Source organism: Balaenoptera musculus, chromosome 9, assembly GCF_009873245.2.
Source record: "Balaenoptera musculus isolate JJ_BM4_2016_0621 chromosome 9, mBalMus1.pri.v3, whole genome shotgun sequence".
Lineage (NCBI taxonomy): Eukaryota > Metazoa > Chordata > Mammalia > Artiodactyla > Balaenopteridae > Balaenoptera > Balaenoptera musculus.
The window spans coordinates 107,214,024-107,286,112 of NC_045793.1; positions in this window are offsets into that span (position 1 = coordinate 107,214,024).

Below are 72,089 nucleotides of genomic sequence, written 5' to 3' on the forward strand. Positions count from 1 at the left end.
TGGGAGGCCAGTAACCCACTCAGTAAAATCTGCGTCAGAAGCAGGGTCTGCTCCCAGCTCCATCTGCCTGCAAAACTCACTGCAGTCCATGATTTAAATACTTAGAGCAGAATCCAGTTATTAGAAAACGTAATTAGTATTCTGTTATAGATAAATAACAAATTCTTATCATGTGCAGTTGGTTTTGTTTTCTACAGGAGGAAGGGGAAATACAGAATGCATAACCGAGAGTTGAATGCTGATCAACAGGCTAGTAATGCGTGTAAACCAGAGCTCCTCACACTTCCATGTGCTCATAGACCATCTGGGTGTCGTCCTAAAGTTCACACTCTGACTCCATAGGTCTGAGATGGGGCCAAGGCTCTGTATTTCTACCAGGCTCCCAGATGGTGCTGATGCCGCTGGTCAAGGGACCACACTTTGAGTAGCAAGGATGTAAGTGAATCAGGTCTGTGTATTCATCCAACACAGGCAGTAAAGGGCCCAGAGCCCACGAATTTCCCTCGGTTATTATTCATCCCCCCTAGTGGTAACTACCCATGTCTCCATGTGATAATCAAAATTGCTTTACAGTATACTCACTACTCAAAGCCTTAAAATATAAGTAAGTTCAATATAGAAAGATCTGTGAGTCTAACGTAAAACACAACGTATCAAAATGTGTGGAATATATACAGAGCTTTGCATATGGAAAAATGTATAGCCCTAAAAGTATATATTAGAAAGGAAGAAAATCTGAAAAATCAAGAATCTAGAAAAAGAACATCAAGCTAAGTTTACTAGAAGGAAGGAAATAAAGACTAAAAGGGAAATTAGTGAAATAGAAAATAAATGTACAGTAGAAAACAAAACTCAGTTCTTTGTCAAGAGGAGTTATATTTCTGCAATGGAGCGTGTTTGGGCAGAGTTAAGCCCCTAGCAAGGATCTGTCCAAAGGGAAGAGGGTGGTCAAGCTCACAGGGTCCACAGTGAGGCTTCCCGGATTTGACACTTAGCAGTTTTGTGACCTACTCCAAGAATACTATCTCCTTGAGCTTCAGTATTCTCGTCTGAAAATGAAGTTGTACCCAACTTACAGGTTGTCACAAGGATTGAATAAAGCAGTTCACTCAAAACACAACAAATGTGTGTGATTATCAATACTATTGGGACTTCTGAACCTGGGCCTCTTGTTGATGGTGAATGTAACTGTTTGTAGCCTGTATTTCTGGAAATGGTAAAACTGGGCAGAAATAAGTGATTAAAAAAAGGAGGGCAAGGTGGTAAAGCAGAAAGTTAACATGTAGGATGAGCACCCAACCCAAGAGAACACAGCCAACCCACTGGAGAAGCCAACACAGACCCAGCGCTGCTGTACAGGGCGCAGAACCTGTAACGCAGTGTAAGCAAGCAAATGCAGGGACCCCTCTCGTGGGGGGTGAGTCTGATACCGAGAACCAGAGAGAAAGGGTCTCTGGCAGCCCCTAAGACAAGTTTGAGGAGGAATGAAGGAAGGAGTGTTTGGTGGACATGACCGCAGAAAAGGAACAAGAAATCCCATCCCCAGGCCCAAACCCCCTAGAGGTCCAAGACACAGGTGTTCCAAGAAGATGCGATGACCCCGTGGGACAGAGCCCGTGGAACACATGGGAGACCAGGGCGTGTAATTCCCAAGGCAGATGGAAACACACAACCAGCTCTAGACCCGGAAGAGGCCAACTCAGAGATGCAGGGATCGCCTGCCAGCATCTTCTCAAAAAAGAGAGTCTCTTGGGGGACAGGATGATTCCCTGCGAGTCAGGCAGTTGCAAGTTATGAGAGTCATGCTTTAGGGGATTTTTGGTTGTGAGGCTGGTAAGGAGAGGGTGGTGCACAGTCCACACGGATCTCCCCCGTGGCAGGGCGGACGTGCTAAGGGAGGGGGTCCCACACGCAGCACATCTGGACTTTCGGAGGCTGGGTCATGATGAGTCTGTACAGGTAAGTGTTTATCGGCCAGACTAGGACGGTTTAGAGAGAGAAAGCAGTGACTGTGCCAGGACCCGCGGTCCGTCTAGTTATGGCCGACGGGAGTAAATGCGGAAACCTCACGGCACCGTCCTGGTGAGCCACGCTGTTAGTTCCCCTCACTCACTAGGATTGATCAGCTCTTAGGAAGCCGTGTTGCCACAGTGAATGGGGAAAACACCCTCATTCCTGATTTAACAAGCAGACTGTTCTGGAAACTTTCCTGCTTATTCACATATCAAGCCACCTGGCAAGTCTTCCATATGAACCCCATGAAGGCTTTCCAGGGGTATGTTTGTTCCAGGAACTGTTGGGCTTTCTCAGGTGTATGAAATACCCTGCAATCGAAAACAAAATTGAATAATGGTTTTCCAGAAGACAATATGACAAACTCATCTAAATACAAATATATACAAATGCCTGGCAGTCCAGTTATATAAGGAAATTAGAATCTTTGAAATAGTTTTCTTAATACGCATTTTTTTATTTATGAACTTCCCCCACACTGATTTGCAAGATGAAGGAAAATCATTTATAGGAACACATAAAATATAAAAATGTAAGAACACATAAAATATCTCCATCAAGAATGGAGAAACTGGAACATTAAAGTCTACAATATAAAATGAGTTTTGAGTTAAGAAAAATACATTCCTATATGACATATTTGACTGTGAACGTCCTAGCAGCCGAGGAGAATGGAAATTCATCACACATACAATTCACATTTGATAAAATAAAACAAACGCAAATTTCCTGCAGAAGCACAGCTCCCTTGAGAGCCGCGCTTTGGCATCCTGGGTGACGTGATAAACAAGCACCTTGAACTAAACGAGGGCCCTAGATCCCCTAGATTTCCTGTGAGATTTAAGCCAACGGTTAAACTTTGGAGGGACTCTTCACTATTTCACATTTTGTATATGCTTTCCAACAGTACCAAACAGGTTAATCTTTTTAAAACAGAAAAAATATTAAACGACTCTATTTTATTCATAAGAAATAGAATACACTATGTTGATCTGTCTCTTGAGTAGAGAAGGAAGCTGTTGGAGTCCTCTCGGTTTCCAATTGTTTGAAAGTGTTCCATCCAACAGGTACTTATGCCGCGGAGAAAAGCCAGCCCGTACAGTCGTGGGGGGAGACCTTGGCTCCCGGCAGCCACAGAAGCCGAGTGCAGGGCAGGCTTACTTCCAACAGCCGTGCCCCCAGGTCCTGCCAGCCCAGGGCATCTTCCCGTGTTGAAACTGGCATATTTGTGGGCCCAGTAATGATCTCTTGCAAATGATGACCCTTAAAAGGCAGAGAGAACATTGCTTGTGGTACATAAAGCAATGAAGCTGTGGGCATCTGTGATGCAGCCTTTACCTGTTCTTACTCAGCTGGGGGTCCCTTTGAACTGTACCCCGTACGCCTGGGACCACCTGGTCCTGGTCCTGGACTTGAGTCTTTGTTCAGTGAACAGACCCCACATACAGCCTCAGGCAGCCATAAAGCAGAGAGCACCCAGGCGTCAAGCCCGTCTGTGTTGGCCTGTCCCCCACCTGACCCCAGTGGGGCAGACGTCCCAGCACCACGACGCTGTAACCGCCCTCCATGGCTCATCGAGGCTGGGCTGGGGCCCCTGTTAATCAACACGGTGCAGAAGGAGGGACACAGCCCCTTTCTGAGAGGCGGCTCCCAACCCCTCTCTCGCCTGGGATCCCCGGGCTGCTGGGGGACCGCAGAGACAGGCCACAAGGATGGAGAGAGCCTGGGACTCGGAGGAGACAGGACCAGCTCCGCCCCGCCCCCCCGCCCCCGGTACCCCAGCTGCGTACCCAGAGTCCCGCAGCTATGAGGGAGGGGTCTGGTAGAACCAGCAGAACTACCCACCGAGCTGTGGGGTCGTCCCTTGGTGATAACCAACCTAAGTTGGTTATCCAGCCTCCAGTGTGAGCATCTTTGGTGAATCCACCTCAGAAATGAGCCCCCAGTGCCCGGAAGAGACCAGATGGTGGATACTCACCGCATCCTCCAGTGACTCAAGCAGCTTATGTAAAGCACTGGCCTCACTGGAGGAGTGGTGACCACAGCCCAGCCCCCCGCGGACCCCCCCACCGGATGCTGGCGGTCCCGGGACGCAGGGGAGCTTCCGTCTGGGACAAGCGTCCGTTCAGGCACAGACCAGTGGCGTTCTTCTTCATCCGCAGCTAAAAGACAAACGAGAGCCTGAGGGGCCACAAGGAGAGGGGCTGACATAGCTCCCTGAGAGCCAGAGTCCCGCAAACAGAAACCAGAGCTTTAAAAGAAAACAAAGTTCTTCAAAAACTGCCTGTTCTCTTTATTACACTAGCACCATTCATAACAAGAGCAAAAAGAAATACTGCCTGAGCATCTGGAGTGTTCTATGCCAGTTGCTTACTTATGATCCTTTGCTGTGCTTTACCTGTTTTAACTCCCCAAAAAGCACATCCTTTTCTAGTTTCGACTGGCCAGGCCCAGCGGGTCGAGAGTCCTTAGCAAATGTCGCCAGGCAGATGAGGATTTCTGTAGGATGGACAGACGGGTTACCATTCACCCCTGGCCAGCTGCTCCACGCCCGACCCCTCCCTCACGTGGCCGTGAATTGAGAGGCTGAATCCTGGCAGCCGGTCGGTCAGCCTCTGGACTTGCTATCAGACACTTCACGTCCCCCCGAGGGAGGGGCCTGACGAAGTCACCCAACTCTGGCTCCTCTTTCTGCAGACGCACGAGCCTCAGGCGGCAGCTCCATCAGACATCTCACTTCCTCCTTCCACCGTGGGAAGCAGCAGAGTGCAGATGGCCACCTCCTGGGACTGCAGCCACCGTCAGTCAAGGAAAGGCATCAGGGTGGACGAGGGGGACCTGCTATCCCCACGGATGCCGAGGGGCAGGGAGTGGGCAGAGGATGGGGAGCGGATGGGACGGCAGAAAAGAGCCTGTCCAGGCCCCAGGCCGGCTGACGGGAACAGCAGGATGTGGTCCCCACGGTGACACGCTATTCGTTCAGCCAGGATGTGCTGGATTTGAAACATCCCTGGGCACCATCGCCAAGCACGAATGTGTACGCACGCCCATACGTCACCTCCAGACCTGACGGGCGGCTTCGAGCCTGCGTTCCAGTCGCTCCCATGTTCCCGTGATTTGAGTTGGGGACAAATAACCCTGGAGCTAGTTTACCTCGGACAAGGTGTAGATGCTGGGCCACCACACTCCCGAGAGCCCCGTCGAGCTGCAGCAGTCTCGTCAGGGCCGGCCATGGGGGCAGCTCCCAAAGGACGCGCTGCAATTTCTGCAGGTGCAGTAATCTGAGGGCAGAAATAAATAAATGAAATGTAACGGGAAGCAGTTCAATATGCCTCCTTGGGAAACAAAAATTCCACTCACAGGAAAATATCCCACAACTTTGGGACTTCACAGACCAAAGTCCCACATTCCCCACGTACACAGAACCAGGTTCTTGACAGGTCGTATTGCTTGAATCCTCTGATTTGGGGATTCTTGCAGGTACTGAATACGGATTAAACACTCTCTTTACCCCAAAACAGAAACGTATATCCCAAGTAGTGGGTAGAAGAGGCGAGGGTTAGGATAAAGTTCCAGGTGAGATTTTAAAATATTTGCCATGATTATGGTTCATGGTATGACCCCGAGGTAGAGAGATGAGGGGACAGAACAGAGAAATCCAGAAATGGATCCAAATGTAAATGGGAATTCAGAACACAAAGACGAGAGTAACTTGAGTCAGCAGTGGTGCAGGTGAGTAATGGAGGGTTTAACCAATCTTTTGGAAACATCTGACGATTTATGACTATTTGGAAGAAATAAAGTTGGAGCTCTTGGACTTCCCTGGTGGCGCAGTGGTTAAGAATCCACCTGCCAGTGCAGGGGACACGGGTTTGAGCCCTGGTCCGGGAAGATCCCACATGTCGCGGAGCAACTAAGCCCATGAGCCGCAACTACTGAGCCTGTGCTCTAGAGTCTGTGAGCCACAACTACTGAGCCCCTGTGCCACAACTACTGAAGCCCACATGCCTAGAGCCCATGCTCCACAGCAAGAGAAGCCGCCACAATGAGAAGCCCGTGCACCACAACAAAGAGTAGCCCCCGCTCACCGCAACTAGAGAAAGCCCGGGAGCAACGAAGACCCAACGCAGCCAAAAAATAAACGAATAAATAAATAAATAAATAAATAAATGTATATATAAAATATATATATATATATTTGCCACGATAACTGCGGTTATCAGGAAATATTTTATACGGAAGTGTGTTTCAAGAGCACTTCAGCGTCTGGACGGCGTGTGGCAGGGTCCAGGCTGCCCGGCTCCGACCAGACTCCTGCCCCCTGATGGGTGGCCCCCTGAACGCAGCCGGACGGGATGACCGGAGGGGGGTCACGTCCCTCCAACTCCGGGTCAGGATCGGGAAGAGGACGCCTGCGAGTGGCCTTGGTACTTAGAGCAGGACGTGGCCACTGACGCCCCTGATCCCCGAGGAGCCAAGAGACGGGGAGGGTCCCTGGGGCTCCTGGTCTATGGAGGTCCCGGCGGGACCCAGGCCGGAAGGGCCAGGACGTGCTGGAGGTGTGTAGGATCGTCCAGGGGACCTGACGTGGCGTCTCTACTACTGTGTGTTAAGTAACAGAGATGTTACTTTAAAATAGCTCCCAAACGGGTAACCAAGCAGGGAAGCCTTCAACGCCCACGCCCCGCCCCCCGCACTGTGCTGCACGTGCAGCTCTCGTGTGACAGAACAGTGTACCCCGTCCCTTCTCCAGCTAATCCTGCAGACGTCCGCGGCCGGCTGCCCGCAACACCTCCTCAGCGCCCTCGGCCCAGGGGGAGCCGCGCTGCCACCCCCGCCACGGCCCCCATGTGCCCCGGGTAATCTCTTCAAAAGCAACGAACGCCCTGCTTCTTAACTGGGTTTCAGAAAAAGAAAAAGTGTCGGCAGTGTTTTCAGTTACCGCTTGTTAAGTGTGTCGTTAAAAACCCCATACGTACAGCTCCGTACAATCCGTACATCACAACTCCCTCTCCACAACATACAGGGAGCAAGAGTTTCTATGACCCACAGTTTGAAATGAACCTTTTTGTGACAATATGAAGGAATCTTACTGTCCTCTTCCAAGGAAAGCCTTAACTTCAGGAGTTTACTAAGATTCATCAAGTTACTACAAATAGCCACATCTACTGAAGAAACAGACCCCGTGTTGCCCTAGACTCCACCGTGTGGGTGAGTCGGTCTCGGTACCTTAAAAATAAAAACACACGTCCCACCTTTCCTACTTCTCAAATATTTCTGGACTGCCGGAGTCCAGCTCCAGCGGGACAGGATAACCTGAGGTAGGGAACGGAGTCGGCGAGGACAGAGCAGCACCACTCAAAAGGGTTGCAAGCATCTGACAGTTTATTGTAAAAACTTAAGTCCTTATATATCATTAAATGATTATTTAACCTTATCATAACAACTAGTTATTAGGCTCTCAGTTATTTTCAAATAGTCATATCAATACTACAATGGTCCAGACATAATAATCTTTCTTTGTGGTCATCTTATTTTTTCCATGCCCTGAGGCAAGGTACGTTCCGATCATTGTGGTTTTCTCGGTTAGATGAATATCTCTTCGTATTAGCAGTCTCTGTTTCAAGTGTACCATTGGTCCATGACCACAGTCTCTCAGGTGTTTACTTTCCTTGATGTTATCAATTATGAAAGAGCGTATAGTTCAAAACATTCTCATAATACAATGATTACACAATTCTTATAAATGTGTAACATAAATTCACTTCAAGGGCAAGTTACATTAAAAGGTAAATCATTCTTAAAGTATTTACAATATATACCTTGTGACTGTATTGCTTTCGCGCGCCAATTACCGGATCTGCTATAGATTGCATATAAAACATCAACTTCAAATCTATTCCTGGCTACTTTCAATGGTCGTAAACATCCCTTAATATAAAAGCAGACATATCCAAAACACCATATTTTGGCCATAATACTTTTAGTTTCTCCTACAATGTTGGATCTCGTAATCTAAACATATTATTCCCCAATCCTTTAACCCAAACAGGAGGAGGTGGGGTGGGTATAGGCAACGTGGGAAATACAGTTGTTATAATTTTCTCAGGGGGTCGTCTCAACAATTGTTCTCGGGGCTGAAATCCCCCAAGCACTCCCGGGATGAGTAACACACTTCCAAGTAACAACAGGGGTAATGTTATGAGGTTCCCACCAAACCGTGGCGAGAAGCTTTGCTTTCTTATCCGCAAAGCGTCCCAAGCTTTGCTCAGGGCACTAGCTGTGCTAGTTTCACTTCGCGGCGTCTGGATGGGCTCCAACACTGGACCTTATGTAAACATGTCAACTACACAAAAAGTTTAAGTAAATAGGAAAACAAGTAGTTCCTTACAGGAAAGGACCTTTAAACTGTCTTTATTCATTTTTAAATGAATGTCAAAGACGTGAAGACCTAAGGTCCACAATCTGAAAACCCTCTCAAACATCGTGCCCTCATTCGATTGCTTTCAACATCTGGACAGGTATCCAGATTGCTGCAAACAGTCCTACCAGGGTCCACAATGCAAGCCTTGTACTTTCCAGTTGCTAATAACTAGCAGTTTGTTGTCTAACCGGGGCTACATAGAATGCATTCCTAACAGTCTTGTCGTGCACACTTTAAAATCAGGGTTGTCTAGCCTAATGGACGATCCACCAGGAAATGTGCCTTACATCCTGGTAGGTGTGTGGCTGCCTTGGGGGCTGTCGACTGCCACACTGTCGTTCAGGAGAAGGGCAGCCTGCAAAGCTCCCGCCACCATGCAGGGCTGGCTCCCCTCCCCAGACTGAGTCCCCAGAGCCTCCAGCCCGTGGCCAGTCCCCACCAGGACCCTCTGGAAGAGGCTGCCCTTCTGCCACTGGTCAAACACCTGCACACTGAGAAACAAGAACATTGTTACCAACAATAATAAACTGGAAATAATAGTGTTTAGTTAAGAAATAGTAACAAACCATTCTAGGTGACAGATGGCCCATTTTTATGTGGTTGGCAGATTGAAACAGCTGTTGACAATTGTATTATGCTTTAATTTCTACTCAGAAATTAAAGATTACAAATTGCAACGATGGGTGCATGCAACTTTTTTGTTGGCCCCAATTCTCTCTTTCCTTCCCCCTTTCCCATTTTCAAAAGAGAAGGTGATAACATACGTTTCTAAACAAGTGAAATATACCTTAAAAACTAAACTGACATGGGATAGCATAAGTATATTCATATGCCTTAGAATTCTATCATAATTAATACACAGTTACCAAGTACCATTTCATGTCATGAACTTGGGGATACTAAAGGCAATTCATATTGTGGATTGTCAACATTACACCAAAACAGGTCCTTCCTGCCCAAACTGAGCGTGTGGGAGATGCATGGTGAACAGGGATGTGCCCTGAACAGCTTTCCCGTCACCACGAGCTCGCCACCCAGACAAAACGCACGGCCAGGGCTTCCACTGACCGTGCCGCTGCTGGTCAGTGCAATGCTGTCCCTCGATCATTTAGCACCAGATAAATTTAGTGCCTCTAAGTGGACAGTCAGACCTGTATTTTTTTTTAAGGACGTTTATCCGTTATTTGAGAGTTTGACCTTTACCAGTGAGACATGTTAGGAAAAAAGGTAAAGCGGTGTGTTCTTTGAGAAAACATGTGATGAGAAACGCAGTGCCCAGTAAAGTGAACGGGCGGCGATGGTCACAGGCCTCTACCTCACACCCCTCCCCGGCCTCTCCAAAAGCAGAAAGCTGTGAACCACCCAGGGCCCCGCGGTTCTGAGGCCACTGGCTGTGTGAGCACTCTGGCACTCCGCACACACCAGCGTCCCCGGGAAGACAGTTTCCCTTTATATTACAGTCACTGTTCAAGCAGAGGGCTTATCAAAACCAGAGTGAAGGGGCAGGCCCGTCAGCACCCAGTGCCCAGGGGTACCGAATCCCTGCACCAAACGCCCAAGGAGGGCATCAAAGGAGCCCAGTGGAAATCGCACATGCCAAAAATAGATTATGGTTCTTGCAATTGCCAGGTGATGTTTAAGTCCGAGAGGGACTTTGTGATGACTGCATATAGGATGGATAAACAACAGGGTCCTGCTGTAGAGCAGAGGGAACTATATTCAATATCCTATGATAAACCATAATGGAAAAGAAAATGAAAATGAATATATATATATATATATGTAGAACTGAATTACCTTGCTGTACAGCAGAAATTAACACAACACTGTAAATCAACTATACTTCAATAAAAAATAAAAATTAAAAATAAATCAATAAAGAGGGCCTCTCTGGTACCGGCTGTGTTGAGTCCCCAGCGAGCCAAGGCCAGCAGATGCACGTGGAGAAGGTGCACGTGGTGTCCAGCCTGCGGGGCTCCTCACGCTTCTCCCCGGGAAGGACGTGAAGTCAGAGAGTGAATGTCGCGGCGGGGGCGCGGAATGAATGGACTGGCCCCTGTAACGCTTCAGTTAGCAAGATGCGCCGGCTCTGGGGCTGTGCCGTATAGCCTGTGTTGTAGTCAGCAGTGCTGTGTTGGACACTTGAAAATCAGTGAGAGAGTAGATCTCATGTTAAGTGTATAAAATTAAATTAAATTAAAATAAATAAAATCACCAACAAGGACCTACTTTAGAGCACAGGGAACTATATACTCAATATTTTGTAAGACCCTATAATGGAAGAGAATCTGAAAAGGAATAGATATATATGTGTGTGTGTGTTTGTGTGTGTGTGTGTGTGTGTATAACTGAATCACTGCGCTGCACACCTGAAACTAACACGATATTGTAAATCAACTATGCTTCAATTAAAATTTTTTTTAAAAAAGTCAAACTCAGGGAAAAAAATTCCAAAAGATAAATAAACAAATAAACAAATAAAATCAAGCAGGGAAAGATGAAGGAGGAAAGTGCAGGGTCTGGACACGCCACGACACAGGTGTCTGCTGTGGGGCGGCACCTGTTTGCAGAGGTGCAGCTGGCTGATGGCGCAGAGCAGGTAGTTTCTGGCCGCTGACCACCTGGGGTTGCAGTCTGCAGGGTGACTCCCCCCCCCCGGCTTTCTCTTCATCCTCATGGGAGCCAGACAAGGCTGAACGCAGCATCCGCCCCAGTCTGGGAATCTGGCAACGATACGGAAAATATTTAGAAATCAAGGGTCTTTTTTCCTGGGATGTTTCTCTCCTAATAACACCACAATCTTGCCAAAGAAAAAGCTCCGACATTTGCTGGACTGAAGTCGTAACAGGGTGATAGAGTGATAACGTCCATGTGAATCTGCCTGGAAGGGAGGACTTTGGAGTTAAGGAAAAAGTTGATGACATTTTTTCAGGAGAACTGATGTTTCTCCAGGACTCGGGGATGGTTTCAGATACTGTTTGTCTCCACTCTCGGGCCAAAGGCAACCATGGGCCGGCCCAGTTTAACTGATACCTTGGACTAACAAATCTGCTTTGCCAAAAACATTTTCTTTTCTAATTATCAAAGATGGATGAAGTTGGAAGGGTTCAAATTGGAGCTGTGAGTCAGAAATTGCTTAATATTTTGAAGCCAAACCTCCTTTATTTCTGTAAATGAACTTCTCTAATACGGCTCCATAAAAATACTTACGTTCATGTTGGAAGAAACCGTGTTCCTCTATTACAGAGTTTTACAATTGTGGCGTCATCTTTCAGAAATCCCATTGGCGGCAACGATCACAAAGCATCGAAGCCCCATTCGTTCCCTCTGTAGTTTCCTTCAGGATCCAGATTAAAACTATTCCCTGTGACTATCGAGGCACAAAGCCACAGACTCCCTCGTGGTCTCTGTATTTTCTTTTTTTCTTTAATTTAAAAAAAACACAAAACACTTAGCAATACCACGTGACCTGTCAGAGAAATATGGCCCTGTCCCTGCCCTCAGGACCTGAGCTGTCTGTCTGAGGACACTCAGTGGGAAGACACCCCGTCCCAGGGAAGCAGATGCAGAGATCCCGGGCAGGCCGGGAGCAACAGGGCCTGGAGTCGGGCAGGACTGGGGGGACCCACGCTGATGCTGTTGGAAGGCAGGTGGTGGCCCCCCAGAGACGCTCCCGTGTGAATCCCCAGAACCTGTTAATGTATCATGTCGCCTGGCAGGAAGGCCGTGAGGTTGCAGGTGGAATTACAGGGGCCCATCTGCCGACCTGAGATGAGATTATCCCGGATCATCCCAACCACCTGAGGAAACTATGAGTGTCCTGAGAGTCAGGGTGATGCGTTGTGAGAAAAACTCAACCAGCCATTACTGGTTCTGAGGATGGGAAGGGGCCACAAGCCACTGAAAGCAGCTGCCTCTAGAAACTGGAAGAGGCAAGAAAACGATGCCTGCCTGGGAGGCTCCAGAAGGGACACAGCTATGCAGACCCCTTGACTCCTTCCTGGGCGGTCGTTTGTTACAGCAGCCGTAGAAGACACACCTGTGATACATCATGTCCACGGAGCTCTGTGGACACTCCATGGTATTTCCTGATCGTTTTCCTGTAATTCCAATCTCAAAATAGTTACCCTTCTAAGATAAAAGTTTTACATAGTTTGACTCAAACTATATCCTAAAAATAAGAAAACAGGTCACAAAGTGTGGAGAAAACTGAAGTAAAAGTCAGCCGACTGGGGTTTCACATCCCACCTACAAAAGCACCTGTGAGAAACTCCAGGGTCACAGTTCCAAGCCCGACAGGAAGTAGATGGTTAATAAAATTGCACCAGGTGTGAGACGGAGACATCAAACTCCTTATACAGCAGCCAAGGCTACGGCCTGCCCGGCAGGAGGGTCTTTCCAAACCCCACGGCAGCCCAGGAGTCAGCAGTGCATCGGGGGAGGGGAGCCAACTTCTAACCCCAGACCAAGAGCCCCGGCCTGGAGCCCAGAGGTGGAAAGCCTCAGTCTGCACCCAAAAGTGCTGTCGGGGAAGCACCAGGTCGTGGGAACCCTGAGACGCGACCAAAATCCACGTCCTGAGTGCAGACCCCGAGCCCAGCGGGAGGGCCTGGGTCTCCCCAGACATTCAGGACCTCGACCCTGACCCGGGGCGTCCCCCTGCGGTGGGAAGGGGGTCTCGCGGGGCGGTCTGTGCAGGAAAGGGAGACAGGTGTTCCGTGCTTGCGTCCTGCCCCACACGAAGCAGAAGTGTCCACGGATGTGCCAGGTGACTAAAGGGACGTCAGCTGAAGGCCTGCGGACCCTCGGGAGCAGCAGCGAGCAGGGTCTAGAGGGTCAGCTGGTCTGACCCGACGCCCTGATTTTAGTTTGGAGAGTGAGACTCAAATCTGGTGACCCCAGCTGCCCCGAGGACCTCCACCTCTGCTCCCCAAGCGTCTCTTTGCCTGGAAAGCAGTCCTCTCGTGCGCCCGCCCCATCTGGCCCCCAACTGGCCTCCAGAACTTCCCACCCTCAGGGCCTGAATTCTCCCCTGCTGCTGCTGAGAGCAGTAAGGTGCCCTGTTACTTCCAAACTGCCTTTGAGGCAGGGATAGCACGACAGGTAAAAGGGAAGGAGCACGTGTAGAAAGGCCAGACACAGCAGCAGCTGCTGTGTCAAAGAAGCCAAGGTTCGATAAGGAAACTCCTGTCCTGCAGCCCCAGGAGCAGGTTCTGGGGTCGCTTTGAGAGAAACCCCAAGACTGAGAAGCTGTCGAGCACGTGCACCTCCTGTAGTTCAGCAGAATAATTCAGGATTCGTTCTGCGTGAAGGTCATCAAAACCGAATTGGGATTTCAGGTCAGCCTGAACCTTCTGTGGGTCCCACACCAGCTCGTTCAAGGACAGGCTGTATCCTGACTCTGCAAGACAACCAGTGATTTATACTGCCAGCTGCTATAACACTGTCACACGGGCTTCCCTGGTGGCGCAGTGGGTGGGAATCTGCCTGCCAATGCAGGTCCGATCCCTGGCCCAGGAAGATTCCCACATGCCACGGAGCAACTAAGCCCGTGTGCCACAACTACTGAGCCTGCGCTCTAGAGCCCGTGCTCCACAACAAGAGAAGCCACCACAATGAGAAGACTGCGCACCACTCACTGCAACTAGAGAAAGCCCGTGCACAAAGACCCAACACAGCCAAAAATAAAAACAAACAAATAAATAAATTTATTTAAAAAACACTGTCACAGGTCAAAAGTCATTCAAAGAATGATGTCGAAGATGGTGGAAGAGTAAGACGCGGAGATCACCTTCCTTCCCACAGATACAGTAGAAATACATCTACACGTGGAACTGCTCCTACAGAACACCCACTGAACGCTGGCAGAAGACGTCAGACCTCCCAAAAGGCAAGAAAATCCCCACGTACTTGGGTAGGGTAAAAGAAAAAAGAAATAACAGAGACAAAAGAATAGGGACGGGACCTGCGCCAGTGGGAGGGAGCTGTGAAGGAGGAAAGGTTTCCAGGCACTAGGAAGCCCCTTTGCGGGCAGAGACTGCGGGTGGCAGAGGGGGGAAGCTTCAGAGCCACGGAGGAGAGCGCAGCCACAGGGGTGCGGAGGGCAAAGCGGAGAGACTCCCGCACAGAGGCTCGGTGCCAAGCAGCACTCACCAGCCCGAGAGGCTTGTCTGCTCACCCACCGGGGCGGGCGGGGGCTGGGAGCTGAGGCTCGGGCTTTGGTGCTAGCCCGGAGGGAGTCCGAGAAAAAGTCTGCAGCTGCCGAAGAGGCAAGAGACTTTTTCTTGCCTCTTTGTTTCGCGGCGCGCAAGGAGAGGGGATTCAGAGCGCTGCCTAAATGAAATCCAGAGACGGGTGCGAGCCGCGGCTATCAGCGCAGATCCCACAGCAACAGGGGCGCAGAGGGAAAAACGGAGAGATTCCCGCACAGAGGCTCAGCGCCGAGCAGCGCTCACCAGCCCGAGAGGCTTGTCTGCTCACCCGCTGGGGCAGGCGGGGCTGGGAGCTGAGGCGCGGGCTTCGGTCGGATCGCAGGGAGAGGACTGGGGTTGGCGGCGTGAACACAGCCTGAAGGGGTTGGCGTGCCGCGGCAAGCCGGGAGGGAGCCGGAGAGGAGGTCTGCGGCCGCCGAAGAGGCAAGAGACTTTTTCTTGCCTCTTTGTTTTGCGGCACGCAAGGAGAGGGGATTCAGAGCGCCGCCTAGACGAACTCCAGAGGCGGGCGCGAGCCATGGCTAACAGCGCGGACCCCAGAGACGGGCACAAGCCGCGGCCATCAGCGCGGACCCCAGAGACTGGTAGGAAACGCTAAGGCTGCTGCTGCCGCCACCAAGAAGCCTGTGTGCGAGCACAGGTCACTCTCCACACTGCCCCTCCCAGGAGCTGGTGCAGCTCGCCACTGCCAGGCTCCCGTGATCCGGGGACAACTTCCCCGGGAGAACACACGGCGCGCCTCAGGCTGCTGCAACGTCACGACGCCTCTGACGCCGCAGGCTCGCCCCGCCTCCTCCGTACCGCTCCCTCCCCCGGCCTGAGTGAGCCAGAGCCCCCGAAGCAGCTGCTCCTTTAACCCCATTCTGTCTGGGCGGGGAACGGACACCCTCAGGCGACGTACATGCAGAGGCGGGTCCAAATCCAAAGCTGAACGCTGGAAGCTGTAAGAACAAAGAAGAGAAAGGGAAATCTCCCCCAGCAGCCTCAGAAGCAGCGGATTAAAGCTCCACAAACAACTTGATGTGCCTGCATCTGTTGAATACCTGAATAGACAACGAATCATCCCAAATTCAAAAGGTGGACTTTAGGAGCAGGATATATTAATTTCCCCTTTTCCTTTTTTTGTGAGTGTATATGTGTATGCTTCTGGGTGAGATTTTGTCTGTATAGCTTTGCTTTCACCATCAGTCCTAGGGTTAGGTCCGTCCATTTTTTTTTTTTTTCTACTTAAAAAATTTTTTTTCCTAATATATGTTTTCTTAATAATTTTTTCCATATTTTCTATTTTTAGCAATTAAAAAATTTTTTAATAAGTTTTTTCATATTTTTTATTTTAAAAAATTAAAATTTTTTATTTTAAAAAATTAAAATTATTTTTTCTTAATAACTTTTTTTCTTAAAAATTTTTTTCTTATTTTTTACTATAAAAAATTAATAGTTTTTTTCTTAATAAATTTTTTCTTAAAAATTTTTTTCTTATTTTTTACTATAAAAAATTAATAAATCTATATTTAAAAATTAAAAAAAAATTTTTTCTGAATACATTTACTCTTAATAATTTTTTTTCTTATTTTTTATTATAATAGCTTTATTTTATTTTATTTTATCCTCTTTTTTTCTTTCTATTTTTTTCACCCTTATATTCTGAGCTGTGTGGATGAAAGGCTCTTGGTGCTCCAGCCAGGAATCAGGGCTGTGCCTCTGAGGTGGGAGAGCCAACTTCAGGACACTGGTCCACAAGAGACCTACCAGCTCCACATAATACCAAACGGCAAAAATCTCTCAGAGATCTCCATCTCAACATCAAGACCCAGCTTCACTCAACGACCAGCAAGCTACAGGGCTGGACACCCTATGCCAAACAACTAGCAAGACAGGAACACAGCCCCATCCATTAGCAGGGAGGCTGCCTAAAATCATAAGGCCACAGACACCCCAAAACACACCACCAGACGTGGACGTGCCCACCAGAAAGACAAGATTCAACCTCATCCACCAGAACACAGGCAATAGTCCCCTCCACAAGGAAGCCTACACAACCCACTAAACCAACCTTACCCACTGGGGACAGATACCAAAAACAACGGGAACTACGAACCTGCAGCCTGTGAAAAGGAGACCCCAAACACAGTAAGATAAGCAAAATGAGACAACAGAAAAACACACAGCAGATGAAGGAGCAGGGTCAAAACACACCAGACCTAACAAATGAAGAGGAAATAGGTAGTCTACCTGAAAAAGAATTCAGAATAATGATAGTAAGGATGATCCAAAATCTTGGAAATAGAATAGACAAAATGCAAGAAACATTTAACAAGGACGTAGAAGAACTAAAGAGGAACCAAGCGACGATGAAAAACACAATAAATGAAATTAAAAATACTCTAGATGGGATCAATAGCAGAATAACTGAGGCAGAAGAAAGGATAAGTGACCTGGAAGATAAAATGGTGGAAATAACTACTGCAGAGCAGGATAAAGAAAAAAGAATGAAAAGAACTGAGGACAGTCTCAGAGACCTCTGGGACAACATTAAATGCACCAACATTCGAATTATAGGAGTCCCAGAAGAAGAAGAGAAAAAGAAAGGGACTGAGAAAATATTTGAAGAGATTATAGTTGAAAACTTCCCTAATATGGGAAAGGAAATAGTTAATCAAGTCCTGAAAGCACAGAGAGTCCCATACAGGATAAACCCAAGGAGAAACACGCCAAGACACATATTAATCAAACTGTCAAAAATAAAATATAAAGAAAACATATTAAAAGCAGCAAGGGAAAAACAACAAATAACACACAAGGGAATCTCCATAAGGTTAACATCTGATCTTTCAGCAGAAACTCTGCAAGCCAGAAGGGAGTGGCAGGATATACTTAAAGTGATGAAGGAGAAAAACCTACAACCAAGATTACTCTACCCAGCAAGGATCTCATTCAGATGTGATGGGGAAATTAAAACCTTTACAGACAAGCAAAAGCTGAGAGAGTTCAGCACCACCAAACCAGCTTTACAACAAATGCTAAAGGAACTTCTCTAGGCAAGAAACACAAGAGAAGGAAAACACCTACAATAACAAACCCAAAACATTTAAGAAAATGGGAATAGGAACATACATATCGATAATTACCTTGAATGTAAATGGATTAAATGCTCCCACCAAAAGACACAGGCTGGCTGAATGGATACAAAAACAAGACCCATATATATGCTGTCTACAAGAGACCCACTTCAGACCTAGAGACACATACAGACTGAAAGTGAGGGGATGGAAAAAGATATTCCATGCAAATGGAAATCAAAAGAAAGCTGGAGTAGCAATTCTCATATCAGACAAAATAGACTTTAAAATAAAGAATATTATAAGAGACAAAGAAGGACACTATATAATGATCAAGGGATCGATCCAAGAGGAAGGTATAACAATTGTAAATATTTATGCACCCAACATAGGAGCACCTCAATACATAAGGCAAATACTAACAGCCATAAAAGGGGAAATTGACAGCAACACAATCATAGTAGGGGACTTTAACACCCCACTTTCACCAATGGACAGATCATCCAAAATGAAAATAAATAAGGAAACACAAGCTTTAAATGATACATTAAACAAGATGGACTTAATTGATATTTATAGGACATTCCACCCAAAAACAACAGAATACACATTTTTCTCAAGAGCGCATGGAACATTCTCCAGGATAGATCATATCTTGGGTCACAAATCAAGCCTTGGTAAATTTAAGAAAATTGAAATCGTATCAAGTATCTTTTCCGACCACAACGCTATGAGACTAGATATCAATTACAGGAAAAGATCTGTACAAAATACAAACACATGGAGGCTACACAATACACTACTTAATAACGAAGTGATCACTGAAGAAATCAAAGGGGAAATCAAAAAACACCTAGAAACAAATGACAATGGAGATACGACGACCCAAAACCTATGGGACGCAGCAAAAGCAGTGCTAAGAGGGAAGTTTATAGCAATACAAGCCTACCTCAAGAAACAGGAAACATCTCGAATAAACAACCTAACCTTGCACCTAAAGCAATTAGAGAAAGAAGAACAAAAAAACCCCAAAGCTAGCAGAAGGAAAGAAATCATAAAGATCAGGTCAGAAATAAATGAAAAAGAAATAAAGGAAACAATAGCAAAAATCAATAAAACTAAAAGCTGGTTCTTTGAGAAGATAAACAAAATTGATAAACCATTAGCCAGACTCATCAAGAGAAAAAGGGAGAAGACTCAAATCAATAGAATTAGAAATGAAAAAGGAGAAGTAACCACTGACACTGCAGAAATACAAAAGATCATGAGAGATTACTACAAGCAACTCTACGCCAATAAAATGGACAACCTGGAAGAAATGGACAGATTCTTAGAAATGCACAAACTGCCGAGACTGAACCATGAAGAGATAGAAAATATGAACAGACCAATCACAAGCACTGAAATTGAAACTGTGATTAAAAACCTTCCAACAAACAAAAGCCCAGGACCAGATGGCTTCACAGGTGAATTCTATCAAACATTCAGAGAAGAGCTAACACCTATCCTTCTCAAACTCTCCCAAAATATTGCAGAGGGAGGAGTGGGGTTTATCCCAGGAATGCAAGGATTCTTCAATATACATAAATCAATCAATGTGATACACCATATTAACAAATTGAAGGAGAAAAACCATATGATCATCTCAATAGATGCAGAGAAAGCTTTCGACAAAATTCAACACCCATTTATGATAAAAGCCCTGCAGAAAGTAGGCATAGAGGGAACTTTCCTCAGCATAATAAAGGCCATATATGACAAACCCACAGCCAACATTGTCCTCAATGGTGAAAAACTGAAACCATTTCCACTAAGATCAGGAACAAGACAAGGTTGCCCACTCTCACCACTATTATTCAACATAGTTTTGGAAGTGTTAGACACAGCAATCAGAGAAGACAAAGAAATAAAAGGAATCCAAATCAGAAAAGAAGAAGTAAAGCTGTCACTGTTTGCAGATGACATGATACTATACATAGAGAATCCTAAAGATGCTACCACAAAACTCCTAGAGCTAATCAATGAATTTGGTAAAGTAGCAGGATACAAAATTAATGCACAGAAATCTCTTGCATTTCTATACACTAATGATGAAAAATCTGAAAGTGAAATTAAGAAAACACTCCCATTTACCATTGCAACAAAAAGAATAAAATATCTAGGAATAAACCTACCTAAGGAGACAAAAGACCTGTATGCAGAAAATTATAAGACACTGATGAAAGAAATTAAAGATGATACAAACAGATGGAGAGATATACCATGTTCCTGGATTGGAAGAATCAACATTGTGAAAATGAGTCTACTACCCAAAGCAATCTACAGATTCAATGCAATCCCTATCAAACTACCACTGGCATTTTTCACAGAACTAGAACAAAAAGTTTCACAATTTGTATGGAAACACAAAAGACCCCGAATAGCCAAAGCAATCTTGAGAACGAAAAATGGAGCTGGGGGAATCAGGCTCCCTGACTTCAGACTATATTACAAAGCTACAGTAATCAAGACAGTTTGGTACTGGCACAAAAACAGAAATATTGATCAATGGAACAGGATAGAAAGCCCAGAGATAAACCCACACACATAAGGTCACCTTATCTTTGATAAAGGAGGCAAGACTATACAGTGGAGAAAAGACAGCCTCTTCAATAAGTGGTGCTGGGAAAATTGGACAGATACATGTAAAAGTATGAAATTAGAACACTCCCTGACACCATGCACAAAAATAAACTCAAAATGGATTAAAGACCTAAGCGTAAGACCAGACACTATCAAACTCTTAGAGGAAAACATAGGCAGAACACTCTATGACATACATCACAGCAAGATTCTTTTTGACCCAGCTCCCAGAGAAATGGAAATAAGAACACAAATAAACAAATGGGACCTAATGAAACTTAAAAGCTTTTGCACAGCAAAGGAAACCATAAACAAGACCAAAAGACAACCATCAGAATGGGAGAAAATATTTGCAAATGAAGCAACTGACAAAGGATTAATCTCCAAGATTTACAAGCAGCTCATGCAGCTCAATAACAAAAAAACCAACAACCCAATCCAAAAATGGGCAGAAGACCTAAATAGACATTTCTCCAAAGAAGATATACAGATGGCCTACAGACACATGAAAGAATGCTCAACATCATTAATCATTAGAGAAATGCAAATCAAAACTACAATGAGATATCATCTCACACCGGTCAGAATGGCCATCATCAAAAAATCTAGAAACAATAAATGCTGGAGAGGGTGTGGAGGAAAGGGAACACTCTTGCACTGTTGGTGGGAATGTAAATTGATACAGCCACTATGGAGAACAGTATGGAGGTTCCTTAAAAAACTACAAATAGAACTACCATACGACCCAGCAATCCCACTACTGGGCATATACCCTGAGAAAACCGTAGGTCAAAAAGAGTCATGTACCAAAATGTTCATTGCAGCTCTATTTACAATAGCCAGGACATGGAAGCAACCTAAATGTCCATCGACAGATGAATGGATAAAGAAGATGTGGCACATATATACAATGGAATATTACTCAGCCATAAAAAGAAATGAAATGGAGGTATTTGTAATGAGGTGGATGGAGTTAGAGTCTGTCATACAGAGTGAAGTAAGTCAGAAAGAGAAAAACAAATACAGTCTGCTAACACATATATACGGAATCTAAGGGAAAAAAAAAAAAAGCCATGAAGAACCTAGTGGCAAGACGGGAATAAAGACACAGACCTACTAGAGAATGGACTTGAGGATATGGGGAGGGGGTGGGGTGAGATGTGACAGGGTGAGAGAGTGTCATGGACATATATACACTACCAAATGTAAAATAGATAGCTAGTGGGAAGCAGCCGCATAGCACAGGGAGATCAGCTCGGTGCTTTGTGACCACCTAGAGGGGTGGGATGGGGAGGGTGGGAGGGAGGGAGATGCAAGAGGGAAGAGATATGGGAACATATTGTATATGTATAACTGATTAACTTTGTTATAAAGCAGAAGCTAACACACCATTGTAAGGCAATTATACTTCAATAAAGATGTTTAAAAAAAAAAAAAAATGATGTCTTCTCCACTTCGAATGGAAAGGCAAATGCAGACCAAAGGCCATTTGGACTGTCGAACAGGAAAAGCAAACAGAAGCTGATATGGGATGCTATAGTGTGGTGACATGACACATGCTTCCAGACATAAATGACTGCAAATTTCTAGAGGCTAATTTGATAACATAGCTCAAGAAATATATGAAATTCACATTATTGAACCCAATAATTTTATTTTTTAAAGATCTATCTCAAGAAACCTAATAAGGTACCTGAGGGAAAAGTCATGTACCACAATGTTATTGCATTGCTTTTATACTGATTAAATATTGAAAACCAGCTCAGTGTCTAGCACTGGGAAGAAAGGATAAATTATGGTATATTTATAGCATAACATACTGTGCAGTCTTTAAAACCATATTTATAAAAACTATTTAAAACCAAAGGAAAAGTTTCCCCTAACAGAGTTAATCAAGATATAAAACTCATAAAGCTTCCCAAGCAACCCAGCAATGCCATGCAGAAGTGGCACCCCCAGAATACACATCCGAGACATCCAAGGTCGTATGATCTCTGGTGAGTGTGGCCTGGCAACTGCGAACCTAAAAGCACATAAATTCCAAGGGGGAACTTCATCTGAACACCCAGCTCGAGGTGGTTTCAGATCACGACTCAACAACCATCAGCTAAGCGCTACGCGTGCCAGCACTGCAAACCCACCTGCTGCTGCGTGACCCCATGTGCCCTGAAATTAAGGCTGAGAGGGCAACAGAAAAGGCGCAGTCACGGGGAACTCCGGGGAGGTGGTGAAGTGGGGGACCCGGGAAGCCCAGCTGGGGAAAAGGACTGGTTCTGAGATTAAAACTAGCAATTCCTGTGTGTGCCGGGGTGCCAGGCAGGGGACACTGGCCATAGCGCAGACCTTCCGTTTCAGATGATGAAGTTCTGGAAGTCTCCTACACAGCACTGTGGTTACAGTTAGTAACACCCCATGGGACACTTGAGATTGACTCAGAGATCATCATCACCCGAGAAAGGCAACTATGTGAAGTGATGGATGTTTTAATTAGCTTGGTTTTGGTAATCATTTCACAACGTGTGCATATATCAAATCATCACATTGTACACTTTAAATATATATAATTTTATTTGTCAGTAAGATAAAATAAAATGAATATTTAATGAAAAAAGAAAGAAAGGATACCTGGGTCAAGAATAGAGCTAAGCAATCCCACCTTCCCCTGTGGAAAGGCTGTCTATTCAGTTGAGGGCTTTCTAAATCCACATCACCTGCCTCCTCTCACTGGCCTTATTGATTTTCAAATCTTTCTTCCTCATAGGAATTCAGTAATACGAGTTCAGAAGGGAGGATAGATGAAAATCAAAGAACCAGTGACAGGTCTATGCTTAGAGGACATCAAGTCCAACAATTTTAAAATCAGCTATTTTTAAATTATAAATAACATTTTTATTTGCAGTGACTGCAGAATTTCGACAATGGTAGAAAGTCAAATTGCTCTGATTCCCAAATTTTCAGTCTAGGTCTATCTTTTACGAACAGAAACAACCAATTCTTTCTTGCAGTTGATATTTTAATTAAATCATTCCTCTGGACAGCATTTTAGCTCTGTGGTGGCTGCCAATGAATTTAACCAGTGCCAACAGTGAAATGTCATAATAACAGCTGTGAAGACACCCATACCCATGGCCGCTGCTCCTTTCTCCTGCAGAAATACCAGCGCCGAAATGGCCACATGCAGCACCATTTCAGAGACCCTGGAAAAGGTGAGGCTGACTGGCAGCCAGTCTAAATGTTCCAGAGCTGATAAGGAACTAGAAGCAAAGCAGAAGCAGAGCACCATCAGCAAAACAGGTGGCATCCCCGTCACCGGCCCCGCCCCGCGCAGGACAGGGCTGCAACTCACACGTCCGCACTCCCCACTCCCGGGGCTGTCAGTGCGACCCTGAGTCCCTGGACCAGGAACCAGACACGAGAGATAAGTGCTCTCCTGTGTTCACCCGGGCAGCCGACGGGCACAAAATGCCGTCCCCTCAGGGAGACCTGTGCGCAGCAGCCTGCTGGCTCCAAGTTCCCACTCTCAGCCTGACACTCGGGGCGGGGTGGGGCACCTGCTGCGGCGCCCCTCTCCCTCCCCCTCCCCCCACTGTCCTCCCCCCCCCCCCCCCCCCCCCCCGCCTCTGGCTGTGTCAAGGCTTCAGTCACTGGTTTTCACACTGCTTCACAGAACAAGGGAGCCCACATGTCTACAGTGTTAATTCTGTTTCCTAAGAATCAATATCTTATAACTAATTACAATGAAACTTGTAAATTAGAAAATCCGTTCAATCCAAGTGGGAACATGTCTAGTTCTTTGCGACACCAGTAATGCATAAGTTGTGCTTCAAACAGGCTATTTTCTGGCACTTCTCGCTGAGGAAGCACATCCCTGTGTAGGGAAGAGTCTCCCTAGATAACAGAATGCATCTGGAACCTGGTTCCACGTGCAAATGCTTAATCTCTATGAACGCGGACTTTCTTGATACTTGTGCCACCAACGTAAAATGTAGAAATACAATTAATGCTGGCGCTTATGTGGCTCAACAACTACCACCAATACCTTCTAATTTCAAAGGCTGTCTTGCTCTGATGGGGGCCATCGGGCTCTCGTGTCTACTGCTGACAGCCCAGGGCTCAGGGCAAGAGGCCAAGGGAAGCACACCAACCACATTCAAATATTCACGTTATAAATCAAACCAACACATGTCAACTATGCCCCGCTGTCCCATGTTGGCACACACACCTTCATAACAAATTGCGAAGCCCTGTTCAACTTCAGAATGTTCTGATCCTCAGAATGTAATGCGCCAGGGGTGGGAGTCCTGGTCCCAAAGCCCACCCCTCCCCAGCCTGCCCCCCAGCTCTGTCTGCACCTCAAAGGCCTCGTGTACATGTGTGGACACTCGACCTGCACATCCGAGCACCATCCACACTCCTGCCAGCAGCTGCCGCTGGACACCCCAGGCCTTGGGTGCACACTCCAGTGGAGAGAGCTGCCCTCGGTGGGCTCTGGCCCCGGGGGCAGGAGCTCCAGGGTGGGGGGCTCTGTGGACACACGCCCTTGCCCCATGGGCTTCCTGAGCCGTGGCTGCTGCAGAGGCCAGAGTAGGGCCCCCTTTGGAGCAGGGACCCCTCTCACCCTGGCCTGGGGGTGGTGTTGGCCGCTCCCACTGATGGCAGATAAAACAAATAACAGTTAAAAATCTGGAAAGAATATCAACTTTTACTAATAAAACACCATATTCATACAACAGGTTTACACAAAAGAGTTCAACTGGAGAACAAAAAGACCATGTTATTAAAATGTGGGAAACCCACCATGGGAAGGGGTCATCTCAAAGGTCACCCCTGGGTCACGTGGGGTCAGGTCCATCGAAGGAGACCAACGTGCTGCTCACTGAACCGCAGCAGAAAGAACTGAGTTAGCAATTCTGGGTAATATTTGGGGCCACTGCAGCAGCGTTTACTAAGAAACGAAAGTATCATGTTCATGTCACATCTCCAATAATGAAAAACTTAGAAACAACCAAAGACCAGTTATGTTATCAAGAAAACTACAGTCTATGATACCTTATCAAAATGGAGAGTTATACTGATAATGATCATCTGAAGACTATCAGGACATAGGAAACATTAATGATATAATGTTAATTTTTTAAAATCAGGGAGCACATGCCCTGAACATCACTGCACTTACGTAAAATATTTATACAGGGAGATGAGGGGCAGGCGTGGAGATGCAAGGGTCCAGCCATTTTCAGGTGACATCATTCTGCATGGTTTTCTTGTATCAATCACTCAGAGAAATATTTTCCCATTAAAAAGTGAGGAGGAAAAATCAAATCACCTGTAATTAGTTATATTTCTCATTTTCACTTACCTCAGAACCCAGCGGAGTACGTGTCCTCCCCCGAGGAGGCCGGCCGTCTTCAACATGGACATTGTTTGCATGGAGTCTCGGCAGTAAAAGTAGAAAATCCCAGACGGGGAGCTGCCGATGAAGACTCTCCAGCTTGGCGATCACCTCCTCAGTCTTACTGAGATCCATCTGATAGAGCAAAACACCAAGTAGACGATGGGGGGGTAGGGCTGCAAAAGCTGTAAGAACGCAGAACCCCTGGGGTCCAGAGTCGTGCCTAGTAGGTCACCATTTGGAAAAGACCCGATTTTAAAATTACTCTGTTAGGTTGGTTTTTCAAATTTTGTGGAAGTTTGGACAGGAGAAGAGAGGTAGAGGTCCATTTTTGTAACAAGCTGAACCAATTTCTAAGATTTTGAGATAGATTTTGTAAATAAATGATAAACTGTTCATATCTGGACAAAACTGGAACAGCTACTGTTATTTGGGGCTTTTCTGTTATTGCAGCTGAACACAGTCATGACTGATATAACTGAGTACTTCCATCTACGCAAAAATCCCTCCTCCGTCCCCACCATGACACCAAAAATATGTCCAGACATTGTCAAATGCCCCTGGGAAAGCAAAACCTCCCCCCATCAATAACTAGTGCCTTAACTGAAGGCTGTGTGCCTAACGCTAGTCAAAGTTTTGTGCCAAACACAGGAATCTCCAACCTAATGAGATCAGGTGGACCGCACGCCTGTCTTCTAAAGCCATTCTCTCTGGGTCACCCACCAACACCCGGCCTCAATGCCCACCCTCTGCTTTTCTAAACCCAGAGCCTTACTTGAGAAAAGTAAAACTCGTCTTTCATCACTCACTCATCTCTTGAGTGATTCTGGTTGTCTCAAATACAGCTTCTACATAGTGTTACTAACAATCAAAGCATTAAAAAGACATGTTTGAAAAATAAATTAAAATCAATGTTTTGAACTTAACCATTGTGGATGAAAAATGTTGCCTGTCATGTCAGTAAACAAGGGGTGTTGCATGGAGAAAAGCAGGACACTGGCCACAGGTAGCTGAGGTGCATATCCAAGGAATGATTTCAGCCAGCCCAGACTCTTGCATCTTCCCATACATAGAAAAGTGCTGAGTTTGTTCACTTAAGATGCTTGTTTTTTCTTTAAGTTACAGTACTCTTTTGATGCTCCGACTACCTGGTCTTTGGTGCAAAAACTCCTGTATATCCTGACTCCCCCCTGACCTCTTCGGAGGAGTCCCTCAGAGTGATCGGAGATTCTGTGTCCCGGGCTTAAGTCCTCAGAAAATCTGACAAATAAAACATAATTCTCAACTTTTAGGTCGTGCATTTTTTTTTCAGTTGACACCACTATGTCTCTGAAGATTAAATTTCAAACTTTTGTTAAAAAACTTACTGTTAAAAAACTGGAACCATAAGAAGAGTCTACAATAAAGATGTCAGAGGTTTTAGTTCAGTCGGCAACCAGAAAGCATGTGCCGAGCAGCTATTCTAGTTCCAAAATCAAATGGACGATCACAGAGTCTTGATTACACAAAACCGAAGAATAAATCTGAAGGAAACAGTCACTTTCGATTTCCAAAACACATTAAGTAAATTCCTGGAAAATGATTTAACTAGTAAACCAAATTTCAACAATTTGCCAGAAAGTATTTATTATCTTATCAATCTCTAATCCACAGGCATTGTGAGCATTCTGGACAGGATAGAGAGAGTGAAAGGAAAATAAAGAAAAACAAAGAAAGAAAAAAGTTAAAGAGGGAGAGAAAAGTGAAAATATGATTTTTCAGATTATATTTGGAATCCGGTTGTGATAAAATGAGAAATGTACGTTGGTCTCTGCTCTCAGTTCCTAACACAGGCTCCTAAACTCTCATCATTTCCTGAAGGATGGGTGAGACAGGAGCATCTCTTTTTATACTAGTCCTTGTTCCCTACAGGAGAGCTTCTAAGGCTCTTGCAATCTACCAAGTGACAAGAGTGCCTCTGAACGCTAATGACATGCTTGGGGCTGGGGCCCCCAGATGGCTTCAGTTCTGAGACAGGCTGGGACCTGGGACCTTTGCTGCAGTGCTTGCACCTGCACCAACGTCTCCTGGAGCAACAGATACAAAGAAACTATAAGGGACTAAAAATAACTGCACGCCTGCACAGTTGGGGCAACTATGAACAAGATACAGAAAGGCCAAAACCTAGCTGCCGCTTCTGAGGTGTCAGGAGCAAAAGCAGGGTTCCGCACACAATCCCTGCACAGGGCACCACTAGGGACGTGGGCAGACCACCCAAGCATCCCCGCTGGCCCGACCCCAGCACCTGCTCCCACACTCACCACATTTAAGGGACCAGCTCACCACTCCCGCCCCCGCCAATGGGAGCGAGCAAGGGCATCGGTTACTTGTTCTCGCTCTCCCTGGTGCAGCAGGAGCCCCAGTAAAGCCTTGCCTGGGTTTCTCACCTGGCCCCTCCTCCATTCCTGTTGACTGAAGAGTCCAAGAGCCCACGTCAGTGACAATTAGAGTTGGAACTTTCATCTCCCACCCCCTAACCCCGACCTCCAGGGAGTGGAGAGGGGCTGGAGATGCAGTGTATCACCAACGATCTAACCAGTCACGCCTGCCTAATGGAACCTCCACAAAAACATGAAATGATGGCTTCAGAGAGCCTCTAGCTGGTGACCACATCCACACACCACGTCCAGAGGGACAGACGCCCTGAGCCCCAGGACCCTCCAGACCCTGCCCTGTAACTTGCTCATGTCGCTGTTCATCTGTAGCCTTTATGATAAACTGCTAATAGCAAGTAAAGTGTTTCCCTGAATTCTGTGAACCATTCTAACAAATCACAGGACCTGAGGAAGGGTTGTGAGAACCCCCGATTTACAGACAAGCTGTACTGAAGTGTGGAGACCCCGGGCACCCACTCCTTGCTATTGGACTCTGCAGAGAGAGCAGCCTTGTGGGGCTGAGGCCTCACCTACGGGGTCTGTTAGAACCGGATTAAGTCACAGGACACCCAGTTGGGGTCCACGAGAACTGGGAAGTCGCTTGGTTTGGAGAACCCACACATTTGGTGCCAGAAGTGCTGTGAGCAGCGGCGGTTTCCTTTTACACAGAAACCACGGGAAACGGCCCAGACAGCAGCAAACTGAAAATCAAGGGGGGTCTTCACCTCAAGACATTAGCTCCCCGTCTAACAGAACGTTGGAAACCTCGGTGGCAAAAAATTTCATGAAAGTAGAATGACCCCATGACAGCACCTCATATAAGAAACCCATCCTTTTGTGTTTAAGCTACTCTGGTTTTTTGTTGTTACATTTGGGTCCATTGTGGACAAAGCGGTCCACCCTGGACAAAGACGCTGCTTCCTCTCTTAGGAATAACACATAATGTTTATTATCTCCTCTGAAGAGCTCTTTCTGTATTTTCTGCCAAATGCTTCATTCCATTTTCCTGTATATAGTCCATGGGAAAAAAAAAATATATATATATATATGTATAAAAATTCAAGGTGGGTACTTAGGGTTGCCAATTTAGCAAATGAAAACATAAGATGCCCATTTAAATTTTTACTTTAAGTATGTAATATTTGGGACATACTTACAGTAAAAAGTTATCTGTTGTTTACCTGAAATTCACATTTAACTGAATGTCCTGTATTTTTCTGGGTGCTGTAGATGGGGCAGTGTTAAAAAAATTTAAAAAAAAAAGGGAACGACAGGATTGCTGTGCCCCGGTTTATTGATGAAGTCTGTAGGTATTAACCTGGCTGTGTGAAGACAGGCAGTGAGGGCCAGGCTTCTCCACTTGTCAACCCAGCTCATCAAAACCTATATCCACTGAACTTTCTTTACTGGGGATTTACAAAGAAGAGTTGACCTAGACTGTAGACATGCTTCATCGTGAATAGAAATAATGCAGCCCAATAATCCAAAAGGTCTGTCATCAAAGCAAGCTAATCATGAGGCCAGAATCACAGTGTTACCAACAAAGAAAGACCAACCAAGTCTACAGGGAGGAGGAAAGGAATCGGAAGTGTGTGCGTGTCTCTGTGCATGTGTGTGTGTCTGTGTGTGTCTCTGTGTCTGTCTGTGTATCTGTATGCATATGTCTGTCTGTGTCTGTCTGTGTTTCTGTCTGTGTATGTGTTTGTATGTTTGTATCTGTGTCTGTGTGTGTATGTGTGTCTGTGTGTCTGTCTGTGTCTGTGTGTCTGTGTGTGTGTGTGTGTTTGTGTGTGTGTGATACCTGGGGACAGATTTTAAACACAGAGGAAGAGGGAGCGAGAAAGGACGTTAGCAACAGAAGAAAGAGAAGGAGAAGGACCAGTGGAAGGAGGGGCCCTGGACCCTCGGAGACGAGGGGGAAGGGCTGCAGCCCCTCTGAAGGTTGTGCCCCAGGGCTGTGAGGGAGGGAGCGGAAATGCAGCCCAGGCTCCCAACCCGCCCCAGGTGCCAGGCCTCATCCCTGGAGCGGGGTGGCTTTTTCGAAGACCCACAGCGACGGCCGCTGGAGGGGGTATGAAACATGAACAGGATTTTACAGACATCCTGCATTGTCACGGCCTCACGGGGCCCCACCTAAGTCTGTAACCAGAGATGGGGTGGAGAGTTTCAGAGATTTACTCGCCTAGGGTCTTGGATCTTTCTACCCAAAGTTTTTGTAAGTTTCTCGCCTTGTCCATCATTTCATAAACTTCCTGGGTGAGGTCCTATACCTCCTTTAAGAAGACCAGGTCGTCAACCTTCTTGTGAGCTCCAGCTGCAGTTGGGAGCCTAGAAGAACTTTAAAGAAATGGAGTAAATACCCAAGTAGAACTCTTCTACAGGCACAAGTTTCCTCAGTGTTTAAGGTTCTTCACACCCAAGGCCAAAGTGTTCTCAACTAACCCTGTGCCCATGTACACTTCCGCCAACACCCCAACAGCCCACTTTACTGGATCTTCGTCCAGAATGGAATTTGTCATTTTAAAAAACTGTGGCCAGTTTAAAATTAGAAAGTTGTCCTCAATCGTTTTATTATCTGTGAGGCTCAACCATTTTATATGTTTACTAGTCACTTCATCTTTTTCACTTATTCAACCCATATTATACCACTTCCCCGAACAAGGTGCTGGGAGCCAACCCAGCAGTGAACAGGGGCCCTGCATGCAGAGGGGATGGGACGAGCCCCCAGTGACGCCTCGTTATTACAAATGCCATTGGGTTGAGGCCCCAAGGACAGTCAACCGCGGTGAGATGGGGAGTGAGCAGGAAAGTCTGAAGTGGAGGGAGGGTGGGTCGCCCCCCGCCATGGCATGGGGAAGACAGGGCGTCAGGCAGAAGAGCCCTTAGGGGACATCCAGGGAGGGTCGGGGGGCACCTCCCTGTGAGGGGTCAGCTGGAGGGCAGAAGCCGGGGCGTTGCCAAGACCCGAGTCCGCGGTCACCTGGACACCAAGGACAGAAGTCAGGCTCAGTCACACAGGCTGGCAAGCAGGAGGGGGTGTCACCCATGCTGGCTGGTCAAGGCCGTGGCCCCGTTTTCTGCTGGGATGTTCGCTGTCTTCTCACGCTTGAAATGCAGCTTCCCTTTATCGAATTTGTAAGAAACATCCTCTCCAGGTTTTGTTTTGTTTTGTTGCCTTTAATTTTATTTTAGCTTTGAGTAATTTGACTACTAGAAGACACTAGTAAATGCGAAATGTGTAAACAATAATGTCCATCAGAGCAGTGATCTAAAAGAGCAAGATGTAGACACAAGGTAAATGTCCAGTTCTAGGAGAAGAGGTAAACGCATAACAGCACATGCTTGTGAAAGGATTTCCTTTTGTCCTTAAAAATGGGGCTCCTGGAAACAGACTCCTGCAGAGAGAGTCAGACTCGAGTGGGCTGATGGACCACTGAGGGAGCCTGTGAAGATACAGACTCTCAGCCTCACCTCCCACCCGCTGCGTGGAGCCTGTCCAGGATCCTGCATTTTAACCCACGCCTCCTAGTGGTTCTAATACAGGGGATCCTGTGCTCACCTCATGGTGTGGGGAAAGGCACACTGTTAGAAAAGAAATGACAGGCCCTGGATGTAGTCCCCTGTGCTAAAACCAAGACTTAATACCTAACCTAACTGCAGTTACGGCCTTCCCCAGGAATATAACCCTGGGCGGTGTGAAATGTTCTGATCAGCACCAAAGAGGTAATCCCTTCCACCCTCCAAAGAAGGATAATTTGCCACATAGGCCCCTTCTGTCCCCGACACAGGTGGGTGACCTAAGCCTGAAATAATCTTCTTTGTTTCTGGCTTCCTTGTCTTGCCTTTAAAAGCCTCTCCCTTTCTGGAGCCCTTTGGAGCCCCTCTACCTACTAGATGGGAAGCTGCCCGATTGATGAATCATTCAATAAAGCCAACTCGACCTTTAAAATATACTCGGGTGAATTTTTATTTTAAAACCATTATGTAATTCTAATGTAATATGATGATTAAATTGCTATGTTTTTTTCTTAACCTTATACATATCATGTATGGGGGAAAAAATTTCTTTTCTAGTAAACAAGAGAAAACATTCTCACGACCTTGAAAATCAACACTATCTACCATGTCTACGTCTGATCTCAAATTCAGTGGGGACTTATCTTAATCAGAAAGAAAACACTGACTTAAAATAAAATAGGGAATCGTTTCACAAGTTGCTGAAAGCCTGTTAAAGAAAGTCAATGTCCAGTTACATTTAGCATATCCGAGAGGAAAAAAAGGGGGAAATTTTTCTTGATTAAAAGATTATAGAACCCATGAGATTTTTTTTAACTCCCAAACACTTTATTTTACAAATTCCCACACATGGTGACCGAAGGAAGAGTTGTCAACAGGTAAATCCACCACGGAAGAAAAGCAAAGCTGCATCATCCCCAAGCCCACCAGAGACTGTCACCACCTATAAGGAAGTAAAGGAGGGTCAACAAGGGTTTAGTGATGAATAAAATAAATTCAAGCCTCTCAAGTCAGTCCACTCAGAGGTGAAGAGATGAGGCCCAGAGAATCAACATGAATTTGCCAAAAGCAAGGGGCTGGATAGGGCAGAGCCAGGGCTAGGCCCTGCTAGCCCAGCGCTGGTTACACTTGACGGAAATCTCACCGTTTAAAGTGTGGTCTTCACCATGAGTGGCTCAGAATTCCAAAAGCAGAAGGAATCAGTTATTACTTCTGTTGTGGCCTCGGATTAAAGGATAAAAATGACCCCTGGAGGCTGTGGACAGCACTCTCCTGCCTCACCCACACCTGGTCTCCCCCCGGGAAGCACAGAATCACCAGATCATAGAGACTGATGTAATTCAAGGGGAGTTTCCCTGTGATAACGACCTGGTTTTATGTTATTTTTCTAATTATTATTCCAAAATTACCTCAGTTTGTCCTTAAGACCAGTTATGAACTATTACTAATATGAGAAATGTTTATAGCAGAAAACAATACATAGAAAATCCTGGATTAAATGTGTATGTGTGTGTGTGTGTGTGTGTGTGTGAGAAAGAGAGAGAGAATGAATTCTGCAGCCCCAGGGAAATCCCAGTGCTGTAATAGGATTTGGATGGAGACCAGTTTCCTCCTTCCTGAGTCCCTTTCTGTGGTCTTCTTATCAGGTGACATTGCTCCCTGCCTGGTATGGGAGGAGCTGTGAATGGAAGAGAGGGGCAAAGAAGATCTGATGCAGGAAGACAAGAAAAGCTCTCCTACTGGTCTGGTGGCCCTCAGACTAGTAGGAGACCACCCTCTCAAAGGGCCAGGAACCATCCAGCAACCCCTGTGCGATTTCAGTGAAGGACTTGAGGACAGCAGAGGTGGGAGGAGTTGCTCAGGGCCCTCCCTCAGTCTGCAGATGAGGAAACTGAGGCCCAGTGAGGGTCTCCCACAGCCAAAATGCTTCTCAAGCAATGTCTCCCTTGGAAAGTCATCTTTAAAATGGGATCATAACATGAGCCACCTAATAGGGTTGTCGGAGGGTCAGCAGAGGGAATCTGCGTAAATTAGCACACAGTCCAGCTCCCAGCTCTCTTTAAAGAAGAATAAAGGGCAGTAATAATACAGCTGATTCTGGGACAGACACATTTTCAGCATAAGAGCTGCAGGAATAAGCAAGTAAGCTAAAGCAATATGATTCTTGTTTCTATGATAAGCTGTGTTAATTTTTCTTATTGGTTTACAAGTGAGACAAGTTCTTACAGAATTAGAATTATTTCTTAAGACAACCAGATCCAAATGTAAAAATAATTCTCCTAAGAACGCTGTCTTGGGTTCCCCACAGCTGCCTTGTGGCCAGTAAGGCCAGCCAGACCCCACCTTCACTGCCCACCTGTAACTCAGGGCAGGTGCTCGCAAGGATGTAAAGGCTTTTGAAACCTGTAATAGGTCTAGGGTTTAAAAGAGAGGCAAAGTTTGAGGAACTCCTATCTGAGGAAAGAAGAAAGCAAACAAGAAGTCTTTGAGACTTTCTTTAGATCTATTTTTTTTTAAATCCAAAGTCCAGACCAGACACACTGGCTACACATGCTTAATAGGACTTCAGAGTCTCTATCCCCAGCACCCTCTTGGTTTCCCCTGCTCAATTCTCACCAGGGATTTCCAAGCCAGTCCCCAAATTGAAGAGCTCCTGTGTTTATTTTCAGGGTAGGCTGCGGAAATAAGACCTGCAGTCTACTTACCAGTATTGTACCAATGTCCATTGCCTGTTTTTGTTGTTGTTGTTGTTTTTAATATTTTATTTATTTATTTATTTATTTATTTATTTATTTATTTATTTGTGCTGGGCCTTAGTTGCGGCTCGCGGGCTCCTTAGTTGCGGCATTCAAACTCTTAGTTGTGGCATGCATGTGGGATCTAGTTCCCTGATGAGGGGTCAAACCCAGGCCTCCTGCATTGGAAGCACAGAGTCTTAACCACTGGGCCACCAGGGAAGCCCCCATTGCCTGTTTTGATATTGTCCTATAGTTATATAAGATCTCACTATTTGAAGAAGCTGAACTTGATGTACTATTTAACAACTTCCTTTGCATCTATAATTATTTCAAAATGAAAGTTAAAAAATGAGCAAAGTCAAATAATAAATGACAAACTCTGGAAAGAATATTTACAACTCATGTCACAGATAAAGGGTTTAACTCCCTAATATGTAAAGAGTCTCTAGAAATCAAGAAGAAAAATAATAAACGAGAGAAAAATTGACAAAGGACATGAAAGATATTTCACAGGAAAGTAAGTATAAATTGTACACAGAGATATGAAAATAGGTTCAACATTCCCCATAATGAGAAAAATGCAATTAAAACTGCACTGAGATATCATTTCTCATCAAGAAATTAATGAGAAATCAGATTGGCAGAAATCTAAAACTTGGACAAGACCCTCTATTGGTCATACTAGAGAAAGAGATAGCCTCATATTTTGGAAGATAGAGTGCAATATATTACAATCCCCATATAGGAGCATTTGGAAAAGGCCATTAAGATAAAAAATGTATTTACCGCTTGACCTGCAGTTCTGCTTCTAGGAATGACTCCTACAGATACATGTACACTAGTATGAAATTGCATAAACCATTAGAAAAATACAACAAAAGGTATAGTTCATAAGTCAATAGTAGAGAAACATTAAAGAATAAGAAATATTCAATTTACATAAACAAAGGCAACAAAGAGGACAATAGGAGTACAAAAGAGACGGCAAAAGTAGAAAACAAGTGCAAAATGTAAATCCAATATATTAAAAATAACTGGTCTAAACACTAAAAGGCAAAGATTGTCAGACTGAATAATAAAGAAAGAACCAACTATATGCTGTTTAAATTTTAAATATAAAGAAACGGATAGCCAAAAAGTAAAAAAGATGGAAAAAGAGATATCATATAACACTAATCAAAAGAAAGCTACAGGCGGGCTTCCCTGGTGGCGCAGTGGTTGAGAATCTGCCTGCCAATGCAGGGGACACGGGTTCGAGCCCTGCTCTGGGAAGATCCCACATGCCACGGAGCAACTAGGCCCGTGAGCCACAACTACTGAGCCTGCGCATCTGGAGCCTGTGCTCGGCAACAAGAGAGGCCGCGATAGTGAGAGGCCCGCGCACCGCGATGAAGAGTGGCCCCCACTCGCCGCAACTGGAGAGAGCCCTCGCACGGAGACGAAGACCCAACACAGCCAAAAATAAATAAATAATAAATGAATTTATAAAAAAAAAAAAAAAAAAAAAAAAAAGAAAGCTACAGTACTTATGTAAATATCAACAGTACACTTCAGAGAAATACAACCAGAGATAAAAAGATTATATATCACTTTATAATATATTATGTATTATGCATTATAATATAATATTTTATATAATGGATGTAATGTAATGTGTATATTGTATTTTACATGACACATTGCAAATATAATGTGCCGTATGCATGATGTATAATAGAGATAATTGGATAAAATTATATCATGATAAATGAGTCAATATAAAAAAGATTTAACAATCCTAATGTGTATGCACTTATACCAGAGCTCTGAAGTAAATGAAGCAAAAACCAGTAGAACTGAAAAGAAAAACAAAAAAATCCACAATTATGATTGGAGATTTCAAATCCTCCCTTGATTATTTATACAACAAACAGAAAGTCAGTAAAGATACTGAAGACTTAAACAACACTCCACCCAACAACAGCAGAAGGCAAGTAGTCGCTTTAGGTAACATTAAATATTTATCAAAGGAGATCAGATGCTAGGGCCATAAAATGAGTCTCAACAAATTTAAAAAGACCTAAATCACATAGAATTCTCTGACCGCAGTGGAATTAAGCATAAATTAGTAATAAAAAGATTTCAGGAAAATCTTCAAATATTTAGAAGCTAAACATCTGACCTACAAATAACCCATAAGTCAAAGAAGAAACCACAGTAGAAATCAGTTAATATTTTTAACTTAATACAAACAAAAATACAGCAAATCAAAATTTGTGAGATGAAGTAAGGTAGTGCTCAGAAAGAATGATAAGGCTTTTAATCTTTATATTAGAAAAGGTCTAAAATGGATGATCTAAGTTTGAACATAAAGAAGGTAAATAAAGAATACATTCAATTGTAAATAAAAGAAAAAGCATCCAGATAAGAAAGGACAAAGTGAAACTGTATTTCCAGGTGACGTGATCATGTATGTAAAAAATTTTAAGAGATATATTTAAAAGCCACTAGAACTGATTGTCCATATTTAAAATTTTTTAAACAATACCAAAAAACACAAACTATTTAGGAATACATCTAACAAAATGTGTATAAAACTGAAAACTACAATAACATTCCTCAGAGACATTCAAGAAAACCTAAATAAATAGAGAGATATATTATGCTCATGGATTAGAAAACTCAGTGTTGCTAAGATATCAATTCTCTCCCAACTAATCTACAGATTAAATTGTAATCCCCTGAAACAACTGGACATCCACATGGAAAAGAATGAAGCTGGACCCCTTCCTCACATCACACACAAAAGTCCACTCAAAATGGAGCATACACCAAAATATAGGAGCTACAAGTATAAAGCTCTTAGAAGAAAACATAGGAGTAAATCTTCATGATCATGAGTTAGCCAAAGCCTTTTAGATATGACACCAAAAGCACAAGCAACAAACGAAAAAATAGACAAGTGGGACATCAACAAAATACAACACTTTGTGCTTCAAAGGATACAATTAAGGAAGTGGAAAGACAACCAACAAAACAGGAAAAAATACATGTGAATCACATATCTGTTCAGGGACTTGTATCCAGAATATATATAGGGCTCTTACAACTCAGTAATAAAAAGACAGATAACCCAATTAAAAATGGGCAAAGAATTTGAACAGACATTTCTCCAAAGGAGATATACAAATGGTCAATAAGCACATGAAAAGACTATCAACATCATTAACTATTAGGAAAATGTAAATCAAAACCACAAGAGTTACCACTTCATATGGCACCACAGACGTGAACAGCTATAATCTGAAGGAAAGAAGCATATGTACTGGTGAGCATACGGAGACACAGAACCCCCAACACTGACGGTGGGAGGGTAACATGGCGGAGCCTTTGGAAAACAGCCTGACAGTTCCTTAAAATATTAAGTATAGAATTACCATATGACCTCGCGTATACTCAAGAGAAAAAAACACATGCCCATACAAAAAACTGTCCAAGGGTAGCACATGCATAGCAGCATTATTCATAATAGCCAAAAAGTAGAAACGACTCATATGACCATCAACCTCTGAACAGATAAACAAAATAATATGGTATACAATGGGATGTTAATTGATCAGCAATAAAAAGAAGTGAAGTACTGACACCTGCTACAACACAGATGAACCCTTGAGACATTATGCTACATGAAAGAAGACAGTTACCAAAAACCCAGAGTTGCATAATTCCACTTCTATAAATGTCCAGAACAGTCAGTTCTACAGAGACAGAAAGTCAGTTTGCAGATGCCTGAGCCAGGAGCAGGGGAGACAGTAGAAAGGGAGTGAGAGCTAATTCACACAGGTTTCTTTTCGGAGTGATTCAACATTTTCTACAGTTGATTGTGGTGACAGTTGCACAACTCTGTAAATATTCTAAAAACTATTTAATTTTATGCTTCAAATGGGTCATTTTATGGTATGTGAGGTAAATCTCTATAAGGCTATTTTTTAATGTAATCCTCATCAAAATCCCAGCAGGCTTTTTTGTAGAAATAAATAAGCTGATTTTAAAATGTATATGGAAATTCAAAGAAGAGCTAAAATACTTTTGGGGGAAAAAAAACCGAAGCTGAAGGACTTATAGTACCTAATTTCAAGACATTTGCTCTAAAGCTATAGTTAGATTATTGGCCTAAGGACAGTCCTAAAGACCATTGAAATAAAAGAGGGCAAAACCAGATCTACATGGTATTATCACATCAATTGGTTTTCAACAAAGGTGCCGACAGCATTTAATGGGCATAAGATAGTCTTTTCAACAAATGGTATTAGGACAACTGGACAATCATATGTAAGATAAACCTCAACACTTACATCATATATAAAAATTAACTGAAACTGGATCGTACACCCAAACAAAAGCTAAAACTACAAAACTTCTGAAAGAAACTGCAGTGGGCAATTGTAATGATCTTCAATTAGGCAAATATTTCATTGTTAGAGAAAAATACAAAAAGCACAAACCAGACATACAGATGGCCAAACGACACGTGAAAAGATGCTCAGCATCACTAATTATTAGAGAAATGCAAATCAAAACTACAGTGAGGTATCACCTCACAACAGTTAGAATGGCCATCATCAAAAAGAAGAAATGCTGGAGAGGGTGTGGAGAAAAGGGAACCCTCCTACACTGTTGGTGGGAATGTAAATTGGTGCAGCCACTATGGAGAACAGTATGGAAGTTCCCTAAAAAACTAAAAACAGAGCTACCATATGACCCAGCAATCCCACTCCTGGGCACATATGCGGAAAAGACGAAAACTCTTAACTGGAAAAGATATATGCACCCCAATGTTCATAGCAGCACTATTTAGAATAGCCATGACATGGAAGCAACCTAAATGTCCATCAACAGATGAATGGATGAAGAAGATGTGGTACATATATACAAAGAAATATATACAATGAAATATTACTCACCCATAGAAAAGAATGAAATAATGCCATTTGCAGCAACATGGATGGACCTAGAGATTATCATACTAGCAAAGTAAGTCAGAAAGAGAAAAACAAATATCATATCACATCACTTATATGTGGAATCTAAAAAAAGGATACAAATGAACTTATTTACAAAACAGAAATAGACTCACAGACATAGAAAATAAACTAATGGTTACCGAAGGTGTGGGAGAGGGATAAATTGGGAGTTTGGGATTAAAATATACACACTACTATATATAAAATAGATAATCAACAAGGACCTACTAGAGTTCCCTACACAGGCAACTAAACTCAATATCTTGTGATAACCTATAATGGAAGAGAACGTAAAAAAAGAATATACACATTTATATATATATGTATAACTGAATCACTTTACTGTACACCTGAAACTAACACAACATTATAAATCAACTATATTTCAATTAAAAAAAGATTTTTTTAAGGCACAAACCAAAACAGAAAAAAGTGATAAACTGTATTTCATCAAAATGGAAAAACCTCTGCTCTTCAAAAGACAGGTCAGAAACTTGATGGAAATATTCACAATACATCTTTCTGATAAATGATTTACAATCAAAATATATAAAGAACTCTAAGAATTCAGTAAAACCAAAAATTAAAAATTAAAAAATTGCAAAAAGATTTGAACAAGCACTTTATACACAAAAAATTCAAATGGCCAATAAACATACGAAAAGACGCTCAACATCATTCATGATTAAGGAAATGCAAATTAAAGCTATAATCATATCACACTTAACAAAAAATATGCATGGCTTTTATGCAAAAATATTGTAAAGCTATAAGGTAAATTAAAGGATGTGCCATGTCATTGGGTTTGACGTAACTCCAATCAAAATCCCAATAGAGTTTTTTAATTGACCTTGACAACAAGTTTGTAAAATTTATATGGGAGAACAGAGACTTCCCTATATATACTATTGCAACTACGTATAAAATAGATAACTAATGAGAACCTACTGTAGAGCACAGGGAATTCAGTGCTCTGTGGTGACCTAAATGGGAAGGAAATCCAAAAAAGACAGATTTATGTATACGTAGAGCTGATTCACTTTGCTGTACAGTAGAAACTAACACAACATTGTAAAGCAACTATACTCCAATTAAAAAAAAAAAAAGACCTCGGTCTCAGACACCACTAGGTCTGGGAGGAACTTTGTTCTTGGCCATCAGTGTCCAAGGCTCTGAAACAGCCTGTGGTTCTCAGGACGTGGAAAGAGGCATCCCCAGGCTGTGGGATCACCTGGTGTCAGCAAGTGGAGGTGAGGATGCAGAGTGGATGGGGAGGACAAGGGCAGAGCTCTTTCCTGATGTGGAGACTCCAGTGTGACTGCTACAGCCAGAGCAATAAGGATGGGTGATTGTTACCTCCCACCACGGAAGGGCTTCCTTACCACCTACTTTAACACTCACAACAGGAGAAGGAGGTGAGTGAGAAGCAGATGCAGAGACGGTAAGGAATTTGCACAGATGCACACAAGAAGTGACAGGGCAGGTAGAGTTTGGGTGCAAAGCCCCACTTTTCCGACTTCAACTACAATCAAATTTCCCACTCTGAGCAACGAAGAGATATAAGAAAGACCCAAAATGGAAACTCTGATCAGCCTCCATCGCTTCTAATTTTCCCAGGAAGGCACTTTCTTCTCCACACATGCAAAAAGATCACCAAGTATTTCAGGGTTATGATTTTAGACTACATCCAAATGATTTTCTTAATATCATACTTTTATATTACCTCTCTCAAAAAATGTAAGCACCGTTGACAAATATTGTACCAGATGTGTCCAAAATTATCTAGAAACTTTTCATTCTTTTCTTGTAACTTACAGTTGAAAGATAAAGATCACATATTTTAACAGGCTTTACACTTAAATATTTTAGATTGTGCAACACCAGAAAGGACAGAGGAAGCAAAGCCAGATTATTCACACGAGAAAAACAAACTATCTGATGAATCAGTCACTTCCTTTCATTCCTAACTCCACCGAGAGAAGTTTCCAGAGCCTTCAGGGTGCTCTAAGTTAAAACCCCCTTTATTTTGACTCTTTTCACAGAAAATACCTCCCACTCTTTCTCTTTTTGGTCTTTGGTGCAAACTGCTGCCACAGGCAAACACAAGTCTGGTTCATCATCCAGAGTCACTACAGCTACTGTCACCGGGTCCAGGTGAGTGGCTAGATTGTATCTCAGCTGCGAACAGGATGCTGGTCCAAAACAGCACAGCAGGAAAAACCCAGCGGGTAACTCAAACAAATACTTGTTTTTGGGCATTTGGCACCAAAATGAATAGCTGGCTAAGCAGGTAATTTTGAGGTCAGAGTTTTAACCTACAGAAAACAAACTATGACAAGCAAATGGCATCTGCTAATCAGCGATCACTTTGTGATTCTTTTAACAGCAGTGGAAAGTCCTGCTACTGGAAATGAACCACTACTTGGGGTTGCTTTCACGTGAGTCTGAATTTAATAAAACTGATTTTCTAGTAACTCTAAATTCTGTGTTTTTTATGATCTCTGGCTCATCCCAAATTATGGAAGCTGTACTAAAAGCCTCGTGCCTGTTCTATACAGCATCTTCCCATGAATTCTGAAGAGGATGCTTGTGTTTCTCTTACCAAAAATGCTGCTCTGTGGCCCATTCATAGCTTGTGTTCCTGCACCTCGACCCGGTGTTGCAAAGAAGGCCTTGGACAAAGGGGAAAACGCCCCGGCTGGGCAGATCCCGGGGTTGCAAATAACCTGGGTGTGGATACAAGGTAGAAATGAGTCATATGATTGGTCCCAGAAATGGAATACATAGTGAGTTCAGTCACATGTAATACCATGCTGTTATACTACTAATCCTGTTGTTTATTTAAAGGAGATCTGAGCAGTCCAACAGAAAAAAGAAAAAAGGTAAGAAACCGTTTGCAATAACCCCTTTCCCCCAGGGTCTGCACACAGGCTTCAAGAGAGGACGGCTCTGCCTGGCCGCATCTTCCCGCCAGAGGAGTGTCAATATCTCTGTCAGGCACCCTCACCTCCGGATGCTGTGAACAAGCCGTGGGCGGGAAGAATCAGAGCAGACATTTCCTCTCGTCTCATACAAAAAACGGAGGAATTCTTAGCTTGGGAAATTTTTCAAGTCTCATACACCTTGGATTCTTAATGTTTAAGTGTAGTTGCTAAAGATGATTTAATGCAAAGATGTTTAGAAAAACTGGATAGGGTCCAAGATCTTTCAGGATCTTTCCACTTCCTGGAGAAAAGGGAACCCTCCTACACTGTTGGTGGGAATGTAAGTTGGTGCAGCAACTATGGAGAACAGTATGGAGCTTCCTTAAAAACTAAAAATAGAATTACTGTATGACACAGCAATCCCACTCCTGGGCATATATCTGGGCAAAATCATAATTCAAAAAGAGACATGCACCCTAATGTTCATAGCAGCACTATTCACAATATCCAAGACCTGGAAACAACCTAAACGTCCATCGACAGATGAACGGATAAAGAAGATGTAACAATGGAATATTACTCAACCATAAAAAAGAATGAAATAACACCATTTGCAGCAACATGGATGGACCTAGAGTTTGTCATACTAAGTGAAGTAAGTCAGATAGAGAAAGACAAATACTATACGATATCACTTATATGTGGAATCTAAAATATGACACAAATGAACTTAGTTATGAAACAGAAACAGACTCACAGACATAGAGAACAGACTTGTGGTTGCCGAGCATGTGGGGGGGATTGGGATAGATTGCGAGTTTGGGCTCAGCAGATGCAAACTATTACATATAGGATGGATAAACAACAAGGTCCTACTGTACAGCACAAGGAACCATATTCAATATCCTGGGATAAACCATAATGGAAAAGAACATGAAGTAAAAGAATGTCTGTATGTGTATAACTGAGTCACTTTGCTGTACAGCAGAGATTGACACACATTGTAAATCAACTACACTTCAGTAAAAAAATTAAATTAAATTAAAATAAGCCACTTTCCTCCATAAAATGCTGGTCACACGTGCCCCCCACTCCCCCTTCACATCACCATATGGACGGAAGAGTCGGGGTGCTGACGAGTGCAGACAGCTCGGCCAGCACTAACCCAGCATGCTGTAGCTCATAAAACCCTGATGAAAGTCTTTCCCCTCCAGTCTGGTTTGGTCTGGGCGATAATCTTACTCTCTGGGACTTGGGAACCTGCTACGCCCAGCATTCAGCTCAGTGCTTTGCCCGTGACAGTCAGTAAATGTTTGATGAATGAAGGAAAGACAAATGAGTAGGCTTCTAAGCTGAAGGGGCAGGGGAGTTCTCAACTCAGGACCCAGCCCTGTCCTAGCACTGGAGACCACGAAGGGATGGGGTCACATTCCGGCTAGTAACTGTGATTTCTGTTCCCGTCTCCCTCAGGGACACAGCAGGAATGGTGGTCACCTCAACGGGGTGTACAGTAACATTGGCCACCCCAGGACAGCGGGCGTTCGAGGGACAGGCGTGGATGTTTGCTGGTCATCTCCTCTGGGCCACACCCTGTGCCGGGCACAGACTCGGGACTGGCTTTCCCACTGAGTCCTCGGTGCAGCCCTGAAGGCAGGTAAAATTGGCTGCCTTTATGGAAAAGAGACTCACAGGGCTAGACCCCTCACCTGGGCTCACACATCGGGGGGTGGCAGATGGGGCTTCAAAGTGTAGTCCTCAGTGATTTGGGCTCAGGACCCCTCTGAGACTGAGACAAAGGCTTCTCTTCCCTGCATACGCTCATCTGTGTCAGCCTCTAAAATCATCTCCGATGTCCCCAAGGCCACTTCTTCGTTGGGACTATACTCCTGACAAAAAGTAAGAGCTTGGGTAAATGCTTCAGGACGGGCATCATCCTTTAGCATAAGGAACATTCTAGGCTGCTGGTCCCACGTGCCAGGGCTGCCCTGTAACACACGGCGCTGTAGACTTGATGCTCTGTTATCAATGATGAAATCACTCAAGATCTTCATCAGCTGCTGCTGACCAGGATCTGGCCCTCAGTCCTTGACGGCACGTCGTCCACCTGTGACACCGACGTTCCCTCCTGCTGTCTTGCCCCCAGCAGCGGCCCTGCCTTACTTTTCCTGCGCATTGTTCCCTGACCTCGGGGCCCATGCAAGACCCTTCTGTTTGTTGTGTCTTTTCACTTTCATTTTCCCCTTTGCCTCCCCCCTTCCTGCCCAGCCCTTGATGCAAGCCAGCACCCAGTGCGTTTGCTACAGGTCCTCAAATATTCATGCATGCAAACTTGTGAAAGGAGCTTTGTACCCTTGCATTTTTAAAGTATATAAATGACACGCTATTTTTTAAAAAAGACTTTTCCAAAATACCCCTGTCCACTTTCAGAATGCATATTTAGATCAAGACTGAGAGTTGAGGACTTCCCTGGCGGTCCAGTGGTTAAGACTCCATGCTTCCATTGCAGGGAGTGTGGGTTAGATCCCTGGTTGGGGAACTATGATCCCACAAGCTGCCCGGCGCAACCAAAAAAAAAGACTGACAGTTGATATAACTGAGCAGAAATTATTTATTCAGGCCTTGCAGTTTCTCACTGCAAATTCCACAGCACTCCTCATGTCACTGCAGCCTGCCTTCCATGTCCCCGCCCACCGAGCCGCCCTGGGCGACGGGACGTGTCAGCCCTTCCCCCGCCCACGAGGCAACAACACCTGGGACTCCTCACCGTGGCCACCCGGAGTGCCCCCCACGCGGCTGCGCGGCCTCCTCCTGTCCCTCCACCTCTGCTCCTCGCTGTCCCTCTGGCCTGCCCCCCGTGTGCTCCTCATGAGGCCTGGCCCCAGGAGCGTCTCCCCTTCGGGGGTGCTCCCGGCCACACGGAGCACAGCCCCCGAGCCCCTCCTGTGCCTCCTCAGTTCAGAAGGGTGCCCCTCCGCCCAGGTGCCCCAGCGGGAGGCGCCCTCTCCTCACAACATCCAGCCTGCTGTGGTCCCCCCTTCACCTCTAAGGAACCTGTCCTCTTCCTCCCGCTCAGGCCAGGCCTGGTGACGCAGTGCCCCATGACTCACCTTGTGTTCCCCGGTGTCCAGCCGCCCATCTCAAATGCACCTCTGCCTGCACCTAGAGCACTGCCCCACGTACTCCTCCCAGGAGGACCTTCCTGAAACCGTTCAGTGGCTGCTCGGTGCCCTTTGGGAAGTCACCATCCTCAGCATCCTTCAAAGCCTTTACTGATCTGAACCTGCTTGTTCCTCCAGCCACATCTCTGCTTCTTAGTCATAATGAACTCCTTTTAGTTCCAATCTTCCCCATGCTGTCTGCCCTGCCCAGATCTTTCCTCCTTTGAACTCTTTTATCTGAAAAAGTTTCACATTTGCTAACTCCTCAGAAGCCTTTCCCTAGAATGGAGCGGTCACCTCTCCTCTGTGCTCACATGCACACTCTACAGAGTCCCATCATGCCATTGTCCCACTGATCATAATAGTCTGGCCCTACAGTAAGTCCTGGAAGGGCAGGGAAAATACCTTGTCCACAACTTCATCCTCAGCAAGGCCTGGGACACGAAGGCACTCAAAACATTATTTGCCAAATGAATAAATACATTAATTCACAATTGTGAATGGTGACATACTATTTTAGATAAAAGCCATCCCTTAGTAATTTTTAGTCATGTAACATTTTTAGAATTAACCACATTATCCATATTTCAAGTGGGCATAAGTCTGATAGGAACAAAATAGGCAATCATTTCTCAAGGAGTGATGCTGTTGAGGTTTCAAACCAGGTAAACAAAATGGTCTTGCTGATAAAGCTCCTGGAGCAGAGGAAGTTATTAATAATGGTTTCTCAATGCGTCACTACCATCATTGTTATCACCAACATCACCACCATCACCATCATTACTATCATTGTCATCATTATCATCACCATCCCATCATCGCCATCATCATCATCATCCCATCATCACCATCATCACTATCACTGTCATCACCATCATCACCACCACCAGCATCATTACTATCATTGTCATCATTATCATCATCATCCCATCATCACCATCACCATCATCACCATCATCATCATCATCATCCCATCACCATCACCACCATCATCATCATCATCCCATCACCATCACCACCATCATCATCATCATCCCATCACCATCACCACCATCATCACCACCACCATCATCATCATCACTATTATTGTCATCACCATCATCTCCATCATCTTCATCACTATCATCACCACCATCATCATCACCATCACAGTCCTCACCATCATCACCATCCCATCACCACCATCATCATCACTATCATTGTCATCACCATTATCACCATTGTCATCATCATCACAATCCTCACAATCCTCACCATCCTCACCATCATCACCACCATCACCACCATCATCACCATCATTGCCATCCTCAATATCCCATCACCATCACCACTATCATGTTGAAAAACTGAAATGCATCTGCCCCCTTTTACTTCTTCCTCTATTCTTTCTATATTTATGATGACTTATATACCTATTCCCAAATTAAGGCAGTTTAGTTCAAGGAATAAATCTATCTGCTAGATAGAGCAAACATGTGTGAATATCATTCTTAAGAGAAAAAAATCTAAATTGATGTTTACTGGCACATATCCCAGAAACAGAGATTATGATATTACAACAGAACTCTATCCATTCATTTCACTCAGGATTCAGAATTTATAAAGGACAACAACAAAAAAAGAATGCTGCATTTTCTTCTTCAGATGTTTGTAATTCAAAAAGTGTAACAGAAGTGAAACTCACAATTGTCTCTATGTCTGGGAGGTTCTTGAAAACGAAGTCCTATCAGAATCATGAACAGAATACACGGCCAGAAGAATTCAGCCAGGGAGAGGACCTGGAAATTTGTCCAAAAAAATTAGTGTTTGAATGAATCGAAAAGCATTACAATATCTCCATCTCTTGAAGGAGGGTTTACAGGCCAGACCAGGCTTCCTTTAAAGGAGGTCACTGTCATTCCTACTGTGTGTCCCTGAGAACAATCATTTGAGACGAGGTCCCACAGAGACGGCCCCAGTTCCCTTGTCACTGTATCCAGATCCACGACTGTCAGCTCCCGGTCCTTCTCCCACCAGACCTGGCTTCTGCTCCTTCCCTGTTTCTCCACATATTTATTTATTGCAGACTTTTAAAGACATTAAACAAACAACTTCGTCCATATTTCTCACACTCCAACAAATTCATTAGTTGATTTTTCTTATTTTTTTAACATTCCTGACTTTTCCATCCAAGTAGTTGTTTTCCCAGAGTTGGTGGTGGCAGCCACTTACCTTCATTTTATGAATATTTTCTAATGATGCCACACAAGGTTCATAACCATCATCTTACTGGTTATCTAACATTCTTACAAATGAATATATCATAATTCACATTTTTCTATCAATTAATTTTTTGTGTGTAAATAATTTTTCTTTTAAATTACTTTCTTCAGACTGGAACAAACTCTGAAAAGTCAGGTTATTGGAGTCAAATCTCTTGACACAGACTGCAAAAGAGCTACCCATAGGGATTGAAATAATTTGTATAACCCTGAATTTTTAATGTCAAAAGAAAAGGAACTGCCATCTATATACAGAATTTAATTATTTGAGAAAGAAATACCTAAGGTATAGCCCAGTGAAAAATTAATTAATAGAAAATCCTCAGTTATCACAAGATTATTTTTATTGTCATCATTCTTCACTTGTTTTTTGGTGGACAATGTTCTTCTATTGGCTTCCACTCAGTTTACAAATACAAAAGTTTACAGCCAGACACAGAGCAAGCAAGGCCTTCAGTATCACACAAACAGAAACCTAAAAATCTGCAGGTTAGGTTAAGGATGCTGTCAACACTAAAAAGCATGTCTTGTTCTTTCAGACTCTTGAGTCATGATGCTTTGAACTAAAGTGAACTTCTTGTCACTTTACTGCCTTGGTCTTTGAGCTGCCAGGCCTATCCCCCTGTCCCAGCCCTTCCCAGTAAGGTCAGGCAAACAGACCTAGGTGTGCCCAGGTGAGTGTTATGTGGCCTGAAACCATAAAGACAAAACCCAGATGGGAAAGAATGTTTCCATCCCTGGTGTAATTAAAGAAGAAAAGAAATCACCCTCTTGGAAACAGGTCATGAGGAAGTATTTCTTGTGCCAGAAAGTGCATCATTATGGAAAGTTCTCTGAGAAAGTGCTGATATCCAATACCATCCACCCTGATAACAGAGAAAATGCCCACAGGAGGGCACCCTCTGGCTCAAAGGGTAGTAATTAAACCAGAAATAAGGGTCACAAACACATAAAGAAGAAGACACATAAGAAGACCATAAAACTTAAGTCACCTGTTCATTCTCTGTAACAAATGAGTCATTTCTTGGAGTACGTGGAGGTGGGGGGAGTCCGTAATTAATTCTGGCTGAATATAAGTGTGCAAGATAGAAAGTATACCTCAGATTAAACAATAACTTGACACCATTATGAAGAGTAAATATATAGTTAATTGGGATTTTTAAAATTTTTTTAATAATATAAGATAGCCATTTTTAAGACAAACAAGTATAAAGAAAACAGAGCCAAGACTCACATAGCTGCTTTTGATATTAAATAAGTAAATATATGTATGGTTAGGAAATTCAAAAAGTACAGGAAGAATACAACCACTCTCCCAAAAGATAAATTATTCAAACGGTTTTCTTAATTCATTTTTTAAAGACATAAATAAATATAACAAATGTTTTTGGAAATAATTTTTCATATCAGCACTTACAGATCAGTCTCATTGTTTTTGAAGACTATATAATAATCTACTGTAGAATTTAAGTTACTTAACCAATCATCCAGTTATGGAATTTGCAAAGTTTTCTGTTTGGGGCCAGTGCTATCATGAGTTTTCTGTACATTTGGCTGACTTTTGTAAGTATATCTATGAGGTAGCATTGCTAAACAAGATTATTGACTCAAAGTACATACGATTTTTAATTTAGATTTTTAATGGATAGATATAACCAAAATGCCCTCGGTAAAAGCCAAACCAGTCATTATTCACTCTAATAACACTTTCAGTAGCACCTGAGACTAACAAACTTAAATTTTTATCAGTCTTGTCAAACTCATATGCAAAAAATAATATTTCTTAATTATTAAGATCAAGCATTTTTCATAAGCATATAATGATTCCTTCTCTATTAACTTCGGTTCTTCCCTGTACCCATTTTTCTATTAAATTGTTTTGTTTCATTTTTACTGGCTTGTAAATCATTGTTTCCTGTTTTGTTTGTTTTAATTAAAGAATTCAGCCCTTTGGTCTTTTTTAGGTACTGCTAATACTTTTTCCAATTGTTTACTTGCCTTTTTATCATCTAAATCTTTTATGCAATCAATGTATCAATCTTTTTATTTATAGCATCTGGATTTTTTTTCCCTACAAAGACCAGCATAATTTAAAGGACCTGTCAAGGCCAAATTAAAATAGGCAATGGCAACTTACGAAAAAATTACAAATATTTACAAACCAGTCATAAAATCAACGGCAAATCTCTAGTTTCAAAAGAGAATAACATTATTTAAAAAAATAAAACTCTACCTCTTATAATTGAGAAGTTTCTCTGAAGATCTTGAAATAAAAATAAAATTCCAATTAGACCTGAAATTATAATATTTGTTTTCTTATTTACAAGCCAATCACCGACCCTCTGAAAAGCACAGGGAAGAAAAATCTTCCATCGATCTGAATTTGAAATTACTCGGTTCGAAAGAAAAGTATGGAAACACCCGGTTCTGCTGTGTCATTGTCCATTGTGAGTGAGTGAATCACCGTCGTTCATGGGACTATTTCTCTGCAGGGGCACAAAAGCAGCCTTCTCTCTTTCATCACGTTTTGTATGGTGCTTTTCTTCTCACGTGTTACTATCGTCCTTGAATCTTGCTTTCTGGTGAATGTGTGTGCCTCCCCAGGTCTCCCTCGCTGCAGGCCCCCTCCACCCTGTCATGTCTTCTCAACGGCAGGAAGGGGCTCCAAAACCGGCATCAGTGCCACCCAAAGGCAGCCAGGAGGAGCAGCTGCTGCATGCTCTGCTCTCGAAAAACACAACCATCTGGTACCCTACGAGTGCTTACGAGGGAGTGGCCGCCCTTCCAAACAACCGCCAAGAGTCCCAGGAGGGAAGCTCCCCTGGGAGACGGCAGAAGTGCCAGTCCTGCACCCCCAAGTTCCACATCCCACAGCGATGGTTACGGATGCCCTTTCCTCGGTTCCCTCGGAACAGCTGAGACACCACAGCATTTTGGGGGGGCCCTTAACAATACATACATACAAATACATAAATAAAGGAGCCCTGGGTAAAATGGTGTACTGAAATCTCACAGGCTTTTTCTTTTCCCAGACAAAATAAGAGGGAGGAAAAGGAAAAGAAATGAAGTCAGAGGAGACAGCTGGGTGGGACGGGGGAGGGGGGATCTCACAAGCCCACCTCGGTCAGTCCCAACTCGGCCCAAAATCTGCAGAGCAAGGGACTCTCCCCCATACACGCGTCTGTGGAGTCAGGGGCCCTGAAGGACCCCTTTTCTCCTTCTGACAGTGGAGGTGGGGAAATGGCTGCTGGAACATTCAAACTACGACACACGGAAAGTGAACAAGGAGCCTGACTCTGCTGGAGATGCTCCCAGGGCTACACATAAAAACAGGAAAAGAATCCAAAGTTGGAGATGCACTTCCCTAACTGGATGGGTAAATGTGGTATAAAACCTTTAACAAAACGTCAAAGGAGAGCATGGAGCCTGGCTAGGCTAATATGCCTGTATCTCATCTCCACCAGCATCCCAACCATCCCTCATGCTGGAGAAAACTGGCACATATAGGATATGCTCAGACACTGCATCAGAGTTTGCAGGAGAAATCAAACTTGTCTCAGGTTTACTGAAAAGAGAGTCAAGGACAAATACAACACCTGGGCTAAGCGGCCCAAGCATCAGTCACATGAAAACAAAGAGTAAAACAGCTATCTAAACATTCTGGAGGGAAGCAAACAAACAAAGCCAGCAAAAGAAAGCCATGGACCATGGCTGGAAAAGAAACAACTCAGATAAAATGAAGAATTCCTTTACAACTGTTTAATAAAGAAGAACAATTTAATAAGAACAAACATTCAGAAAACAAGAGCTGATAAAAAAAAGATGATAAATAAATAAATGAAAAGAGAAGTTGCAAATCTAAGGGATAAAAATAACCAAAAAAATCATTACTGTGGAACTCTAAATGATCTAGAAACCCCAAAACAAAGATAACAACACTGATTTTTTTTAAAAAAAAACAGTTTTAAAGGCAAAAATATTAACACAAAAAGCTAACAGAATCAGCTTTGAAAAACAAAAGACTCCACAGAATAAGGATAATTGCCATCCCTGAAGCAGAGAATCCAACAAATGGAACAAAAAGTATGCTCAAAGATATAACACAGGAGAATTTCCCTAAAACAGAGAAAACCTTATTTCAAGACTGAAAGAGTATGCTGTATTTCTAAAGAATAAGCTGCAGCTGAACTAGAGCTATTGAACTTCCAAGATAAAGGAAATATACTACAAATATCCACACAAGAGGAAAAATATCTATCTGGCCTCAAACATATCCTCAAAATATTCAATACTAGATAACAATGCATCAATATTTACAAAGTTCTAATAGAAAGAAAGTGTGATAAAAATACAATACCCAGCCAAAATGACCCTTAAATAAAACCAACATACATACATTCTCAACCATAAAAGAACACAGATGATTACTAACCATGAACCCTAAGGGGAAAAAGGCTTAGCAATGAAATCCAGCCGAAATGAAAATGGGACAAAACTAAAAATCCAATTAATATCACTTTGCTTCCAATACACTGACCAGCAACAATAGGGCAATGCCTGCTGGGAGAATATAGTTTTGTTGCATTGCTGATCTTACAGAAATGAGAGAGTAAAAGAAATCTCCAAAGAGCTCGCAGGAGAGAATTGATAAAAGAAATTAAAAAAATAAAGAAGTCATGAGTTGAATCTTTAACTGCAAGGTTGAATTACAAAAGAGAGTGTACCCCTCAAGGGGAGTGGAGAGAAAGCAGGTGAGGCATTTAAATAGCTAATGGCTGAGAATTTTCCAGAACATATAAAGTGCACAAATTTCACTGATAAAAGAAATATAACATGTACCAGGAAACATAAATCCACATTAACAGCTTCAGCACAAGAGTCAAAGAGGAGATTCCAATAGCAATTCAATAAATAAAGACACACTACCTCAAAGGAATAATTAGACTTATCAAAGACTCATTAATAGCAGGAAACCAGAAGACTATTAAATATCTTTAGACTACTTGGAGAAATTTGGTTGATCTAGAATTGTGTACCCAGAAAACTCATCTCTCAAAAATGAGGGTAGGGCTTCCCTGGTGGCGCAGTGGTTGAGAATCCGCCTGCCAATGCAGGGGACACGGGTTCAAGCCCTGGTCTGGGAAGATCCCATATGCCTCGGAGCAGCTGGGCCCCTGAGCCACAATTACTGAGCCTGCGCGTCTGGAGCCTGTGCTCCGCAACAAGAGAGGCCGCGATAGTGAGAGGCCCGCGCACCGCAATGAAGAGTGGCCCCCGCTTGCCACAACTAGAGAAAGCCCTTGCACAGAAACGAAGACCCAACACAGCCATAAAAATAAAAATTTAAAAAAATTTAAAAAATTAAAAAAAAAAATGAGGGTAAAAGAATATTTTCAGATAATCAGAAACCAAGTTATCCAACATAAGGACACAGACTGGATGAAAGTAAAGAGACAAAAAATATATACTAGGTAAATAGTAAACAAATTAACTATGGTAATATCAGACAAGAGACTTGAAAACACAGAGCATTATTAGATACAGAGAGGATCACTACATAATAAAATAAGTGATGCAATAGGAAAATATAATAATTTTGTGCATTTATATGCTTAATAAATGTAATCAAAATATATAAAGCAACAACTGATAGAACTACAGAAAGAAAATTCCAAAGTTACTTTCGTAGGAGAATTCAATCCTATCTCACCATCATTCTGATAATTTTCAGTAAGAAAGTGTTCATTTGTTTGTTTGTTTTTTGGCCACACGGCATGCGGGATCCTAGTTCCCCAGCCAGGGATCAAACCTGTGTCCCCTGCAGTGGAAGCAGGGAGTCTTAACCACTGGACTGCCAGGGAAGTCCCGAAAGTGTATTTTTAAAATAAAACACCATTACAGTTCTTTTTTTCTATCAACTATTCATTGTCATCCAAGAGTAAAGACATTAAAGATGCAGCAAGCTTATAAAGTACTATTTTCTAAAAGAAATAGAAGGAATTTTCATCTTTATTATCTTACTTTTGGTCATGCAAACACTTGATGATATAAATCTTTATGTCCCCCATAAATCTGGTCAGAAATCACTTTTGATTTTGTTGACTGAGTTAAAGTCTATAGTAGGACATAGTACTGGGTACAAGTGGTCCAAAGCAAGATAAAAGACTTCAATAAAAATGCTAGATCTTAAAAAAGAAACTGGTTTATGCACTAAACGTTTTGTGCCTTGGTTTAGTATTAACATGATGTCTGTGTAAAATGACAAAAAGAACCAGTGTTGAATCACGTTATATTTCCTGTCATTCTGCATTATCCCAGATTGCTAAATGTGTTCTTTCTGAGAAGTCTGATTGAATAACTATATACATTTACTGTCTTATGTGACAGTTTTTTCATTGTTAGAGATTTCAGTAATTAAAATGGGAAACAGAAGCTTAGGTTATTTTCCTTATCAAAACTATGTTCTTTGGAGCCACATTATTATGATGGTTTCATGCTCTTATACATCGGATGTCTTAAGCTGAGTGCAGTTTAGGGGATCCTCTGTAATTAAAGGAAGGTCCTTCTTTCCTTTAACACTGTGATCCAACCTGTGACAAATCTGTACTATACACTATGTAAATGGCTAATAAGTCAATTACAAGCCAACTGAATGCACCAACCTTAGTGCTGGTGCTGAAATCTCTTCAGAATAGTCATCATGATCTCAAAGTTTGTTTCAAAAGTGTCAATCAAAACTGAAGATGAAACACTAATGCATGTTGAATTCTCATGCTTTAGGTGTACTTCCTTTTTTAGAGTTTTTCATTCTTTGCTATTTTTACCGTACTGTCTCATTTAAATTTCCTACACGTTAACTTTGTTTGTGCAATTGAAATAAAATTGCAGTATATACAAAAATAAAATAGGATACCATTTATATTATCAATGAAAAGTTAAAGTAACTGGAGGTAGGGGGAATCTAACCAAAATATGTGCAATTATTTCATGAAGAAAATTATGAAACTTTATTAAAAGACACCAGAGAGAACCTAAATAAATGAATAAACATTGTTAATGCATAAGAAATAGCAATATCATAAAGATGTTAATTCTACCCAAATTGATCCATAGGTTCAATACAATTCCAATGGAATTCCAACAAGGTTTTGTTTGTTTTGTTTTGATTTTGCTGTTGTTGTCAACTTTAATGAGTTGACATTTTTTTAATGCAGAAAATTATTTGGGAAAACAAAGGGACTTCCCTGGTGGCCCAGTGGTTAAGACTCCGTGCTTCCAAGGCAGAGGGTGTAGGTTCTATCCCTGGCCAGGGAACTAAGATCCCACATGCCGCATGGCATGGCCAAAAATAATAATAAAATAATTTTTTTTTAAAAAAGAGAGGGAGAAGAGTAGAGAATGTGAGAGAAAAAAAAAAAAAAAGCAAAGAAAACAAAGACCAAAAAGTATCCAACACAATTTTCAACAACAGATTAAAAGAATCTGTCCTCCCACACATCAAGACTTTATATAAAATGGCAGTAAGTAAGACCACTTGCTATTACTTCAACAATATGGAAACTGACCTAGGGAACAGCACATAGAGCCTAGGAACAGAGGTTTGTATACCTGGAAACTTGATACAGGAAAAAAGGTGGTCAACGGACCAATAGGAAAAAAACTTGCTCTTCAACAAATTGTGCCACATAATTGGTTATCCTCAGAGTGAGGGTACAAAACTCTTAATGTGGAAAAAAGAAATTTTTTAAATGTTTGCAAGAAAACATAGAGCATCTCCTTCAGTTTTGTTTGTCTTAAATAATACACACACACACTCACACACACACAACCCATAGACCACAAAGGAAAATTAAGCCATGTTAAATTAAAATCTCTGATCCTCAGGGAAGTTATTTGAAAAGTGAGATTCACCACAGACTTGAAGAATCTATTTCAACATACACAACAACAAGATAGTATCCAGAATATATACACATGCCTACAAATCAATGAGGAGATAATCCAATAGAAAACAGTCAAAAAACAGGAGCAAAGAAGAGCAAACTATGGACCCTCAGAAATATACGAGCAGACGTTCAATCTCAGTAGGACTCAGGCAGACACAAATTATCCCCAGGAGATACCATTTTACATCTACCAGTTTGGGAAAAGTAAAAAGTATTGGTGAGGATACAGATCAACAGGATCTTAGAAGGCAGCCTGACAACATTATTAAGCTGAAGATGTGCAAATTCTATGGCTCAGTAATTCAGCATCTATGTAAGAGGTTGAACCATATTAGTTTACCTATATTAGACTAGCTTTAACCTATAAAAAAGGTTCCACCTAATAGCTACTTTTTGAGAAGGCATAATAAGTGTCAGCCAAAGGTGTGCTCAATACTGCTGACAATAGCATTATTTGTGAATGAAAAAAAATTTAAGGAAATCATGCAAATAAAAAAAAGGGGGGGTGGATCAATAAACGCTGGTGCACTAGAGCAATAAAACAAGTGACCTCATTCCTTCCTCAGGAGGAGTGTACCGGTAAGGTGCTGGGGAAACAGCAGTGAACACACACGGGGGAGGGGGTGTGAGGGCCTGTGAAGGTATCTCCCTGGAGCCCGGAGCCCCTGAAGGAGGCGCTGCTGGGGACGCAGCTGTAAAGAGGGCCAGGCCCTCCCCCTGCCTCTCGTTTGCACCCCCTTAGTGCTCACGAGCTCTTGCTCATCCATCACTTCATCCTCTCAACATCAGTGAGGTAGGGAACCCTGTGCCCGTTTTACACACTGGGGACCAAGGGGAAAATTCTTTTCCCTGGCGTCCTTGAACCAGCTTGTGATGGAACCTGGATCTGGAGACGGAGTCTCAGGCCTGCAGATTAAATAAGCTAACTCTCCATCTCACTTGAACAAAACGTCTTACAGACTGAGTTTAAACCCATTTTTTAAATCCCCCAAGCTGCTCGGGCAGCATATGGGTTTGGTTACAATCGAAAACCACATAGAATAAAACTCTTTGGTACAACAAAATATAATTGTAAACGAATGAAGAAGGAAAGAGGGGTCCTTGGAGGGAAGAGCAGGCCACGAGATCTCACCGGCTGAGAGGGAGGGAAACGGCCTAACAAGGTTCGAATATCGAGGAAGCTGAAGTCCAACGTAGAATTAGCCTGCTGCCCTTCCCCTTGGAAACAAAGGGCTTTGCAATAAGCGTGAAATTCTACTGTGTCTCTTTGGGGCGCTTGGGCCTCTGGATGCCAGCCGCTCAGAAGAGAAGACTTTCCCGTAAGTATTATGAGGTCCTTGCCATAAAATACTGCAAGAGAAGCGGGTTCCAGCAGAGAATGAGCCAACGCCCAAGGGCAACCACCAGCTGAGCTGGTCCAAGTGCACCGCAGTTCAGAACTGGGGCTTCTGACTGTCTCTCCCGCACAGTCCGAACTTCCCTCCCCAAGAGGACCTTTCCCAAACCTTTATGTTGGTTATGGAGTTAGTTTGGTACTGACAGGAAGACATGAATAAACTCTCCCTTTCCTTAATTGTTTTGAGCTTTATACTGAAAAACAGTTGCTTTTCTTTCAACAAACATGCATTAAACATTCGTTTAACACTTTGCTCTTTCCAGCACTGCTCGGGAATAAATTCTTCCCTCAAGGACTCGAAGGAAACAAGCAAACAATCACCCAAGTTAAAGGGAACACTGGTAGGAGATACACATTGGTACAACCTTTCTGGAAGTCAGGTGAACTATATGTTTCAAAATAGTAGATGTGTAGACTCTTTGAAACAAAGATTCCAATTCAATGGATGTTTCTAAGGAGACAATTGGAAAAATACGTACCCCCAAAAAAGTGATTTTGATATTGTTTCCTGTCACAGTTAAGTCCAGTGATCATACAGAAGGCTATAGCCAAAAGGCTGACTGAGGTCACAGGAGAGGAGAAGGGCAAGGGGACGAGCGTCCAGAGACTGCGTGCTCTGTCCACAGGGACACAGCTGGCCCCAGATGACCGCAGGGCACACAAGAGAGGAGGGCTGAGACCACCCTCTCCCCCCAAGCACCTGCTCACACTCAGCACAGTTCTGATCCAAATTCCAACTGGCCTTGTTTTTTAACTCAAAAATGATACTAAAATGTAATTCGTGAGGAAATATGCTCCAAAAGTAGAGCAAATTCTGAATGAAAACGAAGAGCTATGAAAGATGATAATCCTACAAAATAGTAGAACATATTAAAGTATCGATGCTTTTTAAAAAATGAAACTGGTGCAAAAATGCAGATCAATGAAATAGCATGGGAAGTCCAAAAACAGACTCTACTGAGTTTCAAAACACATGACAAAATAACCTTTTTGATACAATGAAGCAAGGAAGAATTCACCCATGGTGTCAGGCCACCTGAATTCAGATTTTGCCACAAAGATAAACTAAAGCCTTACACAGTGCTCAGAAGTGCACTCTCCATAGACAGAAGTCCAGAAGAGTAAATATAATAGTAGAAAAACTAGAAGAGAGGAGGAGAATATTGGTCAAACCTATGGATGAATGAAGCATATAATTCCTGCAATTTTGGAATTACAAAAGACATACTTCAAAGAGAAGGGGAGATGACAAGATATACAAATTTTATCTAAACAATAAAAATAAAGAAACACAAGAAAAGAACAAGTAGCTGTGGAAACACTGGTAATACATGTAGCAAGGTCTTAATAACCAAACAGCAAGAGAAACTGCCAAGCCTCTAATTATGAAATTGGAAGAGAATTTGATGCGCAGTTAATATAAGGGACAATACATATTTTTTTTTAATTTTATTTATTTATTTATTTATGGCTGTATTGGGTCTTAATTTCTGTGCCAGGTCTTTCTCTAGTTGAGGCAAGTGGGGGCCACTCTTCATCGCGGTGCGCGGGCCTTTCACTATTGGCCTCTCTTGTTGCGGAGCACAGGCTCCAGACGCACAGGCTCAGCAATTGTGGCTCACGGGCCTAGTCGCTCCGCGGCATGTGGGATCTTCCCAGACCAGGGCTCGAACCCGTGTCCCCTGCATTGGCAGGCAGACTCTCAACCACTGCGCCACCAGGGAAGCCCAGACAATACATATTTTTAAAAATGCTCCTTCTTACACTGAGCCCTCAAGATAGAATATTGTATAAGTCTTATTATAAGCTACTTGCACAGGTACTAAGCTTGGAAAAGCACAGACCACACACACCCTCACAGCTGGAGAACCACTGCAGGGCCAGAAGACAGGGCCGGGACACACCAGCAGGCATCACGGGGCTTGACATCCCTTCTGGAAAGAAACCACCGACAGGTAGCACGAACCATCGAGATGGATGGCAATCTGAGCCCCCTTTGGCTTATACTACTATTTCGGATTTATTCTAAGACCATTACTTTTACCCTAATCCCTGCTGTGTGCAGCGTCTTGTCCTATTCAGCCACGCTAGCCTTCAACAAATATACCCAACACGTGTTTTTTCAAAGCTCTTCACTGGAGGAACCCGGGAGAGAGCCCTGGGGTTCCAGGCAGCGTGGACCAGACCCAGGCGGTGAAATGGGACCCGGAAGGCCCACCAGGCAGGCTGTGGGGAGGCCAGGCGAGCCCCGATCCTGGTCTAAAGAAGATGATGGTCTGACCCCGCTGGGCTTGGCAGCCGTGACCCAGGCGCAGATGAGAGGGGACTGGCAGTGGAGAGACTCCATGCTCACAGGCCCACCCAGGTCCAGTGCAACTCTGCTTTCACTCTCATTTTCAGTCTTTGACAGCAGCCCTTTTCCCCCGCACCCAGCGGTGATTCTCTAAGTCTGGGACAAAGGTCAAGATGGGATGCCGGCACCACGCCTCCCCTCCCCTTTGGCGGTGGGAGGGGTCTAGGGTATGCAGATCAGACTCTGCCAGCAACTTCAGCTTCAAACCAACCCCTGCTGGTGGGCGCACCCCGGGGACCAGGGCGCACAGGCACCGTGGAGGCCCTCGGGGGAGCGCTGACATGGATGCAGCAGGCAACGGTCCCCGGTGGGCGGGAACCAGGGGGAGAGAATGGTGCCCGCTGAGTGGAGAGCACAGAGCTGACCTCACACCGAGGCCCTGCAAAGCGGTCCTCGGAGCCCCTGGCTGGAAAACGTGCTCTTTGGTCTAGAAGCTTGCCCAGGAGACAGCCTCAGCTGCAATACAACCTCATGAAACAAGCCTCGAGGTGCTCTGCCTCTCTCTCTGCAGTTATTCTTACTAGGAGGTTAGTTTGGTTTTCTTAATCTTTCTTATAATTGAAAAACCAGGCCCATCTGGGCCAAAGAAACCAACTATTAATAAATAAACCAGGGAAACAACAGGATTCCCACCAAGTAAGAAGGAGGCGGCTTGTTTTGTGATTTTTGGTTGTTTGATTTTTTTTTTTTTTCCACAGAAGCTACACAAACCCACCGTCCTAGAAACAACCTTCCAGACTAGCCTTCTGATAATCTTGTCATCTTCCCTCCAATATTCTGGTAACAATTTCAGCAAAAGAGCAATGTAAAGAGATTATTTTTTCACCCTGACAAACAACCCAATTGGAAAATGAGGAACTGGACGCCTTGTTTTTGAAATCCTTTCGTGTCAGTTTTCCATACCTTTAAAAAAGACTGGATATTCTGACATCTTAAACTCAGGCAGTGATGCAGGACATCAGGAATGCTTCCAGACAAACAAAACTCTGCATAAGACCCTTCCTTTATAGGCAAACCTCGCTGCCCTTCAAAGCTGTTTCTATGTTCCGTCTTTTATTTAATCACCAGTGCTTTGAACGAGAGCACGGGAGGAAAATGGAACTAAAGTCAGAGGATCAGAAACAAATCAAGATCAATCATAATGAAAGAAAGGGCCCTGCTGAGATCATGATTATGACCAGGGGAAAATGCAAACAAAACCCAACCAGCCTAGCAGGGGCCAGCCCCACCCTCTAAAAGGATGTCTGCTTTTCCGTAGTTCAATTTCTGGACCGCATGTCCTAGATCACTGCTCTGAGTAAACTGAAACACACCTGAATGACCTTCAGTGACCTTCCATGACTGGACCTGTTTCCTCCCAGGGTCCAGGGCAGCCAGGCCAGCGCTGAGGACCCCATGGCCCACAAGGGCAATGACTGGTAGAAAGATGATCAGCTTCATCTCTAAGCCGGACAGAATTCTGCTGAATGGTTTTCCAGTTTTACTAGCGAGCCCCCGGGGGCTCCCTTGAGGTCATGGGCACCTGCCTGAGATGTGACTCCAGACAGAGGGAGAGAAGCGGGCCCTGTTAGCTGTCCCTGTGACCTTAGCAGGGAAACTGCTGGAAACACAGAATCGTGCAGACTCCCCAACGCTGCCCCGGGGGATGCCCTTGCCTTCCTGTACTCACCTCGCTCAGCAGGCCGGGTCTGCAGCTCCATGGGCTCATGGGTGGAGGTCTCCTGGAGGGGGGGAGGTCACTGCTAGGAGGTGGCTGGCAGGTCACTGCCCCAGGCTCCACTGCTGACCAGCTGGCCAGGGAAGATGCCCGACCCCAGGGATCTCTATCCACAGAAGCACTGAGTCACTGTCTGCTTCTGCCAGGCACAGGCACACCAGAGAGCAGGGTGACCGCCACCCAGATCTCCATCGGGGGTGGGCGAGGGCCACCAGGCTCTGTCCTGCGGCCTGTGCTGGACATACCAACAGAAGGGTCTGAGCAGGGCCAGGCCACTGGTGGTGTACCTGGGTCACGTGGCCCGGGTCCTTCCACGGAGCACCCTAGGGCCTCCTAAGGGACCAAAGCCAATGAGGCCAGAGGTCCTGGGGCTCTGACGTCCCGAGAGAGCAGGGAGGACTCAGCGTGAGAGCATTCTTTGGGCCCCCTGGTGGTGGACGCCCCTGTGTCCCAGAGTTCAGTGTCATCCAGCTGGTCCCTGCACTGACGCGGCCATTCTGGTGGGACACAGGCCACTGGCCTTGGCGGGGCCCTGGATGTGCAGCTTGGGAGGCTGTCAGCCAGTGGTGGGCACCCCCTGCCCCTTGGCCAGCCCCTCCCAGAGCAGCCCTGAGGCTGAAGCTTAGCCTCACGGCCTGGAGGGAAAGGATGCAGGGCCACGGCGTGTTATCATTCACCCCTCCCAGAGCAGAGAACGTTAAGACTGTTCTCAGGGGGCTTGTGCCAATGAACACTTTATCTGCTCCAGCCTATTTCTCAAGGGGTGGGGGGCTGGGGGGAGCCTGGGGCACACCTGACTCCCAATCCACCAACAAGCTCGGTGCTATTTCAAAGTCCCAAGCGTCTCTTGAGGCTGGAGTGGAGCCAGCGTGCCTTAGCCCCAGGCTGGGCCCTGTTAACACTCTGTCGTGGGTGGACGGTCCCCCCCAGACCCACACGGTACAGTCCTAACCCCCAGCACCTCAGAATGTGACCTTACTTGGAAACAGAGTTACTGCAGATACAGTTAGTCAAGTTGAGATGGGGGTCATACCAGAGGAAGGTGGGGTCCTAACATAAAATAACTGTGCCCTTATGAAAAGGAGACATTGGATGACCTGGTGGACCCACCATAATTCTGTCTAAGAGAAAGTGTGCGTTTTACCACACAGGTAGCCCTTTAAAGCAAGAAGACAACACTTCACGTGTGGGCAGGGATCTGGATGTGGCAGAAGTGTGTTCTTGGTGAAATGCTGGCCAGGAGAGTTTTGTTCTTTCCACCAGCCCCCTCCAGCCCCCAGCTGGGAGTGCACCATGGATTTTCAGGATAAAGATGTCCTTGCAATAAACTACGCTCCAAGCTCCCTCCACTAGCCCAAGTCTTCAGCAGAAGTTCACCAACCCCCAAAGGCTTGCATCAGCTTCCGTTCATGAGTCAGGAACTAGAGGCTGGTCCAGCTGGGGATGGGGTCAGCGAGGGGGCAAGGGAGTTACGGGAGGTGAGACGCAGAGCAGAAGGGAAGAGCCCCACAGGTGCAACCGTGACCTGGAGCTGGTCACCACTCCACAACCCTCGGGGTCGACTGAGGCACTGAGCCATCTCCGGTGAGCAGGCAGTGGCTCAGCCTCTTCAGGAAAACACGGAAAAACCCCCAAAGAATGCAGAGCTGGGAGACACCCAAGCAGCAGACACTTGGCTTCCATTATTTTTTCTTGTTGTTGTTATTAAAGTATTAAAATGAGATCAATGAACAGATTGATTTACAGTTAGAATGAAATATAAAAACGAACATATAAATTCATGTGGAAAAGCATGGCTCACGGTCAGGAGATATTCGCCAGTGTCCAGAAGGTTTCTCCGAAGCAGCCCACCTGGACTCCCCTGGGGGCACCACCAACTGCTGCCTACCTGCCCAAACGCAGGTGTCCTACCTCTGACCCAGAAACCTGCTCCAGGAAATCTCTTCAAGAGCAATGACCCAGAATCAGATACATCCTTCATGCATCAAGATGTCCCTCCCAATAGTCAGAGCTGGGAAGAACGTTCACACCCAACATGAAGATATGGTTGAATTAATTATGTGTATCCAACTGATAAACTATTATTCAATAAAACCATTATATAAGAAGACTAAGCAGCAACTTTTAAAATGTTGGGATTCAATGTTAAGTGGAAAAAAAAGCAAAAAGCTATAATTTTAATCATGTAAAAATACATACCAAATGACAAGAAAAGACCTGGTCGGGGGTCGGAGAACTGAGATCCCACATGTTGTGTGGTGTGGCCAAAAAAAAATCATGTGAGTTTCCTTTTTGTTTTGGGGGGTTTGGAGGGGTTCCTTCCATATTGCCTGATTGACAGTTTAGGGCCCCCCAAACTCTGGAAATGCAAACAAACACAGATAGGAAAAGTTCTGAGAAAAAAGCTTCATCCTTGAGCCAGAGGACCTACAAAGAGACCTCACAGCGTGGAGTCCTGTTGAATCTCCCGAGTTCAGCTCTGGTGTACCCCGTAACAGACGTAGACCCTGCAGTGGGGAGGGGCGGCAGCAGCACAAGAAGCCTAAGGCCCCTGCGTCCCAGCCCAGGCACCCCAGGAGAAGGTGACTGCAGGAACCTCTGGGTGGGCAACATCACAGATCAGATGGGGCAGAGAAGGAGATCCCTTAGCTCTGTATATGAGTCCTTGGGATCCCCCTGAGCTGTGCACACCTGGAGCAGACAGAATGTCAACATAGCAAAGGGCTTGAAAACAGAACTCAAAGTAGACACTGCCCAGGACCCAGACTGGACCCTGGATTATACTCTTCAGCGTTTATCCTGAAGAAATGAAAACATAATGTTCACACAAAATTCTGCATGTGAATGTTCATAGCAGCTGTACTCATGATAGCACAAAACTGGAAACCAAAATGTCCTTCAATAAGTGAGTGGTTAAACATTGTCATTCATCCACACCCTGTAAGACTACTCAGTGATGAGAAGGAATGAACTGTTGATACAGGCAACAACCTGGATGAATCACGTGAAGAATGTCCACCTCAAAAGTCACATACTGTATGATTCCATTTATATAACATTCTCAAGATGACAGAGTTATAAAGATGGAAAACATCTTAGTGGTGGGGGCAGGGCTTGGGTCTGATTACAGAAGGTAGCAGGAGGGAACGGAACAGTTCTGTGCATCAGTTGCGGTTCCATGAATCTACATGTGTGATACAATAGCACAGAACCATACACACACGTGCCAGCGTCAGTTTTCTGATTTTGGTATTACACCACAGTTATGTGAGACATAGCCATTGGAGGAACCAGTGTGAACGTTAGGTGTGGTTTCTCTGCACTGCCTTTGCAACTTCCTAAGTATCTACACTTGCTGCAAAATAAAATGTTTTTAAAAAGTCATAGTACTGCATATTTTAAAAGTTCGTTACTTCTGTGAGGAATGCCATTGGTAGTTTGATAGGGATTGCATTGAATCTGTAGATTGCTTTGGGTAGTATAGTCATTTTCACATTATTGATTCTTCCAATCCAAGAACATGGTATATTTCTCCATCTGTTTATGTCATCTTTGATTTCTTTCATCAGTGTTTTATAGTTTTCTGAGTACAGGTCTTTTGCCTGCTTAGGTGGCCTGCCTAGGTGAGTTTATTCCTAGGTATTTTATTCTTCTTGTTGTGATGGTAAATGGGATTGTTTCCTTAACTGGACACGTGGACATGGCGGGGAAGGAGAGGGTGGGACGAATTGGGAGATTAAGTTTGACATAAATACACTACCATATGTAAAATAGATAGCTAGTGGGAACCTTCTGTACAGCACAGGGAGCTCAGCTTGGTGCGCTCTGATGATCTAGGTGGGTGGGATGGGGGCGGGGGTAGGAGGGAGGTCCAAGAGGGAGGGGATATAGATATACATATAACTGATTCACTTCACTGTACAGCAGAAACTAACACAAGAGTGTAAAGCAATTATACTCCAATTTAAAAAAAAAAGTTCATTACATTGTGTGTAAAACAAAACAAAAACGACCAGCTGGCAGAGCACCAGTCTTTTCCTGTTCTGGTGGCCAAAGCTGCTACATGAGACTCAAAGCAAAGAACGCAGTCCCCAGATTCAGAAACAAAACTCAGTTGACCTGTATGTTCAGTCTCATCCCCCTCCCACAGAACTGGTACAGGGGTCTCACATGACTCTTTGCCCACCAGTGAGACATTTGTGATAGGGACAAAGTAGGTGATTAAATAGTTAATCCCGCTAAGGGATCATAAGTAAAGAAAAAAGTATGGGAGACCCCTGTAAGTTAATGGTTCCTCAAGAGAGCAGGTTTGCTTAACCACAAAACCAAGCAGGCTTGTGTAGCAACAAAACCATGCAACAGAAGCATGAGACATGCCCCAAAGCAATAAAACAATGGTAGCATGGGACCCACATCCTGCCCAGTGATCTCAATAAGTTAATGACCCCTAGGACATGCTCTCTGCACACATGAAAAACAATAATTTATGGAAAGGTGACATTTCAAAGTGAAAGACCCTCATCGTACTGAAACCTGAAATAATTTTTCCATTGCGCCATGACAGTCCTGGCTTGACCATGTAGGGACAAAAAAATCTCCCGTGCCCAACCTGGAGGAGAAGCTGATGATGAAAGTTTGACCTCTACTCAAGAATGAGGAAGAAGGTGGTCTTTTCCTCCTCCCCACTTTTCCTTTGATTATAAAACTGTAGGCCACTAAGTTCTCGGGTGTGGCACTGTCTCACCTGCCCCCTTGTAAGCCTCACAAGTGTCCTATTCTAATAAATCACTTCTTATCTATCACTTTGCCTCTCGCTGAATTCTTTCTGTGCTGAGACGTAAGGAATTGGAGCTCCTCGGAGCCTCCAAAACACCACTGGTTTCATTTGGGGATGGGTGCTCTACTGCAGTTTCATTGACAGTTTTCCTAGCTCTTGAGAAGAGGACTCCAGGTGGGATGGTCTTGACTTTGGATGTGACACCTGTAAACGCCATAGTCATCTCACTACTGCATGAAGGTGTAGCCAACCCACAAAGGAGGGCAGAGAGGAGGGAGACCCACAGAAAAGTGGATTTGAGACCCTCTCCAATAAATGACCCTGATCCCCACCCATCTCCACCTGGACAACTTGCAATGTGAGTTATAAGCAACAGAGGGTGGGGTGGTTACCTGGAGGTGACAGCACCCCAAGTGAGATGGTCAGAATCTCTTCATTAGCAAACTAACTGGGTTCTCCTTGGTTTTGTAAATTGCTCTCAGACATGAGTTTGTATCAGAAAGGCTGTTAAGCCATAGATTGTGTGTCCCACCCACAGATTTTCTAATTCAGTCCATCTGGTGCCTGAGGATTTGCATTTTGAACAAGTTCTCAAGTGCTGTTTGTGTTGCGTGTTCAGGACCACCCAGCTAGAATCATGGTTTGGGGCCAATGGCTTCAGTTCTTTCCTGTTTAAGTGGATCTGAGCTCACCTGCAGGGCAGGCATGCTTCTTAAAGGGAACACACCTGAGCACCACGTGATTCAAGGTGACTCAGTCTTAAGGCCAAAAGCATCAGAGAATCGTTTCCTTCCCCCACAGTACGCCCTCCCCCAGAACAAAGTTCTCGCTGCTGTATGATAAATAAGTTCTTGGAGGACCAGAGCGATCACTGAGCAGGCCATCCAGATTGTGGTTATTTCAAAGTCATTTCGTGTGGCATGAAGAAGGGTCCTGTAGCTGAAGCCAGGCAATTCCTTGCTCTGCTCACTTGGCAAACTGTTCCTGAGAGATCCCAAACACTGGTTGTGGAGGGGAGACTGGAATAATTACAGTGTACTCCAGTATCTCTAAGGAAGGAGCATGCAGAGGAAGGAGATACACCTCCAGAGAAGTCGGTTAGCAGTCTGCAAACCCCTGTTCCTCAGCTATCTCCTTGGACTCAGAAAGGGCAGCGACATTTTTCTCATTTCATGAAACCTCAGGGAAACTGATGCCCTGGGACCTGAGTGCCCTCACTAAGGAAGCGGCGGTGACCTACCCTCACCCCAGCCTCTGGCACGACATCCCCACCAGCCCGGGGCTCAGACACCCGGCGTGCTCGGCATCGCTTAGGGTCGCAGGAGTGATGGTCTTCGCAGACGGCCAGGTCATAGGCAGCGACGAGCTTCAGGGCAACTGTAATGAGAATAAGCCCTGGGGCTCTCCTCCAGCTCACAGCAGATTCCACACCTCGCTGGAGTCTCCAGGTGGCTTCCTGACACCATGACCTGGAAAGCTGATAACCAAATAACAGACCCTGTTTGAAGAGAAACCAAGCCCTCCCCGCGTGGCATTAGCGCGGACTCTACACCAGTCGCTTAAGGACAAATATCCTCCTTTCCTCCACTGCTCAGCAACCCGAGGGCTTTTTTAGTGTTCCAGTCCATATTCTGGCTCTAGAGTAGAGAGCCAGCATTTTTACCTCAGGTCCATTAATTAGATGCAAAGTGAATTCTTTTGGCTTTTCATTATTCTAGAAAATGAGAAAAATCCCTCCAGTTTTGCAAAATGTTGCCGGACTGAATATTCTTAGAGTTTTCAGCAGTCCTTAAACAATACAATTCATTTTCGAGACATTTTACAGACCTAAACTTACTCACTCCTACAATTTTTTAAGGGTGTGGGCTTAAATGTCATGCAGACAGGCGGGAGGCCCTCATTCCTGGGGTTCCTCGCGCCCTCGCGCTCCTGTGGGTGTGCGGAGGTGGGGTCCGCACGGATGCGACCCCCGAGGACACCCCCTGTGCCCCCGCCCCCCGTGGGGCCCCACGCCTCCAACCCGGATGGATCCTGCAGCATCCCCAGTGGTCACCACTGAGCATCACGGCCCAGCTCCCGCCCACTGCTTTTACATGCGGATGTGGCGTTCTGATTGTTCAAGACAAGCTGAAAACCTGGATTTTTATGCAATATATCTAGATGTTTAAAAGTCCATGTGAGCTAAACTGTAGTTCCCTTGCCAAGACTGAACCTGTAAGAATCTACCTAGTATGTCCTTTCTCGTCTAGTCCCAATACTTCTATTAATACGACCTAAGAGAACACATTTCTTTAAAAAGCAATTTCCAGCAGCTTCTCTCCCCTCCCTTTTTGTGGTTGTGAATTACTATAGCAATTCTTTAAGAGCTGAAAAAGGTGATATTTAGTATTAAAACATCTCCTAGTATCTGTTATCACTTCAATGTGGAAATTAATCTGGGTATGTGTACATTTTTTCTTCCCTTTTGATTTTCTATTGTTAAAAGACAAAGGCCACATCTTCATCTTCTTTTGCTTTCTTAAAGATTTATGTTACACCCTTCTGAAATGCTTGTTGACTTGGCATAATTTGTCGAAGCTATACGAGTGGGATTTACACTTTTAGAGAAATCAAATCAAGTTCAAAAACTCAAACTGCTACATCCTCAGTGGCTTTTGATTTATTGTAACTGCCTTCTTATTGGATCAAACTCTTGATTCCTTGTACATGAAATGAATAAATCTTATTTCCACTTGAAGAAAAAAAGACACATTATGGTCCAATACAAGGGAGGGGGGAGGGGGAGGGGGAGGGAAAACACAGCATGAAAGTTCTCTATCACTTAACAGGTGGGAAAATTACAGGACTGAGGAGGCCAGTGGTTTATCCAACTCACTCTCGGAGGGCTTGTAAAAATAATAGCTAGCTTTTCTTTAATGCTTTACAGTTTTCAAAACATCTTCAGATACATCATCCCATTCACTTCTGAAAACTACAGTAAACACGGGCCACCCTGTGGTCCCATTTTACAGGTAAGGAAATACACCTTAGAGAGGAGGTTATAACTAGGATGCCTGCAGACAGCAAAGCAGCAGAGCTGGAAAGGTGCATCTTCTTGCTCTAAAAGCCATCGTGACCTGTCCCACCTGCAGCCACAGAGCAGGCCTGAGCCCATCTCAGGTGGGCTGTTCATACTTGGCCCCATTACCTGTGCTTCGGCAGAGTGGGCCCACCATTTGAGCAGGAGCTCCTTTCCCTGCAGATAACAGAAGCCTCTCTGTAGGGAAGGATTGGGAACTGCAGAATGAAAGCAGGGTCACAAGGCTACTCCACCCCCCAGAACCAGGGAGCCACAGCAATCCACTAAGAACTAATGACATACAATGTGTCCCGTGCCCTCAGAACTGTGGTCATCAAACTGGGTTACATGAGGACACACTCATGCTCAACCAAAGAAAAACTGTAGACCCAGCCATCACACTGTTGCAATGGTGCATTGCCCTTTGGTGTCAGAACTTCTGGGGCCAAATCTAGGGACAAAGTGAGAATGTTTAACAGCTCGTGGGAGAATCCAGAAGCTGAGCCAGGAGAGTCTGTGTGAAAAATAGTGAGGCATTGAGTATGTACTTTATTTCTTCCAGGCTACAAGGGCTGGAAGGGCTGGAAGGCCTGGCGCCCTGTTCATCTACCCATGCTTGGCTAGACCTCCATCCGTCTCAGAGTATTCAGAGCTGCCCGTGAATATTAATACATGTATGTCAATAGAATTTGAAATCAGCTTCTATTCAAATAGAAATGTGAATAGATTGGAAAAGAATCAATTTTTTTTTATGACAGAAAGTCTATTATGACTGATTTGAAATAAGGATGAGTTCTGTCATTCAGAGTATATGACACATCTGAAAAATGAATGAGCTAAATTTTCAGCTCTGAGGCTTGATGGAATACATTTAAAGCAAAGGTACAATAATTATCCCAGAAATTACATCCTTTGCCTCTACTAAACTTATGCTAAAAGTTAGGTGTAAACATAAAATTTTACCAGGAGGTACACAGATTTTCAAAATTATGTTCCGGAATATGTGACCAAAAACCTACAGGCCACTGCCTTAAGGATACTTAGGTTTAGTGACACTATAAACCTAGGTGGTGAGGGGACCTTCAAGATGGAGGAATAAGACGTGGAGATCACCTTCCTCCCCACAAATACATCAGAAATACATCTACATGTGGAACAACTCCTACAGAACACCTACTGAACGCTGGCAGAAGACCTCAGACCTCCCAAAAGGCAAGAAACTCCCCACGTACCTGGGTAGGGCAAAAGAAAAAAGAAAAAACAGAGAAAAAAGAATAGGGATGGGACCTGCAGCAGTGGGAGGGAGCTGTGAAGGAGGAAAGGTCTCCACACACTAGGAGCCCCTTCGCGGGCGGAGACTGCGGGTGGCAGAGGGGAGAAGCTTCGGAGCCACGGAGGAGAGCGCAGCCACAGGGGTGCGGAGGGCAAAGCGGAGAGATTCCTGCACAGAGGATCAGTGCCGACCAGCACTCACCAGCCTGAGAGGCTTGTCTGCTCACGCGCCGGGAGGGGCGGGGGCTGGGACCTGAGGCTCGGGGTTCGGAGGTCGGATCCCAGGGAGAGGATTGGGGTTGGTGGCGTGAACACAGCCTGAAGGGGCTAGTGCGCCACAGCTAGCCGGGAGGGAGTCCGGGAAAGGCTGGAGCTGCCGAAGAGGCAAGAGACCATTGTTTCGGGGTGTGCAAGGAGAGGGGATTCAGAGCACCACCTAAAGGAGCTCCAGAGACGGGCGCGAGCCGCGGCTATCAGCTCGGACCCCAGAGACGGGCATGAGACGCTAAGGCTGCTGCTGCTGCCACCAAGAAGCCTGTGTGCGAGCACAGGTCACTGTCCACACCTCCCCTCCCAGGAGCCTGTGCAGCCCGCCACAGCCAGGGACCTGTGATCCAGCGACAGCTTCCCTGGGAGAACACACGGTGCACCTCAGGCTGTTGCAATGTCATGTTGGCCTCTGCCACCGCAGGCTCACACCGCATTCCAATTATGACTACCGTACCCCTCCCTCTCCCCGACCTGAGAGAGCAAGAGAGCCCTAATCAGCTGCTGCTTTAACACCCTCCTGTCTGAGTGAGGAACAGATGCCTAAGGGTGACCTACATGCAGAGGTGGGACCAAAACCAAAACTGAACCCCAGGAGCTGTGTGAACAAACAAAAGAAAGGGAAATTTTTCCGTGCAGCCTCAGGAACAGTGGATTAAATCCCCACAATCAACTTGACGTACTCTGCATCTGTGGAATACCTGAATAGACAATGAATGTTCCCAAAATTGAGGTGGTGGACTTTGGGAGCAACTGTAGACTTGGGGTTTGTTGTCTGCGACTGATTTTTTTCTGAATTTTATGTTTATCTGGGTTTAGATTTTAGTGCTTGTTATCATCGGTGGATTTGTTTATTGGTTTGGTTGCTCTCTTCTTTTCCATTTATTTATTTTTTTAATTTTATTATTTTTTATTTTATTATTATTATTATTTTGTGTGTGTGTGTGAACTTTTTATTGACACACAACATACAAGCAAAAGGTGCACAAACTTGAGTGAACAGCTTGACAGTTTTATACAAATTGAACTCACTATGTTACTACCAGCACTCTAAAACACCTCCTCTTTCCCACTTTCATTCACAAGTCCTTCATAGGTAACTACGATCTTAAACGCTAACAACAAAGATTGGCTTTGCCTATTTCTTTTTTTTTTAATATTAATTATTTTTTTATACAGCAGGTTCCTATTAGTCATCCATTTCATACACATCAGTGTATACATGTCAATCCCAATCGCCCAATTCATCACACCACCACCCCACCACCCTGCCGCTTTCCGCCCTTGGTGTCCATACGTTTGTTCTCTACATCAGTGTCTCAACTTCTGCCCTGCAAACCAGTTCATCTGTACCATTTTTCTAGGTTCCACATATATGCGTTAATATACGATATTTGCTTTTCTCTTACTGACTTACTTCACTCTGTATGACAGTCTCTAGATCCATCCACGTCTCAACAAATGACCCAATTTCGTTCCTTTTTATGGCTGAGTAATATTCCATTGTATATATGTACCACATTTTCTTGATCCATTCCTCTGTCGATGGGCATTTAGGTTGCTTCCC